Here is a 72089-nt window from a genome sequence, read left to right as displayed (position 1 = left end):
TTGACAACCTTAACTTAGAACATTTGCATGTCCTCAGGAAACAAAACACAACAAAACCAAAAATGATGCTTAACTAGGAGAAACTAAGTTATTCATGCATGTCAGTCAACACAAAAAACTCAAAACACAATATCCCCCTCCAATAGTATCTTTCAAAACCAACAGTGTATGAACATGAAGAACAACACAGTGACATACTGGAATCAAAGTATGGCAATTACATTAGCAACAGACAACCAGTAATATATACAAGTTACACTACCCAAAATAAGCAGATAGCTAGCAATATAATGGAAATTCCCTCAGAAAAAAATGTCCCACTCGCTCGTATGAAATAATGCATGTCAATGCAGGGACGGTCAAGAGACACTCACACTCGAAAAGAAGTTCCAATAAATACATGTAAAATACCATAGGCTTGTGACATGACCCAAAATCGGGCCATATCATATGGACACCCCCAGCTCACATAAACCAGAGGTCGCCTCGATAACCTGACCTAATCATCAATATACCTCACAATGGTTGAATTGAATCCAACAATATGATATGATAGCGAAAAACATATTAAAAGTCATAACTTAAACATGTCTAAGCACTTCATTAGATTTATCAATTAACCAATATTCCTAAGTCTACAGTCATCGATAATACCTTTATACAAACCGAAGTTTAGAAATGTATATGTCGGGATAAGCCCCCGACAATAGCTAAACCAAGTCAATATAAGACTAAGTGTAAAGATAGGACCAAGAATAAATGCTTTCTGAAACAAGGAAGATCAGCACTTCATAGTCAATGCACAAACTGCTTTGATTACCTAATCACTGCAGAGGAAGAGAAGATGATGCTTTGGCCCCTATATCACATGGGGACATAGCATTCAAAGATGGTTATTGGTTGGAACGCTAGTATGTAACTCAAGGATAAGGATAAAATAGCATTATCATTTAACAATAATCAATATATCATATTCAATCACATTCATAACCTTATTACATATATACTTATCACATGATAATCAAGGGGGCCAGTCTTCTCAATATTATGGAAGAACTCATTCATCATACATGCAATGGAGGACTCAAACCTTCAGCATTTATAGATTGAAGAATTTATCAAAAGGTATAGGACTTTAACCATATTCACACATCAACAAGTAAGGGAATCAAACCACATACACATTTATTTAAGTGAGGGGCTCTAACCACTCATACATATTCATATAAGTGAGGGACTATAACCACTCATACACATTCATTAATCAAGGGACTCTAACCATATGCTCATACATTAGGCAAGGGACTCTAAACTCATGCCATATTAGATAGGGGATTCTAACCCCAAGCCAATTTATTTGGTGAGGCAGTTCGGCCTCATGAGATCTCATTATGCAAGGGACTTTAACCATAAGAGATTTTATTAAGGAAGGGAATTTAACCTAAATCCATCACGACTATCACTAGTTGATATTGGGATTCTAACCCTTTGTCCATGCACCCACATACATTCAATTCCACACATAAGGACTTTAACCCATTTAGCTAATTCAACACCATACATGACTACATGGTCCTCATGGGAGCCTTCATTTCTCAACCATTCCAATAGACTAATGCCTTAATTCAAATCATCATACAATTCAAACTATGGTCCTCAAGACCCTATCAATCCATTCAAACTTCATTATCAATTCTACACCATAATTTAGTTCAATATACAATTCAAGTTTATTTTTATATTAGGGACTTTAACCCCCTTCTTATTTCACTAAACCATCAAGGCCATTTATCAAGCATTCATACATATTGGTCGATTCCCTAGTTTAAAGAATCATCATCATGTAACTAGATATCTCACTTATATATTTTCACAAACACCTTATGTACATGCCTTTACCAAGGCTAATTTTATAGTAGAAATCATCAAGACTAAGGTTACTCAAGACCCGCATGTTATACCACATACAACAAGCATTCATTGTGAAAACTACCATCAATAACATGTATAAACATAAGTCTAAACAAGAATCATCATTATTTATCATTAGGCAACAAAGCCCTTTTCATTTGATTTTAAAACCACCATGTACACTTACTAATCCAAGTGTGAAATACAAGGGCTTAGAGCTATTTAGCAAAGGGAAGAGGTACATGCCTTAAACAAGATGAATCACCAGGAATATAGACCCCCTTTTGCCTCTTGAAGACCACTCTTGAAACCGTAGGCTCTAATTTTTCAAAGATGAGTTTGAGAGGGTGTTTGATCCATCAAAATAGATGTTTAAGATTCTACAAACACTTATATAGTGAGAGGGATTAGGGTTTTAGACATGGGAAATGACTACAAGTCCCTAAGTTAAAATCTGAAAATTGAACCCATCCAGGGGTATGACTCACTTAAGTAATCGTACCCTAGGGTATAAGTGGTAACTTGACTCATACCCTAGGCTTATCGTAGACACACACTATTAAGGATACGAGTATACACCCATGAGTCATATCCAAAGGGTAGCACTTACCCCAAACTCGTATTCTTCACTTGTAAAAAGAAAGGTCCTATCCGAGCTAAGACCTTACTCTATACGACTCTCCTAGGTATGACTCATACCCTTATGTACGATTGAGTGGAGGGTCACTCATACCTAGGATACTGAGTAACCCTAACGAAACTACCTAGGATACAAAAGGGGAGAAGAATAAGGATATAACTTATATCCAAGAGGTACAGCTCAAGCCGCTAGTCGTACCTACCCCAGTGACACCTAAAGATGAAGTTTCTCAATGGTTCTAGGTGTTTCAGCTTTCCCTTATTTTCATTACCTTAGCATTCAACTAGTTAATTTAAGATCACTATAAGACTTTTCTCAGCTTATAATGTAGGCTTTATGGATGGTATGATATATATGGATTTTAAAATGACTAAGCCTCCTTGATACTACACTACTAACCTTGGGGTCTCACTTTTAACCAATTTTCTTTTATTTCCACCCTTATTTCTCCTTTTTTATTTTAAAGCACATTTAGGTTAAGTGTAGTCTTTTATTTTTTCTTTTTTGTTTCATAATTTTTCTTTTCTTTTTCTTTTCTTTCCTACCACACCCGGCTCTATTATCATTTCTCTTATTTTTCCTTATTCATACTCATTTTACACTATGTACCCCTATGATAGCCACGCTCAACTTAGGCCTTTTGCCTGAGTTAAAGTGCTCAAATTCCAAGGAGTAACAGGGCCAAAATAGGTCCATTGCAATATAAATAGGAAGGTGAATGGTGAAACAAGAAAAATATACTAAAAGGCTCAAAATAAGGATCAAGGGATATAATTTACACATGAAAGGTCATTTAGGCTAAAAGTGGAATAAAATAAAAAAATAACTTGTGATCCTTTCCTAGCTGACTATCCTTCAACCTAGGAAAGACTAACCAGGCAAGTTCTGAATTCAACATACAAAAGGAACTAGGTAGTATCTCACACACACATAGAATAGAGTCAATATTACCAACTACAACCTATTTGGTTTATGCAATTATTAGAAAGTGATTATCATGTCTCTAATCCTAATGCCATAATAAGATCCATAATGTTTACACATATATATATTCACACAGTTCTAAAACACAAATTATTTTGAGGGGTATCACTAATCAGACAAAACATGACTACTCCCCTAAATACTTAAAATCTCCTAATTAAAAAAAACAAAACATAACATAAAATAAAACATAATTCGAATCAAAATTATCCTAGACATGTCAGTTTTACAACCATACCGTAGCCGACAAGAAAAGAAGCATGGCAATAAAATGCCATGATGGCTATGGTGTGTCCCACCCCTAACTATAAATTATGCACTGTCCTTAATGTGCTAAAATAATAGAAAAAAAAGGGAATGAGGACATACCTGGGACACTAAGCGTCCATGTCATGAACATCCCTAGATGGAGATATGTCCATAGGCGGAGGCCATGATGGTAGCGGTGCACTATGACAAAATGCACATGCAGCTTGTTCGGCATGCCTCTTCCTATCATGAAATAAAGTCTCCGTCAAATCATGGGTGGCCCTTTTCAAGGCTTGCTCATATGGCATGTCTGCATTTTACAATTCATCCTTTTGGCCTCTCTTTATCCCAACTATGAGGACAGCCACATTATTTTTCATAAATAAATCAAAATGTCTAGGACCATGTAAAAGTGATGTGTAAATACTCAGGGAAACAACTGAAGGGATGGCTAATATGTGGCTCTTAGTGAAAGAGCATACCTCTACTCGCAAGATATCAACCTCCTTCGTCATATATCCTAGATTCAGTGTCTCAATTTATACAAACCATCCTAACAAACATCTCTTAGCAACACCTGGTGCATTTGGTACATTGTCATTTGTAGCAACATCCTTATCAATAGTATTTATTACAGACACCACTCGCATATTGTCTAACTATTGCACTGTCATACACATATCAAATACTACTTGCTAATCATTCAATTTAAAGGTGATCCACCCTAATTCCATATCAATACCTCCCAATTAATATCAAAGAAATATAAAGGAAACATAAAGGATGCTGATGAGTCAGCCATCAATAACTTTATGGATGTAGGTTTTAGTTCCCCCATCCTCAACAGCTTGTACACAAGTAGTGGCATCATATTTACTCCCAATCCTAAGTCACTTAAAGCCTGCATGACATTGAAAGGCCCAATAGAACACGAAATAGTGACTTCTACGGGGTCCTCCATCTTTTCTACAAATGATATAGAAGGGGTCACACTATAAGGGTACACATGATCATTGGTATTGATGACCCAATCCTCACCACTATAATACTAAAAATCATCATCCCTATTTATCAACTTCTAGGACCCTACCTCAGGTATTTTATTACTCTTTTTGCTATCAATCTTCAACTCATTAATAGTAGGTACAAGGGGATCATCAGTAGTGGCACCAAAATTAGTGGTGATATCTAGACAATGACTTAAAGGTGGTGGACTCTAAACTTTTTTACTTAGAAGAGTAAAAGGCTATTTTTATTTGATCATAGCAAACATTTACCGAAACTGGTGTTTTAACTACTTGATAGTAGTGAAATGAGACTCCACCTTCTGGGTCAATGATAAAATGTCAGCCTTAATCTCTTTAAGGTTGTTCTCCTAATTTTATTGACCCTTTACTAGTTTGGTCAGCATTTCTTCCATTCTTGATTTTGTGTCTTGTCTGCCAGGTGGAATGTACCTGTCTCCCTTCTCTTTGTAATCATCTCTTCATCTCCAGTCTTTATTCCTACTGCTGTCTCTATATCGATCATCATAAAAGTCTCGACCTTGGTTTCATTTCCCTTGGGTTCAAAAACCCTCTAACTGACAATCTGAATACATAGCCCCCTCTTCTAATGCAGACTTATAACCTTTGGAAGTTGCATGCTATGCTCCTACTATATGAACTTTCTCAAAATTCATAGTCAAGAACTGTTTTGTTGGCAACCCAAGATCAATCCTGAGTAGAAAAATCTCTTATACTACAAAATCATCAGTTAATCTCTGGTCACCAGCAGCTCTAATGGCATAAGTGCCAGAATTACTCCCTATCTCCCGAGTTTGCCACCCTCAGTTTGTGAGAGATATCTGGTCTAGAATATCAGAAGCTACTTCCCATCATAATATTATAAAAAAATCCTCCAGAGATAGTGTCTACCTTAGCTCTGTAATTGATGGTCAAGTCTCTATAAAATAACTCCAACAAGTCTGACACTGATATCTGATGGTTGGCCACCATACTCAGCCTCTTCTTAAACCTAAACCAAACCATATACATAGACTCTGACTGATACTCCATGAAATTATAGATCTTATCCTTAAGCTATGGCATCATGGATAGAGGAAAGAACCAGTTCCAGAATTGTCTTCATAACTCACTCCATGTAGTGATAGAACTTGTCAATAGTTCCCCTAACCATAAAGATACATCTACTGTAAGCGAGATAGGGAACAACCTCAATCTAAGTGCCTTCTGATTCATCTCTGGATATATATATATATATATATATATATATATGAAATTCAAATTCCAATAAAATTGGCTAGATTTTTGTTTGTATCATCTGTAGTCAACCTTGTAAATACACCATTCATGTATAAGAAATGGATCATAGCACTCGATATATTAAAATTAATGCATGGGGATAAAATAGAAGAAATAATAGCACCAATCTCTTTCTGCTCAACATACCCCAGATCCTTTTCATCATTCTTTTATGGTTGCAAGTACTGGTATGCTGGATCATATGGGCTCGGCCAACTCGAACTCTATTCTGATTTCCACTGATTACTTCTCAATGTTTTATTTCCTGTCTCTGCATAACTAACTCTACCTCTTGATCTATTCGTTGAGCATCTTCTATTGCCCTCCTCTTATTTTCAGCTTAAGCTAATAGCACCGTCGTCTGCTGAGCAATAATATCCTAAACTCAATTAGGAGGAAGGGGAGGCATATTATCACGAACCCCTTTAGGAATACCATCTCTTTTCTATTCCACCATTCTACTAGGTGTTTGTAGGATCATTTTTGCATTTAAATTCACTCGGAGTAAAGGATTGCCTCTACTCCGTGTGTTAGGCATACACTGGCATATACTCAATTAAGAATAAAAACAAAAAGACTCAAAAATTACAATAAATTCAAATCACAATTCAATACTGTATTCCCCAACAACGATGCCAAAATTTAGTAATTCACAAGCTACACTTTCACTCCAAAGATAATTATGGTTGTTGTCAAATATAGTAACCCAACAAAGGTTGGGTCAAATCCCTAGGGAATCCAAGGACATATGGATCTCAGATTTTGTAATCAATGGGCAAAAACTGGAAAAGTAAATGGGGGATTTAAATAGCAATATCGAACAAGGAACAAATATCTACTTCGATTGAGATTAGTATTGGTGAAAACTAGGATTGTGTTCCCCCTGGCATCTCAACTCCGTAGTTTTATCATGATTTGTTAAACAAACCTGATACCTTGTATGCAGGATTGACAAGTTATATACCATCAACAACCTTTTGGATGAGTAGAAAAATTTCACCCTTTACCTTTTGAGTCTCAGAATGTTGCCTTACTAACCCTTATCTTAATCCCAGTTAACTATTATCTTTTGAGTCTTTAGTTATTAGATAAAATCTAACCATCTTACTAAGATAAACCCTACAAGTGTGGATCGATAATTAAACTCCCAATTACTATTGTATTTATCTTTTCCTAATCACTACTCCTCTTTTAGAGTAAGTAGCAATAATCTAGGCAGGATATTAACGTTGTCCATCCATTAAGAAACCTATTATATTAAAGATAAAGAAATACATGCATGGGTATTGGTTCAGAAAAATAATAGCACTTCCCCTACTTTGTCAATATGTCAGGGTTTCAACAACCCTAGCTATGGGTTTCTAGCCGCTCATGCTTTTGAAGAAATCAACAACATTCGTAGTTTAAAGCATAGATAAAATCACAATGACAAAAATTGTAAAAATCCATAACCATATCTAAATTAATCAATTGAAGTCAATGCATATAATATCAAGATCAAAATCAAATTTTGTAATCAAATTATGTTTGTGAATATCAAAAGTGTATAACTCCTACTAAAAACACATAAAGGGTATTTATAATACATGAGGTAACCCTACAACCAAGAACTGAAGAAAAAAGATAAAATAGGATTGGTGGCCATATGTGGTCTGTATCTGTAGTCAGGCACCGGACGCAGGTAGTACCTATGGTCCTGACCCTGGGTGCAGGTACCAGATGAAAAATTCCTGCATGTTCGTCTCTCGGGATTTTGGACTTCTGGCACTTTTTTTGCCTACTTGAGGGTTCGTAGATCTAACATGCGGTCCGTAGTTTGACTTAGTAGGTGTCGGGTGTCATCTTTTCAACTCTTGTTTGATTCTCAAACATTCTTTGATCACTATCAAGCTGAAAAGTGTCCCGAACATCCATAATTGCTCCAAAAATAGCCAAAAACACCTTTGTTGACCTTTTTCATGAACTTATCATCCAAAACATGATTTTCTTCAAAACATACCCAAAATGCATAATATCTAACAAAATAATCACAAAAACTTGTATCTTTTCCTCATTTTAAGTGTCGAAAGTGCTATATTTCTATAACACATCAACACCCTCTCCAATCTTACTTTTTAAAACCAACTCCGTATGAACATGAAGCACAATAATATAACACTATGGGATCAAGGTATGGTATTACACTAAAAACAGGCAACCACACATATATACAAGTTACACTACCGAAAACAGCATATAGCTAGAAATAAAACTCATGCACTGTCACAACAAATAAGTCTCACTCACTCATATAAAATCATTCATGACAATTTAGGGATTTCCAAGAGATACTCAAACTCAGAAAGAAGTTCCAATCAATTTACATCAAATACCATAGGCTTGCCCTTATTTTCTTTACCTTAGTTTTTGGACAGTCGCGTTAAGATCACTATAGGACTTTTCTCGGCTTATTAAGTAGGCTTGGGGGATGGTATGGTACATTTGAACATACAAAGTGACTAAGCCTCCTTGGAACTACACTAACCTTGGGGTCTCACATTCTATCCCATTTCCTTTTATTCCACTCTTATTTCTCTCTTTTTATTCTTTATTGCCCATTCAGGTTGGGTATGGTCTTTTGTTATTTTTTTTGGATTTTCATAATTTTTCATTTTATTTTTCTTTTTATTTTGTTTATCTACCACATCCAGCCCTACTAACTTTTTCTCTTATTTTACTCTTCTCCATACCCAGTTTACACTATGCACCTCTATGATAGCCACCCTTCACTTAGATAGTTTGTCTGAGTTGAGATGCACAATATCCAAGGAAGACCAAAGACAAAACATAATTATTATAATATAAATGGAAAGGTGAATAGGTGAAACAAGAAAAATAATCTATAAGACTCAAAACATGGATCAAGGGATATTATTTCAAACATGGAAGGTCAATTAGGATAAAAGTTGACTAAAATAAAAAACAGCCTATGATACTTTCCTAATCGAATATCTTATAATCTAGGCAAGACTAACCAGATAAGCTCTGGATTTAACACATAAATGGAACTAAGTAGAATATTAACACATATGGAACAGAGTCAATATTACCAACTACTACATATCTAGTTCATATAACTATTAGCAAGTGATTACCATGTCCCTAATCCTAATGCCATAACAAGATCAACAAAAGTTCACACATATATGTTTACACACAGTTCTAAAACACAATTTTTGTAGAGGTATCATTTTTCTCAAAATCAATAAAAAAACATGACTACTATCCTAAATACTTAAAAATCTCCTAATTACACAAAAAAATCACAATACAAAGAAAAACACAATATGACACAAATTATTCTAGACATATTGGTTCTACAACCCTACCGCAACTGATAAGAAAAGAAGCACGATGACAAAAACCCATGATGGCTATGGTATATCCCTCCCCCAATTAAAAATTGTGCACTATCTTCTATGTGCTAAAATAAATAAAACAAAGGGAAGTTAGAACATACCTGGGATGCACTAGTCGCCCATATCATGAATAACCCTAAATGGGGGTAGATCAGCTGGAAGAGGCGGTAGTGGTGGTTGTACACTACTAGATGTTGCACTCACTGCTAGCTCTGTATGCCTTTTTCTGTCAATGACTGCAGTCTCTATTGAGTCATGTCTAGCCATTTTAACAACCTAATTGTATATCATATGAGGATCGTTTAAGTCTCCTATATCACCTCTCTTAGCACCAATTGTTGGGACCACTTTATCATCCTATGCAAAGAATAAAACTATTTTGGTATGTGTGGAGGTGATATCTGGACCACTATGGGTATAACTTAGGGAGTGGATGCTACACAACTCTTTATGAGAGAGCATACCTCTGCTTGTAATATGTCAAAATTCTCCCTCATCTGGTCTAGATCCAATGCATATATCTCTGTGAATTAGGCAGTAACCCATATCTCAAACTCATTAAGCCATGCATGGAAGTCAGTATATAGCTTAGACAGTGTAGCTCTCTACGCGGCCTCCCATCTGGTCTCTGCCTACTCGAATCTGGTCCTAACCCCTAATCTTATCTGCTCATAGAGAGTAGTCATCTCAATCTCAACAACCCTCAACCAAGCATCGATGGCCCTCTAACTGTCCACTAAGATCTATAAGAACTTTATAGATAAAGTGATCATACCTATAGTAGGAGCTGTAGTTGATGGGCGAGTAGGCTCTAAAGATATGCCAGTCATCTCTGAGGTTAAAGTTGAGGCTAATGAAAAAGTAACTAGTGTCCCCTTATCCTGTATACTCCAATATAGATCCTCCTTCTACTTCCCAATCTTCATATCAGCACTAATACTCACATCACCTCCATATGTATCATCAGACTCTATGGAAACTATTGGGCCCTTAGTCTGAACCCTAGGTATTGCGGTTGGCTCTGTAGATCTCTTAGAAAGGTCTGGGTGTGCCAGACCCTTCATACTCTTCTTCTATGCAGTATTCATAGCACATACCCCCTCATCTATGATCGATATCTCATGTATATTAACCTCATTACATAGTCTCTGAATCATGCAAGGGAATGACAGATTAGTAACCTCCCCAAATTCTCTGTCATGGATCTCACGCTGGATGATAGCTGTAAAATCAATAGAGTATTGATACACTCAAATTACAACTTGCATACAAGACTGTAAGCGGTCGTTGTCAAATATATAACCAAACTAGCTTGGGGTCGAATCCCACATAGAATATAGTGCTAATTAAGTTGTATGCAAATTAATTGACTTTTAATCATTCAATTCCATAAAACAAATAGGGGGTTTGATTCAGTTCACAAATTTATAGTTTTAGATTAACAAGATGATAGATGTGTAGTATTTGAATTCAGAAAAATAGTAAGCTAGGGTTATGTCCACCTTGTAGTTATCAATACTTTCTAATTATAGGATTTACGAGTTCATACATGCATTATTCTTATAGAGAAACATATTACATTTAATAACATAATCCTAGTGTTTCTCAACCACAAGGACTAATTCGCTTCAGTTCTCTCGAATCAAAAGTGTTTACAAAAACAATACGAAATCTCCAAGTAGTTAATCCTGTTAAGGAATTAACATATGAAATAGGAGTTGGGAATCCTATTTTCTTGTTTCTGCTCTCTTTTCCAAACATCAACCTTTCTATCGAACAAGTTGTGTTTTAAGGAATATCTTCTATGTTTGCAACCACGAGAATTCAAGATAAGCAAAAAGAGTATGATGTAAACAAATCAATGCATAATGAATTCAAAACCTAAAGTAATAGATTGTATGCTACAAAGCTTCCATAACCCTAACTAATAAACTGAGCTACTCATGAGTAAAACGGAAGTCACAATAGAAATATCAATCATACCAAAAAGTGAACCTAATTTTTAGTAGAGAAGAAGAAGTTGCATTTCACCCTTAGTGCTAAGTCGCCACTCTCAATGCAAAAATAATACAGAATAATGAATAATACATGACTTTTCAGCATCATGTAGTTTTAATAACTTTTCCCTCATAATTTCCTTCTAAGTCCCTAGGCTAACTCTAAATGACAAATTAGTCTTGGACATAGTTTTTAGGCACCACATTTGGTCCAGACTGATACTCTCTCTTGTGTCATATGCAATCCACATTCCTTAGTTCCATTATGTCTCCATCTTCCTCATTAATACTTGAAATCATGCTAATCACATCGGTTAGCTCAATTACATAGAAGTAGAGTAAAAACATAAGAAACTAGGCACTTTGTTCTCCAAACTTAGCTAAAATATGGGTAAGTTATGGTGCTTAGGAGTATAAATACACCCAAGATCACCACCCCACACTTAAAGCTTTGTTCTTCCTTGAACAAATTATCCATTTATGGATACTACACAAGTCTTAACACCCACGAAGAAAAAGAAGATGCTCAAATAGGCTCACATAACAATTATGAACAAGAAGTAAATTCATGGATCATTACTAGAGACAACCTACCCTCAATAATAGACTCATTAAGTTGGAAAAGTCATGAATACTGTTTAAGCAAAGAAATCATATAAATTACCCAACCTTCATCAACCATGTGCCTTAACAACAAGAAAATTACCCATAATCACTCACAATCATGCAATTTCTAACGAAATGGGTACAAGAATCAAGTTCCGCTCACTCTTACAAAGAATTCTCAAATTACAACTGATGACTATATGCTTGCCCTTAGTGTAATGCTCCACTAATATCAGAATGCTAAGATTATGATCAAATAGGTCTTTTACGGGTTGTAATGCAGGCTAAAGGATAGGTAGGAACTATTTTGGCCAGAAATAGTGACTATCTTCCCTAAGCGCTTTAATACACTACATTATGAAACTAAGACCAATTATTGGAGTTTGAAGGATGTTTTTGAAGAAAACAAGTTGGTTCTTAGACTTGGGTAAAATTGGAAGTTGATTTGCATTGGGGTTTATGCTCCTTATCATTGGGAGTTTGGATCCCAAAATTTGAGCTAAAATGGAGTAGAAAACCATTAGGTTTGATTTTGGGTATTCTTCATGTTCATGGTATTCTTCATGACTTGAAGAAAAGTTCAAATGGATTTCAAAATCTGAAATTATTGACTTGAAATCGAGGCCTTCAAAAAAATTGGAGTTTGTTCTCCATAGCAAAAGGACCTTGCGTTTTGAATTTCGTACAATTTTGAGTTAAATCAAGAGAGTTGTGAATTTTGAATCTTCATATTTATTCTTTTTGTTCTTGAAAAATCTCATCTTCAAGAAAAAAATTATTCATAAAGGTTTTTTGATCCAAAAGAAAGAGAAAAGACAAGTGTCTGAGAGTAGTATAAAATAGAATATTTCAAAAGGGGGAAAAGATAAAAAAGGAAGTACAAATATAGGTGGCAATTGGGCGGTATAGTGCGGGTTTTTTCTAAACCGGCGAATTTAAAAATTGCCCTGCACCACCCCGCATCACCTTTAAACCCACATAAACTTACCCCATACTCATACCGGCCGCATACCTGCACTGGACCACCCTACTTTTTATTTTTTTATTTTTTGAAAAATTTATAACTCCATTGAAAACCATGACATTTTCAATTCTGCAATTAAGAAGTTGCAACAACCAATTTCTAGTCTATCACTTTTTACTAAGAAATTATCAAAGAAGTATCATGTGTACAAGCAATGATCAAATATCACATTATCATTTATAAGATGAATCAAGAAATTAAAATTGGAGATCAATTAGTTTATCTGATTATTTGAGTCCTTACTATAGATAAATTAAGCAAGTTATGCACGTCCAAGTGATTTAGTAAGGAAAACCTTTTAAACATTTATTTGATATTTTGAGTTATAAAATTATTTTACCAATTTGGAAAGAAAAGTTATGAAATTATTTGTTTGTAGTTTTTATATGTCATTTTAAGCATGATAAAATTTTAAGTAAAGAATACTTATAATTTTAGGTAGATTCACAAGAATAATATTAATTTTTTTTAATTTAAACTCGTATGTAACCGCAATCCTTCCCACCCTGCACCCACACCGCACTTACATAGCCTAAAACTCTCACGGCCCTGCATAGATTAAAACTAGCACTGCCCCATTGTCATCCCTAAGTACAAAGTATATAATTTCTTGGAAGCTTCCTCAAGTATTCTTTTGGGACAATTTTCAACACTTTTTTCAAGTTTCTTCTCCTCCTTTTTGGCGCAATTTTTTTATAAATTTCAACCAAATTTCTTTTCAAATAATTTTCTAAGTCCAGATCTTGGTAAATTTGTTTCTTTATTAATTTTACACTTTATTTATCTTCATAACTTGATTTTAATTAGTAGATTACCCTACTAAATATTAGCAAGTTTTCTATTCCACTTTTTTTCTTGTGTTTTTCTTATGCGCTTTTCAAGTTTTGTTTTGTTGATAATTTCTTGATTCAAGTATGTTATTTTTAATTGAGTCGTTCGTTCTTCTTTGATCAAAAACTCATTCTTCCACAAAGAATAAGTGACCTTGTGAATTGATCGGACAACGAAAGTTCTCTATCAACTTCGGAAAGACACTTTACGTGAGTTGAGAGTTTCCACATATGAGAGGTATGAGAAATTTTTCTATTAATTTTTTTGTGGAGTATTGCAGGTGGGATGAAAATATCAATAGTCCATGAAAGTAAATGGAACTCAAGATTTAAAAATATGCATCTTTAGAAAAGACGAGTTCTTGAAACAAAAATGACCATTTATGGGAGAGTGAAACTTGAAGTTATGATGGATGATTATAGTGTTATCAACTCTATAATTCCTTAATGGTTAGCATGCTCGGTTACCTTTCTTTTTAGAGAAAAAAAATTTGTTACTCGAGTGAAATTTTTGGTTGATAAGAGAGTTAAGGTATCTATTTCACTTGAAAATTATCAAGAGGAGGTTTGGTGTGATATAGTGCCCTTGGATGCTTGTCAAATGTATTTGGAAATTCTATGATTTCAAGTCATGGACTTTCATATACACAAGATTGGTTCTATTGCATCATGAATCTCAATGGGCAACTTCTCTTTTCTCTAACATACCTTAATAAAGTTGATGCAAGTAAAATAATTACCGCGTTGAGGAAAAATTGTGCTTGATTGAGGGAAGATTTGGATGAAAATTTTAAAAGATGAAAAATTGGATGATTTCTCTCGACTGCTTGAAAAATCAAGTCAATATTTCAAAGAAGACAAATTATGAATCATGAAGTTAAATATAAGGAGTTCCCTTTGGAGGCAAAGTAAGATACTCCTTGTGAGGTTGGTGCTAAGGAGTTTAACAAAATTCACTCCTTGTGCACCAAAGTAAAAGCTAGAGTAGAAGAGATCTCCAAACTCTTCACAAGGGATTCTTGGCACTTATCTGAACTCTAATAAAAGTGAGAAAAGTAAAGGTATTATATGTGACAACTCTAGAGAGAAAAAAGAAGTGGTTGTGTGGAGTGAAGTGAGAGGGCTTTCACAATCTTATACTAACTTTTGTAACCTCTCATCCTTTTTAGCTATATTGATTCTTGTGCAAGTATCCTCGGAAACAAGCCTTCTGAGGTATCTTAAGCAATAAAGAATCATGAGGTGTTAGAAAGCTTCCCAAAGGAGAAAATGTACTTCAGTTTTACAAAGCAAGGTCAATGCAATTCATTTCATGAGCTACAAGGTAACAATGCTAAACCTTACACTTTATTGAAAGTAGGAGATTCTGGAGTGGCTAGTAGCCAACTAAATGTAAGTGATGGCTTGTATATGTGTGAGCTTAAAGATCCTTTGCCTTATGATGACCTTGATGGCACCTTGTTGCATGATGATAATGTCATTGTTGTGAGTTCCTAAATACTAGTTAATCCTATAGATAATCAGATTGATTCTTCTAGTAAGAATGATTTGAGTCCACCTAGTGTTAGCACTTGTGACATGCATAAAAATATATTGTCATGTAATAGGAATAGTCAAATGCTAGTTGGCTATGATAGCTTGTATGTGTATGAGCTTAAGGAGCCTTTGCTTTGTGATGTAAATGATGACACCTTATTGCGTGATGATAATGCTATTAGTGTGGGTGTCCAAATACTAGTTGATCCTATAGATGACCGAATTGATTTTTTTAGTAAGATCGATTTAAGTCCACCTAGTGTTAGAACTGATGACTTGAGTAGAAGTGTATTGTTATGTGATAGGGGTAATCCAATACTAGTTGGGTCCAATTGTACTAATTATGTGCTAGATGTTTTTGAGCTCAACATTTTACCAACAAGTGTCAATTGTGGTGATGACCAATTTACTTGTAAAAATGGCCTACTAATTAAGAAGTTGAATTATGTGATAAATGAACCTCAATTTAGTAATGATAATGATATAGTTGGTCATTTATTTAGCCATGTAGAATCTTTACTGAGAGATGATGATTCCGTAAGTGTTGATTCTATTTATTATTCTTGTTATGGGGATCTTGAGGTGGAGTATAAACTTAGGGATAATCTCTAATTTAATAATGACCTAGCAAATGTGAATGATAAACATAGTGATGTGTCTTATAATGTTGTAAGTATAGCCACGCTTGAAGGATACCGATTGCTTGAAAATCTACTATAGTGTGATGACATATCTTTCAATGGAAGAAATCTCTTCTTGAAAGATGATAGAATATTTATTGGAAGGGGTGGTGTTCAAAATGAAAGTGAGTTATGTTCTATAACCATCCCTTCATCTTTTTGTCTTTCCACTATTGGAAGGGGTGGTGTTCTTGTACTTGAATTAACAAGTGAACCTTCTTAATGCGACACCTTTCTATATTATTTTTTTTATATGATGATACTCATGTCTTTGAGTGGAATATATTATGTGAAGAAAAGAGTGCCAATAAGGCATATAGGTGTTTGCTTAGCCTATTTTCATGGAATCTCTTTTCATTTGACCCCGATAATGAAATGTAATATGACACTTATGATGTGTTGCTTGGTCTAGATGGCAAGGGATTTGTCACTTAGAAGAGTCCATGGATGTTCAAGACTTTTTGTCACCTTCATAGGGTTAGACAATTTGAAGTATCGAATGATACTCTTAGGAGTATGCTTAATATCATGAATAGAGGGAGCAAAACTTGTCAAGAGGACCATTGGTTCTGGATTGAATTAGTTTCTAATCAATTCCTCAACAACTCTAGTGGCATGACTCCATTTATGAACTCACTTTTCATGAAAAGTTGTCTTGAAAGGAGAGGTAATATGTACCTAATTGTCATTATTCCATCCTTGGATGTTCCAACTTGTAGTTATTTATTTGATAGCTCTCTCGATCAAGTTGGTACTCTTATATATGGTAACATCTTGGATGGGGCTCATATTCTTGTTTTCTTTCTCTTCTATCTCTTTGCATAAGATGATGTTCATTTTTGTATTGGATTTGTTTTATATAGAGATAGGGCTTGTTGGGTAGGTCCATTTACTTTTGTGACCAAACTATGTGGTTTTTCATATTTTTCATATCGGAAAACCTTTATGGGTGTTTGAACCAATGATGACACCACCTTTGGTATGGTTTTATGGCGGGATAGAAAAATAATTGTGTCTTAGGATCGTTGTGGTTTCTTTGTTCTGTGAAATTTCTCATAGTCGGCTTCTTTGTACGTTTTACAACGTATTTCTCTTATTTAACACAAAGGTTTCATGGTTGTATTTCAAATTTGAGCCTCCTTGGTATGATGATATTAGCATTAACCCTTTGCTAACTCTCATACTATGAAATTTCTTGATTGCTTGTCCTTCATATGTTTTTGCGAGGATTGGATTCGAGGACGAATTCTTTTGAAGAGGGGGAGAATGATACGAGCACGGTAAGCATGGGAAACGTTAGTAGGGGCTTCTATATATGGATGATATTTTGGAGCCCGGACGATTCTATGGAGTAACAAATGCACAAAGCCACAAGCGATCAAGATGTCATTTAGGCAATCATGAAGGACCATTTTTGGGTTATTTCCTAAATAACCACATTTAGGATATTTTTTTAATAGACTATTTATGTAAAAACAATAAGTATAAATAGTTGCCTTATCTATTTTTCATCTTTAGACTTCGATGAATTGAAAATTGAACTCCTTTGAGAGTGTAGGGTAGAATCTCTTTATTATAATCATAATATTAGTGAGATTAGTCATGGGTGGACTCCCATTGAAGATCTAAGACTTCTTAATTGAAATCAAGTTTTCTTCTTCCTTGGTTAATTGATTCAATTATCCCGTCTTTCTTTATTCTCATCTCAATTTCTCAATTCTCATCTCTTATTTCTCCAGTATCTTTATTTTGTATTGTTGATTTTCCATATTTTTAATATCGATTATAGTCACTTGATTGAGATCGTTATCATATAAAGTGTAATCTAGTCAAATGATCCATACAGTTAATTCTATTAGTAAATAATTTTCTTAATAGATATTCTAAATGAGTCTTAAATACACCTTAATACCCTATTATATGTATACAGGCTTTTTTTTTGTTACCCATTAATTGCTTCTTTTTTTGACACATAAGACCAATTACTTGTACGTACAAAATGCAGGCTAAATCGGTGCGGCAAGAATTGCAGGTTAAGATAGGTGAATTATCTGAGACCAGATATCAAACTTGAAAATTTTACACAAGAGAAAGACAACATTATCTGCTCTCTCTACACTAAACTTGGAAGCTAAATCTTGCTCTTCACCTTTATTTTTTTTCAACTTTGATATTTTTCCCTTTAATTATTTTCCAAAATAGTTCTAGTATTTAAATGCCACCCCAATTTTTTTTCCTAATTTATTTTGAATTTGCAGATGATCTTTTATAGCATCTAAGTTTCTAGGGAGAACAAACAATAATGTGAAGAATCATTGGAATAGCAAGTTGAAGAACAAGGTTTCACCAATAAAAGCCAACTCTGATGATGATAGTAAGCAAGTTTTCAATTCCTTAAAACAAGAAGCCTATTCTCTAATGAAATTTTCATTTCAGTTTTGAAGTTGGACTCTGCTAATAATAAAAACAAAAACATGGTTCAAAATGATCAAAAATATCAAAGATTCTCTGAGGACCGATCTATAGAATCAGGATCAATGACATCTTCTTCACTTGATGGTTTGAAAGCTACTTCCCAATGAATTCCAACACTGATGAAGCTATGGGTGGAAATGACATAATTGATTTTTCACATACTTTTACCTGATACGCTTGCAGGTTCATATTAAGTCATTGAGATGTATGATTAAACAACAGAGATTATGTGAAAGATACAAAGTAAATTAATCTCTCCTTCCTTTAGTATTTAGATGATTTATTAGTGGAATTATGAGATTAACTAAAAAAAGAAACATGAGAAGTACACAAACATTAAAGAAAAGGGAGTTTTACATAATAAATTAATCTAATTTCATTGCTTGCACTTGGGACTTTGCCTTTCTGGTTTCAGTCACTAGCTTTTTGATCTCCGGTACAATTTCATTATAGCAGTTATTCGTTTTATCATTTCATTATAATAATTTTATTTTTTCTAGAATCAATTTTTCATTTTATATTTTTACTTTTCTATAATAACACTATAATAGTAATGATATTCATTATTGTAGTCCACTCTTTGCAAAATTATTCTTCTATAACATTCATAATCAAATATTAAGTAATAGGTACTATTTTGTAAGAAATATATGTGTATATATATATATATATATATATAAACATAACATAATATATTTCCTCTAGTCCAAAATAAGTGAATTTGAGTTATCTTTTAATGTCCAAAATAAGTGAATTGTTCATTCTTCAAGAGACATGTTGGAAATTTATTTCAGTTTTACACTTTCTACATTATTAGTTTCAAAAGACTTAATTGACTTTATTTTAATGCGACTGAAATTTCAAGAATAGTTTGATAATATCTAAAAGGGTAAAAATGAAAAGTAAAGTACATTTTATGCCCTAGTTTCTTTTTTTTAATTGAAGCAAAAGTTCTCTTATTTTGGATTAGAGAGATTATTAAAGTACTCATAGTAATCACCACTAGTATCATGTACATAGTAAATTTTAAGTACGAATATCTCAAAGAAATTATATTTAAATGGTATCCATCTAGGGACGGACCTAGGCTCAAATATTATGCTCCAACACCCGTTAAGTCTAACGCAAAATAGATATAATTATATAAAAATTATATAAAAATTAAAATAAGATGAAAAATGCACCCATAAAATTAAGAAGATAGTTGTGTGCTTTGATTTTCAGGCGGAACCTTAAATATTTGGGTGCTAATGTGTGAACTTCCCGAGCATCCACCACCCTTAAACACCGAGTCCGCCACTATATCCATCAGATATGGTCATAACGTCAAAAGGAAAAGTTACTAGTTCTTTTTAGTTAAATTGGTTAATAAGTACATCCTCCTTTTTGGTACACAAAGTCATTAAACTAATTTTGTGTACTTTTATTTGTAATAGCTAAGTGAAATCTAAAACATCAAATATAACTATAAATAAAGTAGTTTAATTTACGCGCTTTGTGCGTGTACCTACATATTTGACATTAACTAAATAACTGATCCTTAAAATAATTTAATTTTAATAAATAGCGAAAAATACTATAACTTTAATTAAATTGGTATGATAAAAAATATATCTTAAAATATTAATAAAAATTCATGTAGTTTGATTCTCAAAAAATAAATTGCGATAAACATTATGAAACGGAAGAAAGAAACTATCTTTGTGGATAGGTGATGCATCAATTCTTCATTTAAAAATATTGTCTGAAACTGAAACATACACCCTTTCTTTAACTATTGGTTCCATAGGATATATCATTAATCAACATGCATGCGGAGACTTAGAAAATTTATACGTCATGCAACAGAGTTGAGTGGTCCTTACACTTAACTTTTAGGCAATAAGTCTCTACATAAAGTATTTCAATTAAGATATAAATATCAAAAATCATACAACTCCATATAACAATATATAGAATTTCATCCAAACCTTTTCAAATAAATAGTAATGAACAATGAATGAGTAGAAAGTACTTCAATGATACCAATATTGTTGGTGAAGAGTGCATCGATTTTCTATTTTTAAAGACAACCTAAATCAAAATTCAAAAGAAAAGCATTAAAACGCCATATAAACATTAAAGAAAGAGAAGAAAGTACCTTAATAACATCGAAATTGTTGGTGGATAGTTTATAGAGTTTTCCCCTTTTTCAAAGACTACTTAAAGTAAAATCAAAATATGAAGACGTTGAAATCTCAAAAATATTAAACAATTTATGAAATTTTTAGGCGAAAAAAAGAAGTGTGATAAATTCACCTTGTCATATTTGAATGAACATAATCTCATTTACCAATAAACAACTATGACCTAAATTATCAAAAAGTCTACGTTATCACACAACTCCATAGAACAATAAATAGAATTCCGTCCAAACTTTTTTAAGAAAATACTAATGAACAACGAATGAGAAGAAAGTAATTCAATGACATCAAGATATTATTGGTGACTTTTTTTTGTAGAGATTCCACACTTCCTATTTTTAAAGCTAACTCTTTTTATAAAAGTATATTAATAAAACCTAAAAGAATTTGATTTAGAACTTCTATAAAATTTATATTGCACATATCTTCTTTGTATTATAGTAGGATAACACTGAATTCTTTTTTAAAAAAAAAGCAATTTTTTATGACAAAATAAACGACTTTTAAAATTTTTATTTTCCAAAAATAATTCAAGTTTTCATTGATTATATATTTGTTATTCAAAAATAATATATCCTTTCCAAAAATAAGGTAATATGCAAGTTGTTAGGACAAAACATACGGATTTAAAAGTTTTTAAATTTTTATTTTCTAAAAATAAATCAAGTTTGCATTAATTAGTTCTTTGTTTTTGAAAAATAAGATGGCCTTTATTTTCTAAAAGAAAAAAAAAACACTCCTAACATTAATTTCTAATCGAGTCCTTTTCTAATTTATGGGAGTTATTTTCTATATTAATTGAGTCTTTTCTTTTCTAATTTAGCAAAATAGAAACATTAACAATTTTTCTTCCTATATATTTTAGGAGTCTAGTTAATATTATAAATATAATTATATAATAATTCGAGAAAATAAGCGAAAAGATGATTTTATCTATTGCGGCGATTTTAAACGAAGGGCAAAAAGTTCAAATCACTTGTCTAAAGGTCTTCATACTTTTAATATATTATAGATATAGATATAAATATATATTATAGATAATACACCTCACTATAATGGGTTTTTACTGTATTTTGTGGAAAGCAAAAGAGAAATAAGACGGACCAAAAAAAGAGACAAAAATAAATTTCTACTATTTATAAGTGGAAGTCCTTAGTACTACCAAGGTTAATTATGTAATTTTCATGTTTTAATTGGCTTATTGATATTCACACCAGCCAGTTGTCCAAGTATACGTGCCATGTGTGTCTAATTTTTAAGTTTTTGCCCTCTCCAACTTTTCATCGGCTTCCTCTGTTTCTCTTCTTGGTAGTTTCTCTATGTTATATTGCTTTCAAACTATGTTCTATTTTCTCTGATTGCTTCTCCATAATTTTCTTCGATGGGTTCCAATCAAAATTTGTTTTCTCCTTTTAGTTGATATATATTGAAAAATGTTGCATAGGCATGCATAATTGAATATGTATTTGAGAGTTTTCTTCTTTCAAATTTCTCAATTTCAGATCTAAAAAAATCTTGATGGTGTGCTTTATGTGATTTAGTTCTGGTTCTGGTGAGTTTTTCTCTATTTTAGTTTTTTCCTTTACATGCAATTATTATGATGGAATTTTAGTAAGTATCTAGTTGTTTCTCTGAATTGCTTTTTGTTGGATTTCACATGCAGGCAGGCAGAGACGGATTCAGAATTCGGAGTCTCAGGGTGTCAAGTACACTCATAGATTTAATTAATCTTAGACTCCAAATTCTGAATTCGCCTCCTAGGGCAGAACCAACTTGTGGCCAAAGTATTCATCTTAATCTCCTTCATCAGAAAACTGTATTATTTATATATAGTTAAAAGAAACTCTTTGATATATATAGTAGATGTTGAAACTCCTTCGACTAGTTCGCGCATTTTTTTCTTTAGATTTTAAACCTCACTCATAAAAATTTTGGCTCTGTCACTCTCTTAACAGGAGTGGTTAAGATTTTAAACCTCACTCATAAAAATTTTGGCTCTGTCACTCTCTTAACAGGAGTGGTTAAAAGAAGGAATGCTTTAGCATTTTATCTATTTATTTTTTAAAAAAAATATTAAAAAATTATGACTTTCGCAATTTGGCCTCAATTTTGTGTGCAAATTTTTATTATAACAATTAAGAATTAAAATCCATTATATATTCAAAATTTACAATTTGGTATTTTGAAATAGAGTCAAAACTCAGACATTAAAGTGACAATATAATTACTCTTTTTTTAAAATAAAATAAAATAGCAAACTTAGTAACATATAAAGAATTTAAACTCTCTCCATTCTTCGCCCTAAATTTGCTATTTCAGTCAAAAATAAATTAGTTAATATAAGTCAACAATAATTAAAAACATCTCTAGTGAAGAGGAAAAAAAAAAAATTTCAATTATAATATAGGCTATTATTATAGATCAACTTAATTTAAATATTTAAATATTATTTATGTTGAAAGAACAAGTCAAATAAAGAGTTCTAATTATACTTAAGTTAACGGTATTGATGCCAGCAGGATTCGAATCTGCATCCTCTGATGCGGAATATAAGCCCCTTTACCAATGGTGCTATGGAACACTTTGACATTCAGGGTGGCGCTACTATTATATATGTACATTCTATATATATATACCTATACATATATAGAGTTTACGTTGAAACTTACGGGTGGCGTGGCACCCTCACAGGCCTTAATAGATCCGCCTCTGCAGGTAGATAACGATATTCAATTTGCATTTTGATGCACCTAGGGTGTTTGATAATATGCCTAAATAAACTATTCTTAAAAAAAGATACTTGTTTTTTCCTATTGTTCTGATTTTTCTTTGTTTTATTTATTTTTTTCGTTATTACTTATATTGATTTATGGTTAATGGTAATTTTCATTTAATTCTTTTTTTTTATTTTCAATCTGTATATTAGCAAAAAAATTTACCCATGCATCTATTTGTAGTTGGGAGAATTTCTCAATTCGTGTTTGAAGTTTTCTGGTGTGTACTTTATTTTTGTCTTGTACTTTTACTGATTCACTAGGTGCGTAAATGTTTTATTGAATTTTGTATATGCACATACAATTTGATTGTGTGGGTTATATAATTGGATACTATAAGTCAAAGCTAAAGTTCCATTTAGTTTTTGTTGGACAAAAAAATTAGGTATAATAAAATTGCTTGTAGAGTAGGTATTTACTTTTCACTAAAATTCTAAAAAAAATTTTTATTTGAGTTTGTATCGTAGATGTTTGATTAGTGTCTTCAAAGACGCAGGTTTCCCATTAAAGGTTTGTCGCCGAAAATTTTAGTAGATACATGTCCATCCGAATAATGCGATAATTTGGTCTTTCACTTTGTTTTAGCTCACTTTTCTCCCGTTTGTATTTAACTTATGTAGTAATTTTTTAACTCTATCTAAGCTGACCCTAATAATTGTTCCCTTAAAATGCAGGAGATTTGGTGAAGTTTATATACATTAATGCTAATTCGAATAGGGTATAAATTTAATATGCTACCGATGATGATTTGTAGGTTATCTCGATGCTGCAAACTTGAACTTTGTTAATTTGAATGATTAACAGAATCTAAAAATATGAATCTATTTAAGCTTTGATTGTAATTGTATGAAAAAAGTTCTTTGGAGTACACCTATTATATCCTATTTTTAGAGTAGCTTGTTGTCGTTTTTTGAGAAACTACTATGATTGACGCTCTTATCATACATCTGCATTTATATGAAAGTTTGTTTAAATTATTTTAAATAATCTTCAGCTTTTAATGCATCCAGGTGGTAAACTTCAATAGTATTGGCGCAGTTGAGTTTGTCGGTTATTGATTTGGCACAAACAAGCATGAACACCCACATACGAAAAGACAATTACAATTTTGACCTATCTTGCTAATTAACAGCTTAAGAGTCTCGTGGATAGATAATTTTTCAATAAATGTCATCTTCAACATGTATATTTATGAACTTTTTCTATTATAATGTCTTCTGGAACGAAATCTGCATGAGTACTATTAAAGCTTATAGGAGTTTAGATTAAGATATATGTGAGATGATATATGGATCTTTGTGATATTGGTTAAGGCCTAAAGTCTAAAACATATTATATTGATCGAGGAATGATAAAGACTAAATGATCATGTTAAGGGACCAATGGACTATTTATGTATGTTGCGCATTCGTGGAGGTGTCATCGCGATCAAGATAGGTCGGGTGGCATCAATCTTGTGATCGCGAGAACCCACCACATTTATGAAGAAGATTTTGATCTAGACAGAATTAAAACTCTATTTTTAGATATAAACCCTATAAGTTGAGGTGACTTTGATTGTGTTTTAATCATTATTATTCTCTTCATGTTTCGGAGAAGAATGTGAAAGCAAAAGGTAACTAAACGATATCAAGCTCTGTTAGCTGGTGGGGTGATGTATTCGGATAGAAGGTGAATTGATAATTTGTGTGGGCTAACAATATGATAAGTTTAATGGTTGATTAGACACACAGAGTTAACTATTTCGATAAAATTTATCACAGAAGCATTTTTGGATAAAAATTTACCTATTAATTAATATAAAAATCTATTTTGAAAGCTTATGCAAGTTGACTGTTCTATTTAGATTCTGTCTCAATTGGCATTTAAACACAGATTCTGTCTCAATTGGCATTTAAAAACCTAAGTTGTGCAAACTCTTACTTTTGATGCCACATGTGTGTAGAATTCTCCAAAATTACACTATTTTTGAATAATTTGACACTCACCTGATGACTTCTTTGAAGAGTTCGAAAACCATAGCTTAAAACAATCAGGTTTGGAGCTTTGTTAATATCACCCTAGGTTGAGGAGTCAGATAGTATCCATCTGGCTGAAGGAAATTCTTATGCTTCCCAAGAAAAGAAATTTTACTGAAGTATTTATCAGTTGACATGCCTGATTTTTACCAACATATGATGAATTCATGTAGAATTCAACAGAATGTGCCTGTACCCGTCCATCTATTAAAGAAAATCACAGAATACTCTTTGATCTTGTTTTCTGTCCAAAGGCTAGGCAGTCTAATATTGTGCTTGTTCCGCGTTCTGATGAGTTTTTCCTTCTACTCTCTTTTTGTGCTAAATTTTTTTCCAATAATTCTGTTTATCTACCTAGTTTCTCTTTTCTTTGAATCTCTTTTTGTGGCTATAGATTTTTCTCAACTACTAAGCTCTGGAATATAGAAAAATTGACTACTAATGTCCACATCGACATCCAGGGTTGCCAATTGACATGCATGTTCTTTGCGAAAAGCTCATGAAAAAGCTAATAGGAAGGGTCAGGTGTAGGTAAAAGAGAATGTAAGCATCCATCTTGGACGATCATGTTCTCTCAGCAATTGTCAGCAAGGTACATTAGAAAGAAAGCCCAAAAAATGAATAGAGATAGAATAATTTCAGTTATTTACCGTGATTCTGATTTATAGTCGTTTTGATTTCATTAGTTTTGTTTCCAAAAGACAGAGAAAATGCTGCCAATTATTGTCACTATCTATTTTTTTGATCTTTTATTTTGGAGGCTTGGTGGAAAGAAGACTAATTAATACTTTGAAATTTTTATTTAAGTTAGCTTGAAAACTTGGTTATTTTTGTTATTCAATGTGAAAATAATAAAGAGGTTACTTTTTCCTATTGCATTTTTTAGATTATGCTACATTCTTCCTCTTCCTCTTCCTCTTTTTTCCTTACTTTTGGTGAATCTCATAGCTGTCTTTTTAATTCCCTCTGATTTTTAGTCACTTTTATATTTCTATTTTCAAATGTAAATATGCAAGTTGCATTGTTCTTTGACTATTCTTCTTCCTCTTTCATTGTTGCTTTATTTTTTTATGGATTTCGTAGGTGATTTCATACAATTTTTCACTATGTTGCTTAGACTCTTAAAAAATGTAGACAAGTGAGAGTCGGATCCTTCAAAAATAGTGAGGAATTCGACGCAGATGTGAAAACATTTTTAGAAAGTCCGAGCAACTTAGATTTTCAAAGTATAATTTTAAGGCTTGATGTTCTCTGATATTTATGGAGTTGTTCTCTGCACATCACTGCCTGCATGTGTTAGCTATATCTTGAGATGAATAGTTGATGTTAACTTATACTTCTTCATTTTTTAATTTGTTTATTTGAAAACTAACTCTTATTATAACAATATTGTCAAAATGAGAACCTCCTATAATCCTTTACTTCTCTTTGAGTTCCAATAGTACATTTATGGATGAGAAGACATAGAAAGGCTCACCATATAAGGTATATGATAGATTAATTTTTACAGCATTGGTTCTCTTAGCATTAAAAATTTGAAACCAATTTTTTTGCCACTTTTTTTTCATGATTTCAATCGTCAATATAAGATATATGATAGATTAATTTTTATAGCATTTGTTTCCTTAGCATTGAAAATTTGAAACCAATTTTTTTGATACTTTTTCCTTCATGATTTTAATCGTCATCGTCAAAATCTTTGTATCTATTCTTGGAGCAGTTATAAAATCTAACCTTAATTTCTGTTTCAGGTTCATTAGATATGTACCGCAGTCGCCACACTTTAAGAAAGAATACAATGAAATAGACAAGATCATTCTACAAGGTAATAAATTATCGAAAGAATTCTTAAAATAAATACAGAACAATATATCCAACAAATTAGATACAACTCATTTAATTTGGAATGGTTGTCTCTTTTGAGTTAATTGCAAATTAAATGTTTTAGATCATATAAAATTTGAAACGTTACTTTGATTATAGGTGTGTTGTGCTTACTTTGCTTGTTCGGCTCATTAGGTATGGTGTTTCAATAATGGTTATGGTAATGACTACGTCAATTTCTAGCAGGAAAAAAGAGTTATGTGCTTACTGACTTATTCTAGAGGTTTAAAGGTACTTCAAAGCAAACTAAACAATCTTGGGAAAATGGTTAGCTAGCACCTATGCTCAGTTTTTGAAGATTTAATTGTTTACTTTGATTAATTAAATAACAGGAACTATTAATCATTCATTGCTGAATGTTTGACTGAAAATTGTTGTGTGCGCTTGAGGTAGTTGAGACTTGAACTTAGCCAAAGTGAACGAGTGTTAAATCATTTTTTCAACTGAATTGCATTCAAGAAAGTTTTCAACATACTTTGATCTTTATTAGAATTTGCAAATGAGGTGAAACATTCAACAATTTAATAACTTTACTATTACCGTAAGTTGCACATATCTCTGTATAATTTTACTCTAAAAGATGATGTTGAATATTAGAATTGAAGCTAAATTGTACTAGAATCTCTAAATACCTTTTCAATCAAGCAATGCTAAAGCTACTTACTTGTAGTTGTATGTGTATGCATTTGAATTTTCTTTAAGGTGAAAGTAAACCAGCAAAGGCGAGATACAAGGATGGAATGGAGACTTGATATCTCAAGTATCTATGTGGGGGATGAGATGGGGAGTGGGGTTGAAATGGTCAAGGGATGGAATTAGGGCGTTGGGTGGTGGGGAAGAGACAATAAACTTGGATGTTGCATATGGAACTTGTGTTTGCCTAGACGATTAGCTAACTGGATTTCTTAAAGAATCTGTGTACAAGTGAAAAAAGGAGAAGGGAAACATTAACCAAGACATGTCTTATTGAATCAACAAAGTAAAATTGTTTTTGTTTCCTTTTAAGCTCTACTCAAACTACAGTGATCTAGGACAAGACAATCTGCTCTAACTTTGTGTCTTATTTTTTTTTTTTTTTTCAAGAAATACCTAGAGAAAGCACGTGCTGCCCACAATAGCTACTAGAATCCAGAATTTATTCACTTAAAGAGCTACTTTATTAGTTGGACCTTCAACATGAATAATTCACAGTTCTTGTTTTTCTAGACGGCTCAACAGTGTCATGGTACCGCTGAATGCGTATAGTTAGAGCATCTTATGTTGTCATTTAACTCGACGATAGTGCTTTTTTTTTTTTTAACTCCTAATTTACCTTTTCGATAATCAGAATTTCTTTTGCACAATGATATTGTGGGAACGACCGTGGCTCAGCACGGGCACGAGGCACAGGCCATCTAGTATATTATTAGAGTGATGGCATTGTTTCTTCACCATAGGACAGTCGTAATAACAATGTGTCTTACACACTCAAATAAAACGTCATGCAACAAAATTTCTTAATGTGAAGACACCAAACAATCGGGGAAGTACAACTGTTTTGTACTGCTTGATATTAGAGGTTAATTGAACTATGTAAACTTTTGTTTCCCATGATCTTTTTCTTACCCAATTTTCACTCATCTGCAACGTCATAGCAATAATAGGTCCTAATCTTTTAAATTTTTAAATTAAGATTTACTGAGCATAGGAATATTTCAATCTTAAACAAGCTTGCGAATTCATGTAAAAGTATTTTAGGACATCAGAACTAGCATGCTATTTTCCCACTTCCAACTTCACGTAGAATATAAACTCATCATCTGCTGTCATTTATACAGTAATAACTTCTGGTCCTGCATGCATCCTTAAGAATTCAAAACTTTCCCAGTAAACAACACCCCCTCCCCCCAAAACCAAATCATTAGAATACATCAAGCCTTTACAGAGTCTCATGGCAGGCAACAAAAACTGCAAAAAGACACCAAAGAAGGAAGCAGTCAAGAAAGTTTACAAACTAAATTCATCATAGAGACTGCAAAGGTTCCAGCTGCATCATTGCTGCAGCTGTGAAAATGTAATGCAGTGAAAATGAAAAACACGGTCCAACGAGCATGATAGAGACTGCAAACACTCCAGCTGCATCATTGCTGCAGCTATGAATATGAAATGCAGCAAAAATAAAAAACACAGACCAATGTTCATGATAGAAACTGCAAACACTCCAGCTGCATTATTGCCGCAACTATGAATATGAAATGCAGGGAAAATGGAAAACACCGTCCAACGATCATGAAATTTACTGTCATTTAAAATCTACGCAGCTTTGTCGAAACACAGCACATATATGAACAAGGCAGTATAGAACTAATATCTCCAGCGTTCTTTTGCACTCATTAACAGATTCCTTCTGAAAAGCGAGAACTAATATCTCCAGTTAGAAGCAACGAAAAGGAATTGGCAAAATGCAGGATCACTGTTTGCTGGTACAATTTCAGAAACATTCTTTGTACTCTATGATCATTGGGCCTAAAGGTCCCTTTTCCTGTTTTCAAATGGGTTTTCCACAAGGGTAGACCGGTAGAGAACAAAGTGAGTAAAGAGAAATCTTTAGTTGGTTCTTAAGAGGCGAGAGTGGAGTCACATAAGAAACTGATAAGCAAATAGGAAGGCGTCTAATTGTGTCCTACACATTTATCCATACCAGATGGGAGGTGAAAGTACATGAGTCGGACAATTTCTTTTCAATTAAACAAGTTTGAATGCACAATATTCATACTCGCTAAGCAACAACAACAACAACAAACCCAGTATATTCCCACATAGTAGGGTCTGGGGAGGGTAAAATGTACGCAGTTCATACCACTGCATCCGAAGAAGTAGAGAGGTTGTTTCCGATAGACCCCCGGCTCAAGACAAAGGACCGTAGACAAACGTCGCAAGCATACAACATGATAAAAATAACAGAGATACAACAACCACAAAAATAAAGTACATTAACCAACAAAGGACACCCCCCTCACCCCAATCCTAGCATTACCAACCAAGCTACACCAAACTCTCCTAACTACAGCCTATGACTTGACCCCACACCTTAGCCCTCTATCCTAATATTCTTCCTCCAAACCTTCCTATCGAGGGTCATGTCCTCACTGCTCCATGTCATGTCTAATCACTTGTCTCCAGTATTTCTTCGGTCTACCCCTATCCCGCTTGAAACCATCCAAGGCCTACCTCTCACACCTACGAATTGGGACATCCGTTCCCCTTCTCATCACATGATCAAACCATCTCAACCTCACTTCCCGTATCTTATCCTCCACCGACGCCACCCCCACCTTCTCCCGAATAATCTCATTCCTAACTCTGTCGGCCCTCGTGAATCCACACATCCAACGCAACATCCTCATTTCCGTCACCTTCAACTTCTGGACGTGAGAATTCTTAACAGGCCAACACTCCACTCCATAAAACATAGCCGACCGAACTACAACTCGCTAAGCCCATCTTGAAAATTCCTTTGACAACTTGTGATCATTCAAGTTAGAAACCTAAGAGCCATATCAATCAATTGATATAATCCACGTGTAAGTGATGAAACTGGATACTAGTTACCATCCACAAAACCCCAACCCAGGGACTAGCGCACCACAAAGGGAAAAAAATGAAAATAGAAAATAAAACAGGAAGTGTTTTAGGATATATCTAAACTATAGCATGTCTCAGCTGTAATTTGCACACGTAAATAGAAATCTATGATCAGGTAATTAAAAATATTAAAAAGACAAATCAGAAGTTCTTTGACTCAACACCGGTGGCAACAGGGGAACATGAATGGAAATGACCTGTTCAAAGAGCCATTTCAGCCTGCAAAGCAGCAAGCTCATCTTCTTCTGTCTTCTGTGCAGCAGGACGCACTTGTTGCCTGCCAGCAGGTAGATTAATTGGCGCAACAGGAGCAGTTGTAGCAGGCTGAAGGAGCTGTTCCTCCAATTCAGCCCCCTCCAGTTCTTCAAGTTCTGCCTCCAATTCATCCTGCAGAAAGATACATGTAAATTCTAGTCCTGAAAGAGTAAATTATAAGAAAATTAAAAAAGATAGATATAAGGAATAAGTTGCACATACTTCATCAAAATCAGCAGCTGCACCAATTGGTGTTGACAATGCTTCCTGAATCGTTTTCATATTCTCAGTCTGCTCAGTGATCTCATCCATTGTTTTGTCGACATCATCAATATTCCTGAGAAAGCAGAATATATAAGCTTATATCAGGGACAAAACCCTGAGTCAAAAGGAAAACCATAACAACAAACCGATCTAATTACTAGCAAGTATTGTAGACTGATCTTGACGAATCATAAACACTCAAATGACATATACAGACAACAAATTGAGTAGGCATGGGTGATATGAGAAACTACATTCATGTGTGTATATAAATAGCATATGGAAAGCCCGCAACTCATTACTAAAAGATATAAGTGTCATTGAATATAAGATTACTGACATCTACTAAGGTCACACTTCAAATAAGCGAACCTCTGTGGTGATTCAGTAATGACAGACCTTTTCTTAAATCATGAAAGAACATTACAAGGGAAATTTGATGCTTTAACATGCATCGAGCAAAAAGTCCTGACATGGAGATCTCTCATTTCCCACTTTGATCAGTTTGTATTTTTCTGAAGCTTTTCTCAGCAAAAGATGGTTGCATCTTCAGAAGAAAAGACCACTAAATAACAACAAACAAGTAGCCTATGATATGAAACTTACGTTGCCTTTTGAATAGCTTTCATTGCAGCTGCTCCAGTTCTTAAAGCATCAACAGTCTCCGTTGTGGCTTTTGCACCTTCTAACATTATCATCTGAAACCAAGAAACAAGTAAGTGAATTAAGACCGTTGTCTCTTCATACTGTTATGATACACGGAGGTGAAAAGATACCAAGATGTAGGAACACATGAAGAGCACCTGATCATGAATACGCAATTGAAAGTTTCCAAGCTGCTCGATTTGCTGCTCATAAAGCCTTTTCCTTTTCAAACATTGTATTGCCGCTAAAATTTAAAGATATCTGTTATTGATGTTAACAAACTAAATCTAAGAATTTAGCAAGGGCATGACGACTCAAAATACAAGAACATGAGTCACAACACCATCCTTTATATATTATGTCCTCGCAATGCTAAAGGCAGTGAAAACTGAAATGTAAGTGCATGGGCGAGAATGATGACTATTCATAGTAACTCCGACCCAACAGACCAGCTTGAGCTGATATGAGAAAGTAAACCACGTTTGTTCCTGTTCTTTAAGGCAGAAATCTCCAGTAACACACAATAATGAAGCAAGATATCCAGAATTCAAACAGAGTCAGCCACGATCAAATGCAATTCTCGTTGACATCATTCTCTAACCAGTCTTTCGGGGAAAATACATTATTATCTCTAACTATTTACATTTCCTAATATGCCTTCAAAAACAACTCAAAATTTTAGTGGCAAGACATCATGATTGTTTAACTGATTTGGTTCCGAACACAGCAGAACAGCTTCAAAGGATTCATAGAGTTAACACCAATTTTGTATGGAATTGAGGCCTAGTTAAATGGTTGATCATGTCCTGCATATTTCTGTAGAATGAGAATTTGCAAAGATAACCATTGTAACCTACAAGGTAAGCGAAAGGACTAAAGTCTCCACTATTGAACGCTAAATCTCCTAAGCTTTAACTATGGATTCTTCTTTCGAAACGATCCCTCAATGAAAATAAGTAGATAAAGTTGGTTAGAGACCAAAGACTCATATCAACACTAGTAACTTTCTTTTCCATTTTGTTCCTTACTTCGAACTATCCAATTGGAACATTAAATTGAACCTTAAGTGGAATAAAGGAATTTGTGAAATGACAAGGATCTCATGGGATAACCTCATGTACTGGCCCCAACGCGCCAGGCAGAAAATTAGAAAGGAAGGTTCAAAAAAACAACCAATATTTTTTTGAGAAGGCAAAGACAACCAATATGTATACTATAATTTGTCAACAACAACAAACCCAAACCCAGTATAATCCCACATCGTGGGGTCTGAGGAGGGTAGAATGTACGCAATCCATACCACTACCTCTAAAGAAGTAGAGGGGTTGTTTCCGATAGACCCCCGGCTCAAGACTACACTATAATTTGTCAAATTTTCAAAACATACCAGTGACATAAAAAAACAGTACCCTGTTATCTCTTCATACTGTGAAACAATATTTCAAACATTAACCTAGCAAGTTCACCATACATACACAGCATTATCTCGCACACTAAACACAGTCAAATTATCAAATCAGTCCGATGTTAGTCGATTCCAGAAATCATGCAAATACATGGGAATAATGAACATTAAACATCCAGTAGTTGATTGTACATACAAAAGAGTATTTTTCATAGTATGTCACATCCTTAGTGCATGCCAATAACATATATCATAAGAAAACAAAAATATCAGTCTAGGAACTAGGAAGTATTCATAACTAGTGAACTACATAGAAAGAATAAATCTCGTCTTGTTAATGATTTTCAATATAACATACCTCGTTTGTTTTTCGCTCTAGTAAATTCCTTTGCTTTTTCAACCTCGGCAGCAGACTTCTTCAGTAAAACCTTCTCCTTTTTCTCAAGCATCTCAAGAGTCTGAACAGCATAACCAAAATAAAATTTAAGATTTTTATCATTTATTCAAAGATATTAAACAAGCTGACAACATTGACTGAAATTAACAAGAAGGAAGTTATTACAAAACGATTTAGCAAACCAGGGGACAGAAGATAGCATTCAATTTCCTCACCAAAATAGGAGGAAACAAGAACATTAGGTTTAAACCCCTCTGGTTCTAGCTTTATATTTGTCCTCCTAGATCAAACAAGTTAGTCCAAAAGAAAACCATACCTGAATGCAGAATGAAATAACATGAATAACTATCATAAACATATTCGGAAAAGCACCCACATCCCTAATGAACTTGCCCTGAACTAAGACTAGGCCAAACAGCTGTGGTCTCAAGATCATAATTTTTTTTCAGTTAATCCTTTCAAACGACAAACCTCCATCGTTTCAGAAGAAGAAGCACTAGAAGCTCGTGTTGTCGAAAGTAGAAGAAAGATCAGACTGTACAAATTTGAATTTTGCTTCTCCCAATAAGTGCCCTCCAAAAAATCCACAAAAGGACAATATTTCTGCACCTAGATAAACGAAAACTACCAAACATTGCATCCCATCTGTTCAGTAGAGGGTAATTCATAGCTGTTCTCACATTCTCTCAAATACAATTGGTTGCAAAAGAGTTAGACACCTGTAAAATCTATCATATCCATCTGTGGTAGGCGGCAGCTAAAATCTAGCACACCCAAAATAGTGTATATAACCTTTGTCTGTTTTCCAGCCATAAGCAAAAGGAAGGAAGTTCGCTCCATTTTACATTAGTTTGAATCTAAGCATAAAACAGAGCCATCCAACTCATACAGAGATCTGACACTAACTTACTCTCTACCAGCCCCTCGAGGTGGTAAGGGTGCAGTCTTATTAGAAGGAACATCATGAACGGAGTTGTGTCTGTGAATTACATTAGACAGGACCAAACATCAATCTGCATTATGACTCATTATTCTTTCTTATATTCCTTTTGACAAGCCAGGCTTCATTAGCAATAGATACAATTTCTGATAGGGCAAACTTCTAGTTGAAACAAAAAAAAAAACATGAATTAAACCGATAAATATATGATTGCCACGATAACAACATGTATGGTGCAGATTTACAGCAAGTTTATTTCTAGTAACAAATTCCACAAAAAAGAACCTCATATAACTAAGAACAGCAAGTTACAAAACTCATTTTCTATGATAATAGTATAGCCAATACTAGACGCCCACCTCCTCCATACCAAGCACCATCAGACCTTAGAAGTAAAAGTTGAACGGCCCAAAAAACAAGAGTATAAAGAAAAAAAAATCAAGAAATCAAGATCATACCTCATTTAACTTGTCTAGCGTAGCTAGAGCATTTGTTTCTTGCTTAGGTTTTCCAAACATTCGGGTAAACATTCTTGATTTTGTTGCACCAACTATAATCCAAAATATCAAAATTATCTAAATCCCTCAGGAAAATTCGAAGGGGTTTATTGGATCAGCGTGAAACCGATCTACACAATAAATATATGAATCTTGAGACAAAAGTTCCATGTATATAATTCAAGAGTATAGTTTGATTGACTAACCTGAGAAAAATTGAGAGGTTTGGATCTTTGAAGTTTGTAATGATCTGAGAAATTTCTCAAGAAAATTCGAAGGCTGGATCTTTTTGGGCATAAAGACTGGAGACGTCAGTGTTATGAGTCACGGTGTGTGGTTTTAAAACTGTGTCACGAGCATGATCTTTGACAATTTTGCAAAGTTATTTGGTAACTGTCCCAAATTATTGAGATAATTAATGTAATTATTAATAACTATTTTAATTATTTAAAGATTTTATTTTTTTAAATTGAAGATATTGTGAGATCTACTTATCCTTTTTTTTTAATTAGAGACTTGAGAGGGTTTATGGAGTCATTTTTCTCTCTGACCAACGTGATGATTTGAGATTGAAATTATTAAATGAATTAAATTAAATATTGAGTTGGATAATAATTTCTTTAAATTAATTTTATGTTGAAATAAATTAAATTGATATGGATAAAAATTAAGTTGGATCTTCATTCATTTAATTTAATCTCCTTAGATTAAAAAATATATTTATCACTTATAAAATTTAATTCAATTCAAGAAAATAAATTTGATGGGATTTAGAAGTTGGATAAGTGTGTAGAGAATGGGGTGAAGGAAGAGTTGGGTAAAATTTTTTTTTTTTTAAATTTGATTTTTTAAAACTAAAAATTTATTTTTTGAGGAGGAGTGTGGGGTATGAAGTTGGGGGTTTGGATGAAGTTGAGCTAAGAATTTTGTTTAAAAAAATTTATTTTTTTAAAAAAATATAATTTTTTGAGAAAGAAATATGTCGTGGGGTGGGGTGGGGTGGAAGGTTAGGAGGTCATAGGGATGGGATAAGTATTTAAAAAAAAATATTATTATTATTTTAAATAATAAATATTTAAAAAAAAATTGAGGGAGTTGTGGAGTGTGGAAAGGTAGGAAAAGGATGAGAGTTGAGGTAAAAGTTTTTTTTTAGAAAAAAAAAGAAAATTTAATTTTTTAAAAAATTATATTTTTTAAGAATGGGGTATTGTCGTATAAAGGGGGTGCAGAGGTTAGGGGAGATGGGGTTTGGGATACTATTTTTGTATAAAAAAAATTATATATTTAATTTTAAAAAATATTTGTTAAAAAATATCATTTTTGGGAGGGGTAGGGAATGCGATAAAGGAAGGCGAGTAGGATTTTAATCGTGAGATAAGAATTTTTTTTTTAATATTTTTTAAAAAAATTAATTTTTTGGGGTGGAGGCGGGGATAGAGTTTCGAGGTAGGGAGGGGGAGGGGGATGAGGTGGAGTGGGGAAAATTTTTTTCATAAAAAACTTTTTAAGAAATAAAATAATATATTTAATGAAAGAGTGGGGGTGGGGGTAAGATGGGGATGTAGTGTGGTTGGTGTGAGGTGCGGTGGGTCATTTTGAGAGTGAGATGACACATTGTTGCTTGTTTTTCTTAATTTCATTATGAAAAATTTTATATTAAACGGGTTAAATTGGACATTGAATTTGGCTCATTTAAACGCAATTTAAAAATGAGTTGGAACTTAATGGGTTGAGAATTACCCAATAGTAAATTATTTTGAACTCAACTCATTAAATATTGAACGAATTAGACGAATCAACTTAATTTAAATTTATTTTGACACCTCTAGCTCTGACAAACTAATGAAATTTTGTTTCTTTTTCTTTTTTCTTTTTCAAAATAGAATGGGTCTTCCACCAAATTGAGCAGGGGATCAAAATAGACCGCTACTTAAAATAAATAATAAAATATATCATATTTTTAAAGTAATATTAAAATAAATTTAATTCACAAAAAAAAGAGCTATATCTTTTATTGTTAACAAAAATTGACTGACGGAGTTAAGTTTTTATAAAAAGTGTAAAATTTACTTTGGTGAATCATCCTTTTTATTTATGTATAACTCACAAAAAAAGTGAGTTATGATTCTTATTTATAATAACTTACAAAAAAAAGTAAATTATATTTATTTTTATAATTTTATATGAATTATCTATTTTTATTTTATAAAGTTCATATTATATGAACTTTCTATTTTTCTTTTCTAATTTTCATTGTATAAAATTCACATATTTATTTTTCTTTTTTTAATTAATTTTTAGTTTATAAAGATCACTAATTTTTATTTTTAGTTGTTTATAAAAGAATTTGTTTTGATAATTTCTTAATTCTAATTTTTCACATAATATATTTAAGATTACGAGATTAAAAAATATTTTAATTCATTAATATTAAAACTTAAATGATTAAAATTTAATTTAAGACCTCATAATTCTTAGCTCAAATAAAATCGCTTATTATTATTATAAGTAAACTTATCTATGTAATTTAGACTCGTGCATTAAAAAATAAAGTTAGTTGAATGAGGTGGAATTCCAATTAAACAATATGTCAACAATTTCAACGGAAAAGATTTAAATGTTTTGTAATATTCAACAACTAGACAAATCATGACAAATGGGTCTATGAATAATTATCATAAAGAAGAATATTTTCTTCTTCTATGTCCTTTCGTTTCTTTCATCCCCCACAAGTAAAGAAGGAAACTTTTTCTTTCACAGTTTTTATTTTTGTTGAAATTCTTGCTTGATAGACCAACAATGAGTGGTTTTGTAGTATGTGAACTTTATAAAAATAAAAATTAGAAAAGAAAAATAGTAAGCTCATATGATATGTGAGTTTTATAAAATAAAAATAGATAATTTATATAAAATTATAAAAATAAATATAATTCACTTTTTTTTAAAGTTATATATAAATAAGAAACATAACTTATTTTTTTGTGTGTCTTATACTTTTTATAAATATAACTTACTTTTTTTGTGAGTTATTTATAAATAAGAAGGATAACTTATAAAAAAAAAATGAGTCTTATATTTTTCATAAATATAACTCACTTCTTTTGTGAGTTATACATAAATAAAAAGGATAACTCACAAAAAAAGTGAGTTTTACACTTTTTATAAAAAAAACTTAACTCCATCAATCAACTTCCGTTAACAGTAAAAGGTATAACTCACTTTTTCATAAGTTAGGCCTATTTTGATACTACTTTAAAAACATGACATATTTTGATACTTATTTTAAGTAGGCGGCCTATTTTGGTTGTCCACCCTACCACATTAGATTGGCAAAACACATAGGGTCCGAAAAGTTAACACCAACTTTCATTTAAAACATTTTATTCATTTTGAACACTTCAAGTAGAATTTAATTGTGTTAGCTTGACACTTTTTGCTCACATATCATAGTAAATATAATACACTCATTATTTAGTCTATTTTTATTTTATTCTTTCTTCTTCTTTTTCATTTTCAACCATCATTTTTTTTCAATCTTGAACTCCTTTAATGGTGAAAAGTATAGATAGAGATTTTAGAGTTGGATATACATCTCTATGTGGATTAGATTTGATGATCAAATTGGTGCTAAATTTTATTGTTTAATTAGAATAATTCAAATTTTATGGTTTAAAATCGTGCTTTCAAATCCTTTAATTTAATCCCTAAATTTTCTTGTGCAATGACATTTCTTTTATACCCCACTTTAAGTATGTAACATGAATTATTCACACTCAAATTCTTCAGATTTTCAACTTATCTTATCTTGGGATAAGTATGAAGGAATACTTAATTTTATAGGAAAGAGTATTTAGCAGACGTACTCCTAAAAGATTTCTATGATGATATAGAGTTTGGATATGGCGGAGAAGATGAAAGCGGTGGGTTGAATGAATTGGGAAGGGTGTTGGAGAAGACAACTGTTTTATTTTACTTAAAATTAATTGTCTAAGAATTATTTTGAGGAATAATGACAAATGTCCTCATTTTATTTGGTGCATTATAGGTCATTAGTGAGTGTAGCACGCACATTGTATATTTTTGTTGATTGTAAAAAAATATCAAAATGACATAGTTGGCCGTACTTGAGGTGATTATAATGAACAAGTCCTTGTTGAGCTATCTAACTGAAAGTTGATGCCCACTTCAAGGGGTTGTCTATTTGTTTCGCCAATTAGATTTTCACCTTTTTTAACTTTGCCATATAGACCAAAATAAAATGCTCTTCTCTAAATTACACCAAATATTATTTTTTTCCTCCTTTGTCAAATACCTATTTATTCTTTAAATTATTAATGATATTTAATGCACCTCTCTTTGAAGATATATCTGTAGACATTGACATTTTATGAGATTCTGCATGATGATTTCAATTTCTGTCAAAGTTCTTGCAAGTTATTTTTACCCTAAACCTAACTTGGAGGTTACTTTACTTAACCTTAGAATACGCTAATTTAAAGGATATAATATTTCCTTGAAAAAACATCTCCAAAATTTCATAAATTCTTAGGGTGTCACAAAGAGATCAAAACCCTCTCTTTTTGATAATTAAATACATCAAGAAAATTCACAATATCTTTCTTTCATGGAAATCAAATTTAAATTTGTAACACCTCGTATTTAAGTACGTGTATTGGCGTATTCAAGTACGTGTATTGTTCTTATTTATATCGAATTAATTTTTTTTATTTTATTTATACCGGAATTTTCCCATCGATGGTTCCATGCGAAGGTTATTAAATAAGCTTTCCACCGATATAAAGATTTTCAAAAACGGATACGTTTCGGATATAATCGAGCACGTTCGAAACTATAAAACAGTGGCGTGGATATTTGGGAATAGTAAATGTGCAAGAAAATTTCCTGCACACAAACTACTGAGAGCTAGATTTTTGAGTCAACTTCAAACGATTATAAATCCCTTAATATAATGAACTAGGAGAGGTGCGACCTATGAAAAGAAAGAACTTTGAGTCTTCTTTCCAATGCAATTGTTTTCATCCAAATCCAACGTCTGAGTAATGAGTTATACTCGTTTTACTTCAACCTGTCAAAATAGATTTTTAGGGTCAACTTCAAACGATCATAACTCCTTGTACAGGACGAACTGGGTGGCCTACTTTATATGAAATGAAATCCCTTTGAATTATCCTTCCAACGATATCAATTTTACCCAAATACGATATCGGAGAAAAGAGTTATGGTCGATTTACTTTAGCTTACCAAAACAGTCCACCAAAGGACAAATTTGACATTATTTAAATTTTAAAGGCATTTTGATCATTTTCTATTATATTATGGACGGGAATATGTGTATATATAGATGTATATGAGTTCAAAAACTCATTTTCATCATTAATCATTGAGGAAGAACAAACCCTAGCCAAATTTGACCTTTAAATTACTTTTAATTCAACCGTAGAAATTCCAAAGTAATTCGATAACTGCGTTTGTCATCTCGAGAGCTTCGAACGGCACCTATTATTTGTGCAAACAGGATTGCATAATCAAGAGATGAATTCTAAGGTATGAATATTGTTTGCCTTTGTTCTTTTCCATATGTATATGTGTGATAGAGGATTATATGTATTGGTTGTTATTGAAAGGTGATGGAAATAGGGTTATGGACTATTTTGCATGGTTTGGTTGTATTGAATTATGGAAGGTGGGTATGGTAATTAAGTTATGGAAGGTGGATATGGTAATTGAGTTATGGAAGGTGGATATGGTGATATACTATTGAATTGATGATTATTTATGTCTATACTCAATTTGGTTTAATGGATTGGTTGGAAGGATAAATGAATCCAAACTTGGTATTGGAGGATGTTGTATGAATATGCATGGTATGTGAATGTAATTGGAGTATAAGAGGATTAAAGTGACACCCTTTATGGTGTAATTAAGGTTTACTACTAAACCACTAGTTTGGTGAATTCAAATGATTGAATTGTGACTTTTGGTTGCTAATACTAGATTGCTATATATGTTCATTGTAGATAAGTAATCCAAAAAGAAGGGAAGTCTATTTGGAACTAGTATTGAAGGTTGACAGTCAGGTATGTAAAGCATACTCTATACCATATCTTTGGCATGAAAGTGAACAATTGTTCTATTAAGAAAGTTTTCAAAGTTATTTAGTAACATGTGATCCATAATGGTTTTGTATGATGTCCTACGTTACCAATGAACTTGTTTCCACCCTACAAGATGTCAAGACATTTCAATACTTACTTGTTTTCCAAATCTTACATGTTTATTGGACTAATGAATGTCAAAAGGTATCCGGTTACTCAAAGAAGATCCATGTGCTATTAATGACTCCAAAATGTTTCATTGATATACCAATAAGTTCCTACTTCATTGTTATGGCATTGATGACTCCAAAACACTTCATTGATGTACCAATGAGTTCTTACTTTATTGTTATTGCATTGATGGTCTATTTATATGTCTCTTATTGATGTATCATTGTTTCAAAGTATCAAAAGTGCGGTGGCGACCGAAATAACAATCCCAAAGATTAATTGAACTAAGTGATGGAAGTTCTCTCTTATCGGGTGGTATCCCAGGGGCATAAGCCTATTATAGGTTGATCCCTATTTATGTGTTTATGGGTGGTATCCCAAGGGCACAAGCCTATCATGGGTCGATCCCAGTTGATATGTACTGGAGGCATCCTAATGATCACAGTATAGTACAGTAATGATTACAAAGATGATAAGAACGAAGGTAAAGTGATTGAATAAATACAATGTACAGGTTGTTACAAGTTCTAGTAAGTGTGGTCCACTTCTATTACGATTTATTCACTTGTTTCTGATTTTTATTGAGCTCCTATATCATATGTGATTATCTACAGCTATACATACTCAGTACATATTTCGTACTGACGTCCCCCATGGGGGACCTACATTTCATGCTGCAAGCACAGGCACCTCAGCTCATACACCGCATAAGTAGGAGCCAGGATATCCAGCTGCTTTTGGTGAGCTCCAGTTTACTTCAGGGCTTTCCGTGTCATATCCAGTCACTTTTGGTATTGTATAGAAGTTAGTTATATGGCAGGGTGTGTCCCAACCTTAGTTAAACTCTGTGTATTATGTAGAGGCTTTGTAGACCTAATGTACAGTCAAGGTGATGTTTTGTTAATAGACGTGATGGCTCCAACGGCCAAGTATTGTATATACATATATATGTGTGCTCGAGCTTATACAAGTAATTATTTCCTTTTATATGCGACATGATGCTATCCGAATTTTGGGTTGTCATAGAGGTATGCATGAGCAGTATAAGGTTATGAGCTGGTTCTCCTGGGCCTCCTCGGTTATGGGTGCCTGTCCGCCCCAATAGGATTTGAGGTGTGACAAAAGTGGTATCAGAGAAGTTCATCCTAGTGAGTCTACAAAGCCGTGTCTATGTAGAGTCTCATTTATCGGTGTATCGTGCACCGCATCTATAAACAGAAGGCTATGGACATTTAGGAATTGTTTCTTTTCTTTGTGTCTTAGATCGTGCGATAGAGCCTATATTGTATATGAAGTCATAGTTGACCACTGAATCCATTTGTTTCTCTCATTATAGTAATGATGCCGGTTACCAGAAGTAAGAATACCGGTAAGCAAGTAGATGTGGCTGCCAGAGAGGGGACTAATAAGTCACCCACTATACCAGCTAATCAAAGTGAGGCTCCAGCTGAGCATGCATCAGAAACTTTTTCCACTCTGGAAGAAATAAGGAGGAGGAGAACTATATCCCCAGAGCCACCTATTAATGCTGCTGATTAAGATCTTAGAAATGCAGTGCAACTTTTGACTCGTATAGTTGCTGGGCAAGATCAAGGGCAAGCCATTCCTACCACGGGTCCTAGTGGTACAGGTAGGGCAACTAGCCTTCGAACATAGGATTTTCTTAAGATGGATCCTCCCACTTTTACTGGATCAAATCTTAACAAGGACCCACAGGACTTTATTGATCAAATTCAAAGGGCCTTAGATGTTATGCATGTAACGAATAGAGAGACAGTGGAGTTAGCGGCGTATAGATTTAAAGGGGAGGCTATATATTGGTACGAGGACTGAAAATAATCTAGGGGTATTGATGCACCCCCAACTACTTGGAAAGAGTTCAAAGAGGCATTTCTTGATCATTATTTTCCATTTGAGATTCATCAGGCCCGTGCAGATCAGTTTTTAAATCTTCGTCAGGGGAATATAAGCGTGAGAGAGTACAGTCTCCGATTTAATTCCTTGTCGAGATATGCTTCTAATGTTGTAGCTACTATGGATAACAGAGTTCATCAATATGTGGATAGGCTGGATCCATATTTGGCTAGAGATTGTACTATTGCCGCTTTGAACAAAAATATGGACATAGCGAGGATCCAAGCTTTTGCACAGAAAATGGAAGATCAGAGGCAGAGGAGAAAAACACAAGAATTAGAAAGAAGATATTCCAAGAGGGCCAGATCTACAGGGCAGTTCATGGCATCCCAAAGAGGGTTCATACCACAGTTTTCTGCTAGACCACCTAGGCCATTATCTTCTTATTCTGCAGCTAGTGCCCCACCACAGTTCTAAGGGTCCAGAGGAAATCAATTTGGGCACAAAAGTGAGAGTCAGAGTTCGTGGACAGTGGGGTACCAAGGACAAGGGAATATGAGCTAATCGAGACCTCCTCGAGAGCCATACAATAAATGTGGAAGGTATCATTTGGGCGCATATCGGCTGGGGACCAATGTTTGCTTTTGGTGCGGTATGTTGGGGCATATGATGAGAGAATGCCCATGAAGGGGCATAGGGGGTATGGCAAGACCTACGGGGTCATTTGTTGCATCATCATCATCAATGCCTTATTCAGGAAGGGGTGCATAACAATGGGTCGTGTTAGAGGTGATAGAGGAGCCACGAGTTCTAGCGGATCGACAGAATTTAGAGGCTTCCCCAGATGTGGTTACGGGTACGTTGTCTATCTTTTCATTCGATGTATATACCTTAATTGATCCCGGTTTTACATTATCTTATGTTACTCCATTGGTTGCTAAAAAGTTCAAAAGAATACCCTAACTGTTAGTTAATCCATTTGAAGTGTCCACACCGGTTGGGGAATCTATTATAGCTAGAAGGGTTTACCAAAACTGCATAGTAACTGTTTGTGGTCATGATACGATGGCTGATCTCATAGAGTTAGAAATGGTAGATTTTGATATTATAATGGGTATGGACTGGTTGGCATCTTGTTATGCCACAATTGATTGCTACATGAAAAAGGTATATTTCCATTTTCCAAATGAATCAGTCCTTGAATGGAAAGGTGAAATTGGCGCGCCATGAGGTAGATTTATTTCTTATTTTAAGGCAAGAAGAATGATTTCTAAGGGATATATATATCATTTAGTTAGAGTAAGGGATACAGAAGTGGAGCCACCAACTCTTCACGCTGTTCTGGTGGTAAATGAATTTTCTGATGTATTTCCTGAAAATCTTCTAGGTTTGCCTCCTGAACGAGAAGTAGAGTTTGGTATTGATGTAATACTAGGCACCCAACCAATCTCCATTCCTCCATATAGAATGGCCCTAACAGAATTACAAGAATTGAAAGAGCAACTGAAAGATTTGCTAGAGAAGGGATTCATAAGGCCTAGTATGTCCACCTGGGGAGCACCAGTGTTATTTGTGCGCAAAAAGGATGGATCACTGAGGATGTGTATTGATTATCAACAATTGAATAAGGTGACTAATAAGAATAAATATCCTCTCCCAAGAATTGATGATTTATTTGATCAGTTACAGGACGCCAAGTGCTTTTCTAAGATTGATTTGAGGTCAGGTTACCACCAAGTGAGGGTCAAAGAGAAAGATATACCCAAGATAGCTTTCCAAACATGGTATGGTCATTATGAGTTTCTAGTTATGTCATTTGGGCTAAAAAGTGCACCCGCAACTTTTATGGATTTGATGAATAGGGTGTTTAAGCCATTCCTAGATGTATTTGTGATAGTTTTTATAGATGATATTCTAGTTTATTCTAGATCAGAAGAGGACCATGCCAATCACTTACGACAGGAATTGCAGACTCTTCGTGATTGTAAGCTTTATGCAAAGTTCTCTAAATATGAGTTTTGGTTAAAGTCGGTGGCATTTTTGGGTCATATTGTATCTAGTGAAGGGATAAAGGTTGATGCTCAAAATATAGAAGCTGTGAAGAACTGGCCAAGGCCCACAACGCCTATGGACATTCGTAGTTTTCTCAGTTTGGTCGGTTATTATAGAAGGTTTGTTGAAGGTTTTTCTTTCATTTCAGCACCCTTAACCAAGCTAACCCATAAAGCATCCAAATTCTAATGGAATGATGCCTGTGAGAAGAGTTTTCAAGATTTAAAGAACAAGTTGATTTCTACACCTGTGTTGGTACTTCCAGAAGGCACCGAAGGGTATACAGTGTATTGTGATACTTCCAGAATTAGTTTAGGATGTGTATTGATGCAGTATGGTAAGTTAATAGCATATGCTTCTAGACAATTGCGGCCACATGAGAAAAATTATCCTACACACAATCTTGAGCTGGCAGCAATTATTTTTGCTTTAAAGATATGGCGCTACTACTTATATGGGGTTTATGTTGATATATATACTGACCATAAGAGCTTGCAATATATTTTTAATCAGAAGGATCTAAATTTAAGGCAGCGGAGATGGCTTAAACTATTAAAGGACTACGATGTTGATATCTTGTACCATCCAGGGAAAGTAAATGTGGTAGCTGATGTGTTAAGTTGTAAGGCTATGATGGCGCCTATAGAAAGGCAAGGGATGATTAAAGATCTTCACCAATTAGCTAGTTTGGGAGTTCACTTTCTTGAAACTCTGGATAAAGAGCTTATCGTACATGCTGCGGAATCTTCATTAGTAGCTAAAGTGAAAGAAAAATAATATGCAGATCCTATTTTATTACAGCTTAAGGAGAACACTCAGAGTGGTGCGACCAAGGTACTTGAGCTGATGCGAGAAGGAGTACTTCAGTGCCAAAACCTATTGTGTGTGCCGGATGTAGATAGGCTAAGAAAGAAAATTATGACAAGGCACATTGTTCAAGGTATTCCATTCATCCAGGATCAACCAAAATGTATCAAGAATTGAAAGATATGTATTGGTGGAATGACATAAAGAAGAGCACTGCAGAATTTATAGCTGAATGTCCAAATTGTCAAAAAGTTAAAGTTGAGCACCAAAAACCCAATTGATTTTCCAAGATGGAAGTGGGACATGATCAACATGGATTTCGTTATTGGTTTGCCTCGTACATCCCAAAAGTTTGATTCTATATGGGTGATTGTTGATAGGCTTACCAAATCCGTATATTTCCTAGCAGTTAGGACCACTTACACAGTTGAATAGTATGCGAAGCTGTACATTAAAGAGATAGTTCAATTACATAAAGTGCCAATCTCTATTATATCAGATCGGGGAACCCAATTTACCGCAAACTTTTGGAAGTCTTTTCAGAGGTGTTTGGGAACACAAGTGAAGTTGAGTACAACTTTTCACCCTCAAACAGATGGACAAGCAGAACGTACCATCCAAACACTTGAAGATATACTACGAGTTTGTGTAATAGATTCTAAGGGCAACTGGGATGATCATTTACCTCTTATTGAGTTTGCCTACAATAATAGCTATCATTCAAGTATCAAAATGGCACCATATGAAGCTTTATATGGAAGGAAGTGTAGATCACCAGTAGGATGGTTCAAAGTAGGTGAAACTCTTTTGTTCGGACTGGATCTTGTTTATCAAGCCATAGAGAAGGTTAAAGTAATTCAGCAATGACTGAAAACAATCCAAAGTCGACACAAATCATATGTGGATAGTAGAAGGAGAGGGCTAGAGTTTTCTATAGGTGATTGGGTATTTTTGAAGGTATCACCAATGAAAGGGTAATGAGATTTGGGAAGAAGGGGTAATGAGATTTGGCAAGAAAGGGAAGTTGAGTCCACGTTATATAGGCCCGTATAAGATCACTCGATGGTTTGGACAAGTTGCATATGAATTAGAGCTACCCCAAGAGCTCTCATCAGTACATCCGGTATTTCATGTGTCAATGCTTTGAAAGTGCATCGAAGATCCATCACATATTACTTCTACTGAGGATGTGCAAGTTACGGAAAATCTTACCTATGAGGAAGTGCCTATTGCTATTCTAGATCGCCAAGTTAAGAAGATGAAAAATAAAGAGATAGCATCTGTGAAAGTACGTTCGAGAAATCATCAAAGGGAAGTGATTACATGGGATGCTGAGGAAGAAATGAAATCTAAGTACCCTCATTTGTTCAAAGATGAAGAGGAAGTTCAAGAAACGGAGTTAGAACATTAACAAGTAAGTTTTTTTTCTATATATGCATAGTATTTATGTGATGATGTGAATATTAATGATGGACTTGAACTTGTTTCAGTTGAATAACTATGCTAATATTCGAGGACGAATGTCCTAAAGGGGGGAAGGATGTAACACCCCATATTCAAGTACGTGTATTGGAGTATTCAAGTACATGTATTGGTCTTATTTATATGGAATTAATTTTTTTTATTTTATTTATACTGGAATTTGCCCGTCGATGGTTCCATGCGAAGGTTATTAAATAAGATTTCTACCGATATAAATATTTCCAAAAATGTATAGGTTTCGTATATAATTGAGCACGTTCGAAACTATAAAACGGTGGCCGGGATATTTGGGAATAGTAAATGTGCAGGAAAATTTCCTGCACACGAACTACTGAGGCCAGCCAGATTTTTGGATCAACTTTGAATGATCATAACTCCCTTAACATAATGAACTGGGAGATCTTCAACCTATGAAAATAAATATCTTTGAGTCTTCTTTCCAATGCAATTGGTTTCATTCAAATCCAACATTTGAGTAAGGAGTTATACTCGTTTTACTTCAGCCTATCAAAATAGATTTTTAGGGTCAATTTTAATTGACCATAACTCCTTGTACAGGACAAACTGGGTGGCCTACTTTATATGAAATGAAAGCCCTTTGAATTAACCTTCCAACGATACCAATTTCTCCTAAATATTATATCGGTGCAAAGAGTTATGGTCGATCTACTTTAGCTTATCAAAACAGTCCACCAAAGGAAAGATTTGACGTTATTTAAATTTTAAAGGCATTTTGGTCATTTCCTACTATATTATGGATGGTAATATGTTTATATATACATGTATATGAGTTCAAAAATTCATTTTCATCATTAATCATTGAGGAAGAACAAACCCTAGCCAAATTTGACCTTTAAATTACTTTTGATTCAACCATAGAAATTCCAAAGTAATCCGATAACTGCGTTTGTCATCTCGAGAGCTTCAAACGGCACCTGTTATTTGTGGAAATAGGATTGCATAATCAATAGGTGAATTCTAAGGTATGAATATTGTTTGCCTTTGTTCTTTTTCATATGTATATGTGGGATAGAGGATTATGTGTATTGGTTGTTATTGAAAGTTGATGGAAATAGGGTTATGGACTATTTTACATGGTTTGGTTGTATTGAATTGTGGAGGATGGATATGGTAATTAAGTTATGAAAGGTGGATATGGTGATATACTATTGAATTGATGATTATTTATGTCTATGACTCAATTTGGTTTAATGGATTGGTTAGAAGGATAAATGAATCCAAACTTGATATTGGAGGATATTGTATGAATATGCATGGCATGTTAATGTAATTAGAGTATAAGAGGGTTAAAGTGACACCCTTTATGGTGTAATTAAGGCTTACTACTTAACCACTAGTTTGGTGAATTCAAATAATTAAATTGTGACGTTTGGTTGCTAATACTAGATTGCTATATATGTTCATTGTAGATAAGTAATCCAAAAAGATGGGAAGTCCATTTGGGACTAGTATTGAAGGTTGACAGTCAGGTATGTAAAGCATACTCTATACCATATCTTTGGGATGAAAGTGAACAATTGTTCTATTAAGAAAGTTTCCAAAGTTATTCAGTACCATGTGATCCATAATGGTTTTGTATGATGTCCTACGTTACCAATGAACTTGTTTCCACCCTACAAGATGTCAAGACATTCCAATACTTACTTGTTTTCCAAATCTTACATGTTTATTGGACTAATGAATGTCAGAAGGTATCCGGTTACTCAAACAAGATCCATGTGCTATTAATGACTCCAAAACGTTTCATTGATTTACCAATAAGTTCCTACTTCATTGTTATGGCATTGATGACTCCAAAATACTTCATTGATGTACCAATGAGTTCTTACTTCATTGTTATTGCATTGATGGTCTATTTATATGTCTCTTAATGATGTATCATTGTTTCAAAGTATCAAAAATGCGGTGGCGACCGAAATAACAATCTCAAAGATTAATTGAACTAAGTGATGGATGTTCTCTCTTATCGGGTGGTATCCTAGGGGCATAAGCCTATCATGGGTCGATCGCAGTTGATATGTACTGGAGGCAGCCTAATGGTCACAGTATAGTACAGTAATGATTACAAAGATGATAAGAACGAAGGTAAAATGATTGAATAAATACAATGTACAGGTTGTCACAAGTTCTAGTAAGTGTCGTCCACTCCTATTATGATTTATTCACTTGTTTCTGATTTCTATTGAGCTCCTATATCATATGTGATTATCTACAGCTTTACATACTCAGTACATATTTTGTACTGACATCCCCCATGGGGGACCTGCATTTCATGCTGCAGGCACAGGTACCTCAGCTCATACACTGCACAAGTAGGAGCCAGGATATCCAGCTGCTTTTGGTAAGCTCCAGTTTACTTTGGAGCTTTCCGTGTTATATCCAGTCACTTTTGGTATTGTATAGAAGTTAGTTATATGGCGGGGTATGTCCCGACCTTAGTTAAACTCTGTGTATTGTCTAGAGGCTTTGTAGACCTAATGTACAGTCAAGGTGGTGTTTTGTTAATAGACGTAATGGCTCCAACGGCCAAGTATTGTATATACATATATATGTGTGCTTGAGCTTATACAGGTGATTATTTTCTTTTATATGCGACATGATGCTGTCTGAATTTTAGGTTGTCATAGAGGTATGCATGGGAAGTATAAGGTTATGAGCTGGTTCTCCTGGGCCTCCTCGGTTACGGGTGCCAGTCCGCCCCAATAGGATTTTAGGCGTGACAAAATTATCCTAAGTTCTAGAAATATGCTACTAATGATCCTCGAATTACGACGAAAATCAAGAGAGAGAAACTAAGGAAGGAACAAAATTGTACCCACTTAGTTTATCAATAAAAATTCTTGTTTCTTCATATTTTGTTTATGGCTAAATTTTATTTTTCATGAATTAAAATTTGTTGCAAATAAATTGACATTCCTAGTGTGATCAAATTTGACCGTCATCTCTTCCCTCACAAATCAAATTTGCAAATTTAGAGCCAAAAGATTACAAAGATAAAAAAGTTCTTCAAGACTCATCATTGAGTTTCATCAAGTCTACAATGTGACAAGCCTTGAAGTAGGGGAATTTATAGACATTAAATTTTGTGGACCTTTGTAAGATTAATCCAGTTTCTATTAAAGTTTTTTAAGGCTACTCTATCCTAAATCTTAAAAATTATACCTATTTAAAGAATAGCCTCTTCCTTTGAAGTGTCATCTCGAAATCCCACATATTCTTGTGACATTCATAAAGAGATCAAGACTCTCTTCTTGATAATTAATATTTAAAGAAGATCTACGAATCCTCCTTTTATCATGACCTAATTTCTCGGGCCATGATGGAGCCTACTCTAATCTACCAGTAGGCAAGCTAAATCCATAGCTCAAAACCGCCAGTAACAAACTATCATAAGAGGAGGGAAAGAATTTGGAATAAATAATTAAAGATCAATTACATAATATAGTTCCAAAACCTGGTGGTATTAGTATAAGAGCTTCTAACTTAAGAAGGATACAAATAAGATATTAAATGAATATATAGATACAACTATCTCTGAATACAACAAAGAGACTAGCCTAGTACATATGAGGGAGAAAAGTAATACTCAGAGCATTAGGAGCTCACTCTATGTCTCCAAATTATGGTTTCTCCACACGATGCACATAACACCGGTGATAATCCATACTATGATCTGTAGGCTGCAGAAGTGGAGTATGAGTACCAAACACGTAGTACTCAGTAGGCATCTACCGGCTGAGCTCCAAAGATAATGCTGATTTATACAACATATAAATAAAAATAGATTCTAAACCCAAATATTCAATAAATACATAATAAAGCCAATGCTATAATTAGGATAAACTATCCTATTCATGTTCAAGAAACTAACATAATAAGGCTAAAAAAGTATTAAGAATAAACTATCCTATTCTAGCCATACTCAGGAATCTCAACACTATACCGTATATCACCGGCCAATGTACGATTAAAAGAGTGAAAAAAGGATATATAAAAGTCTACAAGGCCAAGAAATAAATATAATATTTTGAATAAATGAAGGAAAGGATGGATATACGGTAATACCATAGCTACATATAAATAGATATACATACATACGTACATATATATATATATATATCATCAGGCTAGCATCTGAAGACCTTATAATCATAGCAGGGACTAATGCTAGCATACTTAGGGTTTCTAATCCAAACGTCTAATCATAAGGTAATCATGCATAATAATATAATCATAAGATAGAAAAGCCAGAAACATACCTCAAATCTTGATACCAAATTATTAACCAATCTTTCATAAACTAGCCATAAGAATGATTATAACCATGATAATAATAATAGAAACAACAACACGGGTAACTGGCTAATCCAGATAATCAAGACCTAACCAAGCCTTTCATGAACCCCCACTGCCCTAGGCTCAAAAGGATCAATCAACATACAATGCACCATAAACCATACTCATTAACCATACCTATGTAACCCCTAAAGACTGATAGATATATACGCATACTAGTGATAGGCAATTAAAATACCCTGGGTTTTGACCTTTAGAAAATTTCTCTATTTTTGGCTTCTGGACATCATATGACTTGGGGTACTAGTCCTATGATGTGGTATGGTTTGGTGAGTTATGGTTGTATGGTGACCAGTGTGGGTTAGATGGTTTCTATCCAAGGTACGGTTGGAACATACTAGTCGTATATTAGGGTACTAATGGTAAGATGTCAGTCATATATTGCCTAAAGTTTAGTCTAGGTGATTCTATTTAGCCTAGGGTACGGTTTTATGGTACTAATCGTATGGTTGGGTACTGTTTGGCTTGGGAGGTTGTATGTTGGACAGTGTTGGGGTCAAGGGGAGGCCTAGGGTATAAGATAAGGGTACCACTAGTACCTTAAGGTATGATTGGGGTGGGGTGGTCCTACCATCTTGCATGATTTTTAAGCAGTTTAAGTTGGGGGTAATCTGGACATTTCCTCTCTTAACTACTTAAGGTCCCATAACTTATAACACTCTTGGTATATTATTTAACCTATTTTCAATCAATCAAACTCTCTTAAAACACTCTCAAATTCTCTCAAGGATCTTGGGTCAAGGAAGGCTGGGGTTTCAGCAATAGGATTAATTTGTGGCTTACAAGGGTGATTTCTCTCCGTTATCTTCTTAATCTAAGGCAGGTTACTCCTCCCTAATTGTTAGTTTCAAATAAAGACATATTTTATGAATTGTTTTTATGGCATAAATATTGTATGGTTTTGGATTTTCAAGTACATATCGGGGGTTTGGTTACAATGGTTGGTTATGGTTTTCCCATGTCTTTTACTTATAGTTTTCATATTATTATGATGGTTTGAACATTTGGTTGCATGAGAATAGTTAATTGGTACATGGTTTTGGCTTTGAAAACATTATGCCCCCAACTTGTTTGATAAAATACCTATAAGAATGTTTTTGGTTAAACTATTGGACTTTCATTGAACTCTGTATGGTATGACTCAGTAATAGTACCCTAAATAGTATAAATGGTTTAAATAGTTTGAAATAATTAAATGGTAAGGTCTTGGTTATTATGGTTAGTCTAACAGAAAGCCTTGTGGGGTATAAGTGAATCCCTTAAGCAAACATAATAATGATCACTTGTTGGGTATATAGGATTCCCCTAAGTATACTTAATAATGTAATTTATAGGAAAGTGGGAATACCTTTACTTAAACAGGATGGCTAAGGACATTGCTTGCAAGCTATAGTCGATATGGCGATACCACTACTTATAGCCTTAGTTAATAATAAATAGATTGGTGATTTGCTTATGTGCTAGTGGTTTTAATTGATCAATAATGGCAGGGTGTGATAGCTAACCATGAAAGGTGTGAGTCTAATGGATGGACACTGGAAACTCATGTTTGCCCGACATGAGGATTTGCCATGAAGACCATATATAATACTTACGGGGTGCACGGGAATCCCTTAAGGACACTTGTACATATGTATCATGGAGAGCGAAGGGTACTCGAGAATTCCCTACTCCTATGGTATCTCCAGTTCGTGCGGCTATATGCATCGGGGCCCGTTCAGGGGGTTACAGTAGACCCATATAACCCGTGGTGGTTTTAGGATGGTTAAGCTACACATTCCCATGTTAATAGTTTTAAAGGCATACTAAACCCGATTCCCTTTCCCAACATAATTATATATATATATATATGTATGGTAGTGAATGCATATGGTTGGTTTACTTAGTTTTAAAGGTTGGCATTATTTTATCCTTATCCTGAGTGCATGCTAACGTTCATCCGCTAACCCGTCTTTAGGCGTTGTATCCCTATGTGATGTAGGAATCGCCTATTCAACTTCTTCTACTCAGTGATCAAATTCAAGATCACCTTGGTGGATTAAAGTGTTGATCTTCCATATTTCAAAAGGCTCTATTTTATGTCATGGATATTTTTTTATACTTTAGTCATTATATAGTCTATAGTTTTGGCTATGGTTGGGGGCATGTCCCAATCAAATATTATTTTACTTTTGGTTAGAGGCTTTGTGGGACTACTATGGGTTGGTATGAGTGGTGTCGGTAGTGGTGTCAGCCTTAGCATTGGTATTGGTATTATGGCTAATACCATTTGAGTGTATTTATGATTGTTTTATCCTATTACATTGTGGACTCGTATTGGTTATTATTTTGGTTTTGGCATGGTTATTGGTTGGGTATTGGGTGGTTGGACTTGCTTGGGTTGGTCACAATTATGGACCTATCCCAGAATTTGGAATTGTACAAAATGCTATTTTGTTATATGTTCAAAATCTATATGACTCAGGGTACATGTTTAGAGGTTAGTTTAGGTAATAGGAGTGGTCCCCAGTCCTGGTTGGACTTGGGATGCCCTTTACGATAAGGGCCTGATTCGGGTCGTGTCAAGTTGGTATCAAAGCTTTAGGTTCATGGTCAATTGGGAGTCCATAAAGCCATGTAGAGTAGAGTCTCTTTTAAGGGTGTGTAGCGCGCCACACTCATAAGAGAGAGGCTTCAAGGCATTTAGAAATATCTCTCTTTCTTTGTGTTTTTTTTTAAGCTTGGAGTCTAAGTCTTGGAATCTTTTCTAATTCCTGTTTATTCACCTTTTAGATCATACCTCAATAATCTGAAGCTCACAAAAACTCCTCTGTCCCAACTAGGGATAATGTTAATGGGACACACTTTACTCATGGGCTCCATACTTGGTCTAGGGGTCCCATCCCTGATTATTCTAGAGTTCTATTGATTCCTTCTAGTTCTCCTCAAGATCATCAGGCAGACATGACAAATGTGGAGTTTTATCAGTTGATCCATATGATTACTTAGTTGGTAGCTTCTTAGGATGAGTATAGTGTATTTGGTATTCTCTCTTTTGAGGCCACAAGGGTTGGACAATTTATGAGGTTGAGTTCTCTAACTATTGTTGGTGTTAAGGTGGAGGAGGATCCTCAGGGTTTTTCATATAAGATGAAAAAGATCTTCAGGGTCATGCAGGCCATGAATGTGGAAGAGGTAAATTTTATTACCTATCAGTTAAAGGATATGGTGTACTAATGGTATGAGGAGTGGGATCAGGAAAGGGGCGAGTTTGATGAGTCATCTCCGTGGGAGACTTTCTCTAATGCTTTCTGGATTGCTTCTTTCCTCAAGAGTTGAGAGAAGCAAAAGTAGAGGAATTTGTTAATCTGATACAAGGGAAGATGTCGGTCAAGGAGTATGCCTTGAAATTTCACTGGCTGTCTAGTTATGCTCTAAAAATACTGTTGGATATAAGGGCTAGGATGAGAAAGTTTTCTCCAAGACTGTATCGTGAGTTGATCCTTGAAAGCAAGACTGCCTTGCTGATCAAGGACATGGATATCTTTCGGTTGGTTGTTCAAATACAACGGGTAGATGAGAAGAATAAAAAGTAGGATAAGGTAGGTAAAAGAAAGGGTAAGAATTTTAGATTCTTTAAGAAAGGTGATGGCAACAGAAAAATTATCGAGATGGTGATAAGTGGCCCAATAAGAAGTGAGGAAGTTCTAGTTCCTTCTTTATAACTAGTGCTCCCTACCCAAAGCAGTCGGGAGACAGGCATCAGTAAGGTTGCGATAACTTCAGGGCATAAAGTTCCCAATCTTAGGATAGTAGGGCATATTCGGCGTTATCGTGCCCTCCTTGTAGGTTCTGTAGTCGATTGCATCGGGGCTTCTGTGATGAAGGGAGGGACAGGTGCTTCAAATATGGTCAGCCAGGACATATACTTAGAAATTATCCAGTTGGTAAGGGTGCTTCGAGAGCGAACAATGTTTTGGTTTCCTCTTCATCTGCTCCTGCACCCAGGAGTGTTGCTTCTGCATCTGTTTTTGCTTCTGGTACCGGCATAGGCCAGAATCGATTATAGGCTCTTGTGTCCTGACAGAAGTCTGAGGTATCACTTGATATCGTGACTGGTACGTTACAACCTTTTTTAGTGACGTGTATTATTTACTTAATTTAGGGTCCACTCTCTTTTATGTGACCCTATTTGTGATTGTGTATTTTGGTTTTGATATAAGGTTATTTTGCATTCTTTTTATGTTTCTACCCCGGTAGGTGACTCTATGGTTGCTAAAAGAGTGTATAGGGGATGTGTTGTATCTGTTGGAAGTAAGGAGACTTTGGTGGATTTGTTCGAATTAAATATGGTGGATTTTGATGTCATTCTATGGATGGATTAGTTATACTCGTGCTACGCGTCCTTAGATTGTCGGACCCGTAATATTTTCTTCAAGTTCCCTGGTGAATCGGTTATTTAATAGGAGGGTGGTTCCCTAGCTCCTAAGAGAAAGTTTATATCATATATTAGAGCTTGGAGGTTAATCTCTAAAGGGTGTTTCTAGCATTTGGTCTGGGTTGAAGACTCTAACTTGGAAGGTCTTTATTTGCATTTGGTTTCGGTGGTGAATGAGTTTCCTGAAGTCTTTCCGAATGATTTTCCTGGTGTTTTTCCAGATAGGGAGATTGAGTTTGGGATTAATTTTGTTTTGGATGCTCGTCCAATATCTATTCCTCCTTATAGAATGGCTCTGACTAAGTTGAAGGAACTCAAGAAGCAACTTAAGGATCTTTTGGATAAGGGTTTCATCCATCCTAGTGTGTCCTCGTGGGGTGCACCAGTGTTATTCGTGCATAAAAAGGATTGTTCCTTTCAGATGTGTGTTGATTATCAATAGTTGAATAAGGTGACGATTTAGAACAAGTATCATCTTCCTAGAATAGAAGACTTATTTGATTAGTTGGATGGTTCAAAATTCTTTTCAAAGATAGATCTTTGGTCTGGGTATCATCAACTTAAGATTAGGGAAGTGGATATCCCTAAGACAACATTCTCTACTCGGTATGGGGACTTTAGTTCTTGATTATGTCATTTGGTTTGACCAATGCCCCGGCGACATTTATGGATTTTATGAATAGGGTATTCCATTAGTTTCTAGATCTGTTCATTTTTGTGTTCATTGATGACATTTTGATGTACTCTAAGAGTGAGGTGGATCATGCCAATAACCTCTGTGTGGTGTCGCATACCTTAAAAGAGCAGCAGTTGTATGCCAAATTCTCAAAATGTGAAATCTGGTTGAACGTTGTCACTTTTCTGGGTCATATTATTTCTAGTGAGGGGATCATAGTGGATCCACAAAAGGTGGCGATGGTTAAGAAGTGGTCTAGACCCATGACTCTAACCGTCATTCGAAACTTCTTGGGTTTCGCCAATTAAAAGGTAATATAGGTGGGAAAAAGGTAATGGCATTTAAGATTAGCGATGATGGTACCCTGCGGTACCAAAGGAGGTTATGTGTTCCTGATGTAGATGGTTTTTGAGAAAAGGTATTAGTCGAGGTGCATGAATCACGCTATGTCATTTATCCCAGTTCGACGAAAATGTATCATAATCTCAAGGAGATGTATTGGTAGAATGGTCTGAAGAAGGATGTGGCTGATTTTGTGGCCAAATATTTGATGTGTGAGCCTATGCTAACACATTTGAGGCTTTTAACTCTAAATAATTGTAAGGTCTTGAGCAACTTTAGTTGTTTTTGATTAGTTAACTTTAATTTTTGCAGTAAATGTTGAGATATAGGAGAACCAAAAATAATGGAAGCAAAAAGGTTGAAAAGTGAAGCAAAATAAAGGATAAGTGTCGCTGATGACATTCATGATAAGTCGTCATCCTGGTGATAAGATATCAAGGCCGTCGTCAGCCTTATACAGAAGATGGAAGTTGAAGATAGTTTTGTGACAACATCCATGACACTTCGTCAGCTTGGTGATAAGCTGTCAAGGATGCTGTCAGCCTTAAACAGAAGATGGAAGTTGAAGAAAGTTTTGTGACGACATCCATGACACGTCGTCAAGATGGTGATAGGCCATCATAATCATCGTCAGCCTTGGCAGCAAGAGCCAAAAATGCAGAGGAGCTGACGACATCTGTGATAAGCCATCAGATTCCTGGTAAGCCATCATGGACGTCGTCATCTATTTCGAGGAAAAGCTGAAACTTCTATTTTGTTTCCTTATTTAGGGTTAACTATTTAAAGCCTTGTTTTAGGGGTTTCTAGGAGGAATCAACATAATTTGCAACACATGATTTCTCTCTCTCTCTCTCTCTCTCTCTAGACCAATATTTTGGGAGTTTTGTCTTGTGAATCAATTCAAGTTATATTTTTTTGATCTTTATCATCGTTATAAGTTAATCTTATCACTTATGAATTCAATTCGTGTACTTGTTCCTTGCATCATGAGTAGCTAAACTCCATTAACCTGAATTATGGGATCTAGGGTTAGATCATGACAGTGCTAAACACTCAAGATTTAATAGGTGTTAGGATTTTTTGATAATTCTGAGATTTTAATTAACATCTGTTAGTTGCAAACAGTAGACATACCTACTTTGATTCGATTGAGAAAGAAATCATATATAGTAGGAAGTGAATTATCAACAGGGACTCAGAAATACTTCATTTAATAATCAGCGATGTAACAAGGTTGGTTAACTTGAGGTAAAATCTGGACAGTGAACAGAAATTCCCTAAGTCCGAGAGGATTAGGAAATTAGATGCTTAAATATGTCGAGAGACATTTGAGCATATCATCGATAAAGATAGCTTGTTATCCTAACCACCGTGAGAATCTTGAGTCACCTCTAGCATCTGTCATGTACCGTAAGCCCTAATGAACATAATTCTGGTTATTTCTTAAAATCTTGGTTACAAACATCGAAATTAAAGTGACAAACAATCATTTGTGAAACTTAAACCCCCATTCAGGAAACGTTAAACTATCAGTGAATTAAATCACAAACGACTTGAGTTCACACCATATTCCCTGTGGGATTCGACCCCAATCTAGTTGGGTTTTATATTGACGATGATCACTTACACCCATTAAAGAGTGTAGTTTAAGCGTTATAAAAAATGGTGCTGTTGCCGGGGATTACGGTTGAAAACTAAAATTTATGTGCGCTAATTGACTGTTAGTTAGGTTTCTTAGATTTAAGTTTATTTGTCGTTTTTGTTTATTACAGATTCCTTGTTATTTATGCCAAAAACAAGAAGTTTCGTAGAACTGTTATTACCAATTAATTCAGAACCTCAGCTGATTGGAGAATGGAAGAACAACAAGAGGCTGACAGACTGGCACCTGGTATTCTAACACATTTGAGGCTTTTAACTCTAAATAATTGTAAGGTCTTAAGCAACTTTAGTTGTTTTTGATTAGTTTACTTTGATTTTTGCAGTAAATGTTGAGATGTAGGAGAACAAAAAATAATGGAAGAAAAAAGCCTGAACAGTGAAGCAAAATAAAGGATAAGTGTGGCTGACGACATTCATGATAAGTCGTCAGCCTGGTGATAAGCTATTAAGGTCGTCGTCAGCCTTAAACAAAAGATGAAAGTTCAAGAAAGTTTTGTGACGACATCCATGAGGGACAAAATCAGTAACTTCAGGTAGCTCCCGACTGAAGCATTGTATGAAACTTGGGAGAGATTCAAGAAGAAGATGGCACAATGTCTGAACCACAACATGACGGACTTGCACTTGATGGAGACTTTGTACAGAGCTGTTGACTCAGTGATAAGGCCAATTGTAGATAATGTTGCATGTGGTTCATTCATTGACTTTTCTTTTCAAGATGCTTCAAACATGCTGAATAGAATGACCAAACAGAGTCGCGCTTAGCATACCAGGGATTCTGTGGTAGCTAGCCCGGTTGTTTCTGGTGGTATGACTATGGAGCAGTGCATAAGGGATGAGGAGCGAGACCAAAACATGGCCCACTATTAGGCAAGACTAAAAAGGTTAAGGCTGTGGAATCTCAGTGCACTATTGCTACTGATGCAGATCAGGAGGCAAATTATGTTAATAATCAGGGGGGTTTCCAAGGCAATAGCCAAGGGAATCAAGGTCGGAACTTTTATGACAAGCCTGATTATAAAGATAAGGAGCAAGGAAACTGGAGAAGCAATAATGATAGGAGTGATTTGTATGTTCCTTCTGGAAGTCGAGATATTGCACCAACTAGATCTTGCAAGATGTCTATGGAGGACATGATGGGAAAATTGTTGCTAGGAGTTGAGGCTACCAGCTCGGGGTAACCACTATGAAGAGTGAATTCTATACCCTGAGTCAGTTGGTTAGTTCACACTCCACTTCTATCAAGCAGTTGAAGTAGCAGATGAGCCAACTTTCTGCAACACTGAACTTAAGAAAAAGTGGTACTTTACCTAGAGATACGGTTCAGAATCTGCGGAATGATAGCCCATGTATGACAATTACCACTAGGAGTGGTACGATCTTACCTCGCCCTTCTGTGGGCAAACCTATAGATGGTGAGGTGGTTGTTGATGAATCTGAAGAAAGCAAACCAGTGAAGTCTAAGAAGCTTGATAGTTCTGTTGATGCTTCGGAGAAAGAAAAAGAGAAGGAAGAGGAGGTGGTATTAAAATCTATCTCGATACCAGTACCTCCATTTCCTTAACGATTGAAGAAAAGGATAATGATGCCAAATTCAGCAAATTCATGGCAATGCTCAAGCAATTGACAATTAATGTGCCTTTGGTTGAGGCACTTAAGCAAATGCTAGGATATGCGAAGTTCATGAAAGACCTTGTAACCAAGAAATGAAAGGTTAGCCATGAGCCGGAGGACAATCTTCTCCATTATGGTGCTATCTCTACAAGGTCTTTAGTGCAGATAAAGGCAGATCCGGGGGTGTTTACCATCCTGTGTACTATTGTCCCCCTGAAGTTCACAGAAGCACTATAAGATCTGGGCGCCAGTATAAATTTAATGCCATTGGCTGTGTACAAGAAATTGGGTTTGGGGATTCTACCCTAACAAATATGTGGTTGGTAAAGGCAGAGAGATTTGTGAAGCGGCCTGTGGGCATACTGCACGATGTTTTGGTAAAGATAGCCGATTTTGTTCTGCCTACTGATTTTGTAGTCCTAGATTGCAATATGGATTTTGAAGTTCTCATCATCTTAGGTAGGCCACTACTTGCAACTGGGAGAGTGCTAGTACACATGGAGTTAAACGAGCTAAAGTTCAGGTTCAATGACAAAGAAACACGCTTCAAAATACACTCATCCATGACTCAGCAACATGAGATGAGTGTTTTCTCAATCGTTGACGTCTTCTATGATGATGGTAAAGGGGTATCAACAGGTTGTCTTGGCGAAGTCTGAGTAGTCAAGACAACTAAGTCATGCAGCCACAGTAAATCAGGCGCTATTGGGAGGCAACCCAATGTTTTTATGTTTAAGCAGGTGTTTTTACTTTTATAATTAGGATTTAGTACAAAGAAGGTAAAAAATGAGGAGGTCAGCTGAAAGGCCATGACGATATCTTTGATAAGCCTTCACAACTGTGATAAGCTATCAGAAATGTCGTCAGATAGGCCAAACTTGAGGCAAACTCTGATTAGGAGTGAAAATGTTGGTCATAGGCTGTCACACTTGTGATAAGCCATCACAAGTCGTCATCTTCCCAAAGCCTTAAAAGCTAAAATTCTGGGTCCAGTTTAAATCAAATCCGACCCGACCCAACACAAGAACCTTTACAAATTTCTGCTAGTTTTAATTCTTTTCCTTTAGTTTATTTCTTTCCTTAGTTAGTTTATTTACTACTCTTTGCAAAACACTTCAAGAAAACAAGTTCCCTTGTGCGTGGGTTTGAAATTCACAATCAAGAGATTCTTCCTACTTCCTACTTCCTCTTGTGCGTGTAATCAGATTAACGGCCCCCATCAGGTATACTCTAACTTTAACCCTTCTTTTCTTGTGGTAAGTATTGATAGATTACAACCCAAGTACCCAAGATGCTTGAACCAAGTTCAACTTGGAAAGGAGCTAAAATCACACCTAGGGTCTGCTGTGCAGGTCCAGGGTTTAAAAAGACATCTCATACTCGAAATTCAAGTGGATTTTGAGAAATAATGGGGACCAAAAATTGAGTTAAAATCAAAAGTGGGTTCTGATAAGAGCTGACGACATTCATGATTGGCTATCACAATTGTGATGGCTTATCAGGAATGTCATTAAAGGCTAACAAGAATGAAGTAGTTTCTGTTTAGAGCTGACGACGTTCGTGATAGGCTATCAGAATTGTGATGGCTTATCAGGAATGTCGTCAAAAGTTGTTAAAATTTTAAAGGTACTATCTAAGGTTGATGACTATTATGATAACCTATCACAGTTGTGATGGCTTATCAAGAATTGTCGTCCCACCTGGAACCTGAAGCATGAATAAGCCGAAATGATTAATGTGTTTGTGTTTGTTCTCTTGTGGACTAACCAATGGTTTTTTACTGCTATAGGAACCTTAAAATGGCACCAAAAGTGTACGCATTAAGATCATCGATGAGGAATCTGATTACGAGGAGGAGGAACCCCTGCTCAGGAAGCAAAAGGAGAAGCAAAGTTCGAAGAAACCTTTGCCACCTCCACCCATTGAAGTAGAGGATAGTGATGATACTGAGACCACAACATCACCAGAAAGTGCATCTTCTGAACATACTGCCTCTGAGCAAGAGGGTTTTGAACAACATGAATCTGACCATGCCGAATCTGAAGAAGAGGAGCAGGAAGCGTTTGAGGTGTCTTGAGTCTGAGGGAACAGCATCTGGATCCCCGTCCATTATACAACAAGATGATGAAGAGTCTCCAGCTCGGGGAACACTTATCAAATGTAAGAACCCTGAAGTTTGAGATAATGCTAGGTGGAAAATTCCCAGGGCAGAGAGCATCTTTATCGCCGGGCTCCACAGAAATGATAGAAGGAGTGCTAAGAGGCCAATTCAGGAAAAAAAAATGATTATCACGAGAGGGTTGAGCAGGTACCCTGAAATGGAACAAAAGTTCCAAGAGTATGGCTTGGGAAGGACCACAAAAGGAGGAGGTTCATTTTTCCCCGAACTGGTTTGGGAGTTCCATGCGAACTACCAGGCTTAGTTGGAAAACATATGCAGGCCAGGTGAAAGAGTAACAGATCGGTCCCTGTTGGATAGAGTATAGGTAAGGGGCGTAAGGGTTGATGTCTCAATCAAAACCATCAATAGGTTTTTTCATGGTCCCAACTTCACTCCTCAGGTCACCACACCATTAGTCTATGCTCGGATTAGGAACCGGGGGAAACAACGTCCGTGGTTGGCCAACATCATAGCTGAAGGAGAACTAGCATGGGTAACAAACCCTAATGAAAGAATCTGCAAGTTCTCTTTGACTCAAGAGGCAAAGTTTTGGTGGGGAATAGTGCGTGTCTGGCTAATGCCCACTAATAGAGACAACATTCTGAGTACTACTTTTCACCTGCAAATAGATGGGCAAGGAGAAAGAACTATTCAGACATAGTAAGATATGCTTCGTGCATGTATGATTGATTATGGTGGTAATTGGCTTGAGCATCTACCTCTTATAGTGTTTGCTTAAAAAATATCTATCATTCTTTCATTGGGATGGCCCCTTTTGAGGCACTGTATGGTAGGAGGTGTAGATCTCCTATTGGGTGATTTGAGCTTTGTGAGGTGGATATGATTGGACCAGACTTGTTTTATCAGGCTATGGAGAAGGTAAAGGTGATTTAGGATAGGCTTAAGTCTTCCCAAAGTCGCCAATAGTCCTAAGGCATAGAGATTTGGAGTTCGAGGTTGGGAAGCGGAAGAGGACTTGAAGTACAAGTATCCACATTTGTTTTCTTCTTGGAATATTCGTGCGGAAGGTACGTATTCTAACTTTGTTAAAGAAAGGTTGATTTATGACGCGACCCGACCGGGGGACTTATCATAATAGGCGTCCCAAGTCCGACCGAGACCGGAGCAACCCCCGTAACCCAACCTAACCTCCAACTGCCTGCCCTGAGTTGGCTGAATTTTTAACATGTAACAAGATAGTGTAACAGCTCACATAAAGACTCTGGGGTAGGATCACAATCGTGCCCGACCCAACCGAGTCCAACCATCCTATGCTAACAATCCAACCATACCAAACCAATACCGAAATGAGGGCCATAAAACAGGCCATAACCAAAGAAGATTCCAAAACATAATATAATTAATCCTAAAATAAAATACGATGGAACAGTGAGAAATTATGTCCCGATGATGCCAACCTTAATACCAATACCAATTCTAAGGATAAAACCTATACCAATACCGCCCATTTAAACCCATAGTAGTACCACAAAGACTTTAACCAAAAGAGTAATAAAATTCTGTGGGGACATGCCCCTAAACATAGCCAAAACTAATATTCAAAATAAAATCAAAGTGTCTAGAAATATCCATAACATGAAATAGAGCTTCTGAAAGGATGGAAGCTCACCACTTCAGTCCAAAGGCTGACCCTTGAGTCAATCACTATGTAGGAGGAGTAAAATGACCGATTTCTGCCTAGCGTAGGTCTATAACTGCCAGTACACGGGTTAGTGAGTGAACGCTAGCATGATATCAGGATAAGGATAAAATAATGCCATTTATAAAACTAAGTAAAACCATCCGTATGCACACAACCATAAATGTATATATATATATATATATATATATATAACCATGTCGGGAAAGGGGACTGGGTTTAGCATCCCTTTAAAACCTTTATCTAGGCTGTGTATCTTTGCCATCCTAAACCACCCACGAGATATATGGGTTCAGTTCCCCCTGTTGATAGGGCCCCAATGAGTGAAGACACACGACCAGGGAAGAAAGCCTAGGATGACTAGTACATCCCTCAAAATATACTGTGATATCATGCAGGCGGTCAGCAAGACCAACCTCACATCGGCAAATATGAGTTTCCAATTTTGGTCCCCCTGGGACCTCTACCTTCCACGACTTTGCTATAAATCCCACCAGATTGCCCAATTAAAACCATTACCAAGAAACCAACCAATCCATTTACTATTTATTAACCAAGGCCATTTAGTGGTGATATCATCATACCGACCATACTTTCAAGTACTATCCATAGCCAACCATATAAAAGTTTAAGGGGACTGCTAAGTGCCCTTCCATTTACCAAGTTTTAAAACAAGCAAGAGTTCCATTAAATGTACTTAATGCTATGAAAACATGTTTATAGACATTTTGTCAAACACATTAGGGGCATAATAGAACCAAAACCAATTCCATTTACCATTAGACCATTTCCATGTAATCCAATTATCCAAAACCACCATTAATGCACATAAAGCATAATTAAAACCATGGAAAACCATAACCAACCATTTAATATCAAAACCACTAATTCATATTGGAAAACCAAAATCATACAATCAATGAAGTCATGAAAACATTCATAAAACCATGCTTTTAGATAGAATTAACATTGAGAGAAGAGAACATGCCTTAAACCAAGATGATGATGGAAAGAAATCACCAATGCAGGCCCCAAATCAATCCTCTAGTTAAAACCCTAGATTACCTTGCCCAAAAGCTTTTGAGAGAATTATAGAGTGTTTAGAAGAGTTTATAAGTGTTAACGAATGGAATAATAGGGTAAATAACCTCCCAAGTAGGTTAGAAGTCATGGGACCTTATTAGGATAAATAGGAAAATGTCCAGAATACCCCCACTTAAGTTGTACAAAATCCTATCCCAGGGGTACGACTGACCCTCACGAGTCATACCCTCTAATGCGAGTGGTACCCTTCACTCGTATCCTAGTCTTAACCTTTGGATCCAACACTATGCAACATATGACTCATCTAACCAAGTCATATCCAAAGCATACAATCTGTACCCTTTATCCGTACCTCTGGCAAATTAAACCCAAGGAAGATTTTGACACTGTCCACCATACGAGTCCTGGGTACGACTTGTACCCTGGATTATGGCTCATGGAGAGCCACTCGTACTCAGATCCAACCTAAGTAACCAAGTCTAAGATTAAGTTTAGGAACCAAATGATCTATAACCACTAATACGACTCATACCCCTAAGTTGTATCCATTCCAGTAACCAAAATCCATCTACCAACCAGCACTGGTCAACATACGAGTAGACCTTACCATCCGTACCCCAACATACAACTCGTACCTATGAGTCGTATTAGATCCAGAGACCAGAATTCCAAGAATTTTTTCTAAGGTCCAGAAACCAGGGTGTTTCAGTCTCCCTCACTAGGAACATTCATCCATGAATAAAGGACAAGATAGGGGTAACCACACGCAAGCCATTTGCACTATCAAATATATTTCAGATCTGTAACAAAGTTTAAAAACAAATATGCAAAGATATTAATCTTTCCTTTAACAAACTCTGAAAATAAAGATGTGTTGAAGACATATACCTTCCGCACGAATTTTAGGAGCAGAAAACAAATGCGGATATTTGGACATCATGTCCTCTTCTGCTTTCCATGTAACATCTTCCACCTTATGGTTCCTCTAAAGAACCTTAGCCGAAGCCATATCCTTATTCCGCAACCGACAAACCTGCGTATCCAAGATCTCAACTGGGAATTCTTCATAAGATAGAGAGTCTGTGATACCTAGTTCTTCTAAAGAAACAACCGAAGAAGGATCTCTAATGCACTTCCTCAACATGGAGACATGAAATACCAGATGAACCAAGCATAAGATAGAAGGCAACTCCAACTTATAAGCAACATTATCAATTCTTCGCAAAACCTCGTAAGGACCAATATATGGGGGAATGAGCTCCCCCTTCTTGCCAAACCTCACTACTCCCTTCATGGGAGATAACTTAAGGAAAACTTTTTCCCCAACCTCAAACTCTAAGTCTTTATGCCTGACATCCGCATAGAAATTTTGGCAACTTTGGGCAGCCTTAAGCCTCTCTCATATCATCTTTACCTTCTTCATGGTCTGGTAAACAAAGTAAGGACCAAATATGTCTGCCTTACCAAGCTCAAACCAACTAATAGGAGACCTACACCTCCTACTATACAATGCCTCAAAAGAGGCCATACAAATACTAGAACGATAGCTATTGTTGTAAGCAAACTCCACCAAAGGTTGATGCTTAACCCAATTGCCACCATAGTCATTCACATAAGCCCAAAGCATATCCTCCTATGTCTGAATAGTTCTCTCTTTTTGCCCATCTATTTGTGGGTTGAAAGCAGTACTCAGACTAACCTTAGTCCCCAACCCTCTCTTAAAAATTGCTAAAATTAAAATGTATATTGCGTGCCATGATTAGAAATAATCAAAATAGGCATGCCATGTAGCTTCACAGTCTCCTGAAGGTACAACTTTATGTAATCCTTCACCAAGAAAGTAGTCCACACTAGAAAAAAGTGTGCAAACTTAGTCATCCTATCCACGATGACCCAAATCAAATCATATTGACTCCGAGGCCAAGAAAGACCGGTAATGAAGTATATATTGATCACTTCCCATTTCTATTTGGGTAACTCAATTTCTTGATACAACCCTCCTATCCTTATGTGCTCAACCTTAACCAGTTGACACACCATGCACTTGGCCACAAAATTAGCCACATCCTTCTTCATGCCATTCCACTAATAGATATCCTTGAGATCATAATATATCTTAGTCGAGCTGGGATAAACAACATAGTGCAACTTATGCGCCTTGGCTAAAAAACTTTATCGTAAACTGTCAACATCAGAAACACATAACCTCCCTTGGTACCATAAAGTACCATCACCATCGATCTCAAACACCATTACCTTTTTCCTACCAACATCACTTTTGATTTTCATCAAGATAGGATCTAAGACTTGCTTCTCCTTAATCTCCGCACAAAGAGACGATCGAACCACTTCTTGCACCATCACACCACCATTCTTAGAGTCCAAGAAGTGAACTTCAAGATTACCCAAGCGGTGAATATCCTTCACCAATTCCCATTTTCCTTCCCCCATATAAGCCAAACTCCCCATGGATAACCTGATAAGAGCATCAGCAACCACGTTAGCCTTACCTGGTTGATAGTGAAGACTCATATCATAGTCCTTAAAAAGTTTAAGCCATCTTCTCTGCCTGAGATTAAGCTCATTCTGAGTGAACACATACTGAGACTTTTATGATCAGAAAAAATATCCATGTGAACACCATACAAATAATGCCTCCATATTTTCAAAGCAAACACAACCGCCAACAGCTCCAAATCATGAGCAGGATAATTTCTCTCATACACTTTCAACTGCGTGGAAGCATAGGCAATTACCTTCCCATACTATATCAAAACACAACCAATCCCTACCCGAGATACATCACAATAAACAAAAAACCCCTCATTGCCTTTTGGCAAAGTCAGAATTAAAGTCGAAGTTAAATTATCCTTCAACTTCTCAAAACTCCCTTCACAAGTATTCACCTAAGAAAACTTGACCTTCTTCTGTGTTAACTTAGTCAAAAAAACAACTATCGATGAAAAGCTTTCCACAAACCACCTATAATACCTGGCTAAACCCAAGAAGCTTCAATTGTCAGATGGAGTTGTGGGTCTAGTCCAACTTTTCACTATAATAACCTTTTGTAGATCCACCATGATCCATCAACTAGAAATAATATGACCCAAGAAAGTTACAACATTCAACCAAAACTCACACTTAGAGAACTTGGCATACAACTGTGGTTCCTTTAAGGTCTTCAACACCACATGTAGTGATTGGCATAATCCATCTCACTCTTTAAATAAACCAAAATGTCATCAATAAACACCATAACATACAGATCTAACTACTAATGTAAAACCCTGTTCATCATATCCATAAATGCTGCCAGAATATTAGTCAGCCCAAATAACATTACCAAAAGCTCAAAGTTCCCATATCGAGTATGAAAATCTATCCTAGGGATATCTACCTCCCTAATATTTAGCTGATGGTACCCAAACCAAAGAAATATCTTAGAAAAGAACTTGTCACTTTGCAACTAATCAAACAAATCATATATCCTTGGAAGAGGATACTTATTCTTAATTGTCACCCTTTTCAACCGCCTACAGTCAATGCACATCCAAAGGGAACCATCCTTCTTATGCACAAATAACACCGATGTACCCCACAGAGATACACTACGATGAATAAAACCCTTATCCAGAAGATCCTTAAGTTGCTTCTTGAGTTCTTTTAACTCAGCTGGAGCCATTCGATATGGAGGAAATGAAATTGGATAAGTGTCCAAAACTAAGTCAATACCAAACTCTATTTTCTTATCCTGAGGAACATCAGGAAGATGATCCAAAAAGATCTTTGGAAACCACTAGAACTGGATGGAAAGAAAGACCTTTCAAGTTAGAATCCTTAACCCAGACCAAGTGATAAAGACAACCTTTAGAAATTAACATTTTAGCTCTAAGATAAGAAATAAATCTCCCCCTAGGAGCTACAGATCCACCCTTCCATTCTATAACTGGTTCACCAGGGAACCTAAAGATAACCCTATAGGTCTGACAATCCAAGGATGTGCAACAAGAGTGCAACCAATCCTTACCCATAATGACATCAAAATCCATCATAACCAACTCAAACAGATCCACCAAGGTCTACTTGCCACCAAAAAATACCACACTCCCTATAGACTCTCTTCCCAATAACCAAGTCACTTACCGGGGTAGAAATAGAAAAAGGATACAAAATAACTTCTTGATCAAAACCAAAAAATATATCCACATAAGGAGTCATATAGAAGATTGTGCACCCCAGATCAAGCAAACAATATATATCATGAGAGAAAAGCTGTAACATATGAGTAACGACATCAGGTGATACCTCAAATTCTTGTCTAGAGGCCAAAGCATACAACCTATTCTGACAATTACTAGAACCCGGAGCAGTAATAGAAGTAAATGCAACACCTCTAGGTGTAGGAGTAGAAGATGAAGCCACAGTAATCTTATTCACCCCCATAGCAAACTTATTAACTAAATAATTCCTGAGATGATGGCCTACCTAGCCAAAATTAAAGTATTTGTTCCTTTCTTCATCGCAAGAACCCTAATTAGGACGACCACAAAATCGATAAGGAGCGCATAAAGAAACTCACTAACCTCTGCTTACCTGAGATTGGGCATTCTGTGCCTAGAAATTATCACCACTTTGATGACGCTTGTTGCCCACCTGGTAAGGAGCGCTAGCAGAAGAGTAGGAACCTAAACTCCCCTACTTCTTTTTCTTCCATTTGTCACCTTCCCAACCACCCTAAAAATGAGCACCTTCCTGGTCAGAAAACCTGTTCCTCTTACCCTATCTATACCAAACTTTGCCTACTTCTTCTTTCCATCATCCACTTGCTGCGTATGAATAGTTAACCTCGAGATGTCCATATCTTTAATTAACAAGGAAGTATTACTCTCTAAAATCAAATACTGAAGATTTAACCCAGAAGCAAACTTCCTTATTCTTTCCCATATGTCAGCAACTAAATTAGGAACATACCTTGACAATTGGTGATACTTTAAGGCATATTCCTTGACAACATCCTCCCCTACTCGAGGTTTATAAACTCCTCCATCTTTTCTTCGCTTAACTCTTGGGGAAAGAACTGACCCAAGAAGGCTTTAGAAAAAGTATCCCATAATACCGATTCTTCTATATCACCTCTGTACCTTTTCTACTCTTCATACCACTAATATGAAATATCTTTGAGCTGATAAGCTGCAAAGTTTACCCCTCCATATTGGTAGCCTACATCATTCAAAATATCTATTATATTTCATCTAAGAAGCCCTATGGATCCTTATCTACCTTCATTCTAAAAAAATAGAAGGACCCATCTTCATATATTGGCCAACCCTTGTGGGCTTAACAGACAAAGCACCAGTCGCACCCTGCTTAGCCTAACTAACTATTATCTGAGAAATAACATGAATAGACTGACAGAATTCCACATTAGTTACCTTGCCTTGAGGAGGACTAGTAGCAACCAGTGAAACTCTAGAACTATCAGGGATAGGACTGTGAGACCAAAAATAAACCCCAAAAGTAGGATGGACCCTTTTTATATTACCCCCAGATGGGATTGAAGAAATTCCTTGTGTTCTAGATCTATGAGGCATAATCTGAGTATGAAAAAACAATCTATGAGGCATAATCTGAGTATGAAAAAAAAGGATTAGAGAAGCTTCTAAGACAGAGACTCCGAGCTTTAAAATTGTATACCAAGAAAGTGAAACATTCCTAAATGCCTGATAGCCTTTCCCTTATGAGTGTAGCGTACTACACACCCTTAAAAGAGAATCAACTTGACATGATTTTGTGGGCTCCAAATTGACTATGAACCTAGGCTCTGATACCATCTTGGTGCAACCAGACAGAGGGACTTATCATAATGGGCATCCTAAGTTCGACCGGTATCGAAGACCATTCCCGAAACCCAACCCAACCTCCAGCCGCCTTTCTTGAGTTGGATAAATTTTGAGCATGTAATAAGATAGTGTAACTGCTCACATGATAACTCTAGGATAGGATCATAATCGTGACCGACTCAATTGAGTCTAACCATTTCATACCAACAATACAACTACACTAAACTAATATCGAAACAAGGGCCATAAACCAGTCCATAACCAAAGAAGATTCCAAAATATAATATAATTAATC

General features: G+C 35.2%; 1 protein-coding gene and 1 long non-coding RNA gene across 8 annotated transcripts; one reads left to right on the top strand and one right to left on the bottom strand.

Annotated features, from left to right (window-relative positions):
- The first annotated feature begins 22130 nt into the window (after positions 1-22130).
- Positions 22131-27924, top strand: LOC107838998. Of its 2 annotated transcripts, none has more exons than XR_007043911.1 (3): positions 22131-23531; positions 26070-26200; positions 27360-27924. It is a non-coding gene; the product is annotated as an uncharacterized LOC107838998 (long non-coding RNA). The 2 variants fall into 2 exon arrangements; XR_007043912.1 differs by lacking the exon at positions 27360-27924 and having other exon boundaries at positions 22131-22368; positions 22480-23531; positions 26070-26479.
- A 1246-nt stretch (positions 27925-29170) lies between these two features.
- Positions 29171-35909, bottom strand: LOC107838997 (vacuolar protein sorting-associated protein 32 homolog 2). Of its 6 annotated transcripts, none has more exons than XM_016682319.2 (8): positions 35726-35909; positions 35481-35572; positions 34044-34143; positions 32439-32524; positions 32242-32333; positions 31594-31708; positions 31314-31503; positions 29171-29439 (listed from the first exon to the last, which is right to left on the bottom strand). In XM_016682319.2, the coding sequence occupies exons 1-7, from the start codon at positions 35814-35816 to the stop codon at positions 31318-31320; spliced, it is 762 nt and encodes a 253-aa protein (XP_016537805.1). In that variant the 5' UTR covers positions 35817-35909; the 3' UTR covers positions 29171-29439; positions 31314-31317. The 6 variants fall into 6 exon arrangements, with proteins under 6 accessions (XP_016537805.1, XP_016537806.1, XP_016537807.1 ...); XM_016682320.2 differs by having other exon boundaries at positions 29171-29324; positions 35726-35884; XM_016682321.2 differs by having other exon boundaries at positions 35481-35650; positions 35726-35867.
- Positions 35910-72089: the final 36180 nt, after the last annotated feature.

This window comes from Capsicum annuum, chromosome 8, assembly GCF_002878395.1.
Source record: "Capsicum annuum cultivar UCD-10X-F1 chromosome 8, UCD10Xv1.1, whole genome shotgun sequence".
Classification (NCBI taxonomy): Eukaryota; Viridiplantae; Streptophyta; class Magnoliopsida; order Solanales; family Solanaceae; genus Capsicum; species Capsicum annuum.
The sequence above is the reverse complement of the archived record's forward strand: the minus strand, read 5'-3'. Positions and strand labels throughout refer to the sequence as shown.

What these genes read in the sequence shown, in the direction of transcription:
- LOC107838997 (XM_016682319.2), bottom strand. Translation starts at nt 35,816, where the DNA reads ATGCCCAAAAAGATCCAGCCTTCGAATTTTCTTGAGAAATTTCTCAGA. An exon ending in AACCTCTCAATTTTTCTCAG is followed by an intron (nt 35,573 to 35,725) that starts GTTAGTCAATCA and finishes TTTGGATTATAG; the next exon opens with TTGGTGCAACAAAATCAAGA. An exon ending in CGCTAGACAAGTTAAATGAG is followed by an intron (nt 34,144 to 35,480) that starts GTATGATCTTGA and finishes TATGCTGTTCAG; the next exon opens with ACTCTTGAGATGCTTGAGAA.